Source organism: Numenius arquata, chromosome 10 (assembly GCF_964106895.1).
Source record: "Numenius arquata chromosome 10, bNumArq3.hap1.1, whole genome shotgun sequence".
NCBI lineage: Eukaryota > Metazoa > Chordata > Aves > Charadriiformes > Scolopacidae > Numenius > Numenius arquata.
Window position 1 is genome coordinate 41,907,888 of NC_133585.1, and position 71,054 is coordinate 41,978,941.

Genomic DNA, 71,054 nt, shown 5'->3' on the forward strand with positions numbered 1-71,054 from the left:
GTTATAAATGCTACATTTTATTTTTACTCTTCCAGAAGCATCATTTGACTCACTGAAGAATTTAAACCAACAACACCACAGAGCCGTGTGGGAGAAGAGGGGATTTTGAACTCAAGTGACACAGTCAAGTCTTGAGAAGTAAGGAGATTTGGAAGGTTTCTCGCCAAATGGAAGTTATCTAGAAAGCCTCTGAGACCACTGCACTTCTCCATCTCACTTCTGCTGGGTCAAGATAGTGCTTTTGGCCCTGGACATTAATAAAATGCTGGATTCAATCAAGTGTGTCCTGGTGGGAGACTCCGCGGTGGGGAAAACATCTCTCTTGGTACGCTTCACCTCTGAGACTTTTCCAGATGACTACAGACCCACGGTATATGAAAATACCGGAGTGGACGTCTTCATGGATGGTGTACAGATTAGCCTCGGTCTTTGGGACACATCTGGCAGCGATGCCTTCAAAGGCATTCGCCCCCTTTCATACCAACAGGCAGATGTGGTATTAATGTGCTACTCGGTGGCAAACCACAATTCCTTTCTAAACCTGAGGAACAAATGGATCGGTGAGATCCGCAGCCATTTGCCCCACATCCCCGTTTTGGTAGTGGCTACTCAGACTGATCAGCGTGACACGGGGCCCTACCGTTCCTCCTGCATCAGCCCGATAGATGGGAAGCGGCTTGCCCAGGATGTGCGAGCCAAAGGCTACTTGGAGTGCTCTGCCCTCAGCAACCGAGGGGTGCAGCAGGTGTTTGAGTACGCCGTGCGGACAGCAGTCAATCAAGCCAAAAAGCAGAACAGGCGGAAGCTCTTCTCCATGAATGAGTGCAAGATCTTTTGAGGACTGTCAGCAGTGGCTTTGCTCGCGTTCATTATTTCTGTCTTCGCACAAAGATACTGTGGCAGAGAGGATGGGAGGTGAATCAAAGGAGGACTCCCGGCAGGACCACAGTGCAGGTGCTCCTAGTGAGACAGCTGTGCACTCTATCTGATCTGCTCCCCCCAGCACACATGGGCACTATCTTTAAAAATGAAAGGTGCGGGTACATACCCTTATTCACAAACCTGTGGTTGGACTTTGCTAGCCTGGGCCGGAGCAGGCCTAGTCTGGAGATCTGCAGCTAATAGCTGTGCTGATTTTGTTGTTGCTGTTGACGATGTTCCTCAGTTGTTGGTTTGTCCGCACTTATTTAATGACAAACTTCTGCCTGGATCAACCCCCCACCTCTTGACATGTCTGTCCATGTGAAGTTTTTTTTACTTTAAGAACTTTGTGTATACAATCTAACCACTGTGTATTCTATTTAAAAGACTCTCGTATACATTTTTGTAAAATCCTATCAGTTTGTTTTCATTTTTTGGAGGTTCTTCCTTTAGCTAACCACAGAAACAAATTGTCCTATCCATATAATAAATGGCCTGAAGGCAAGCCCAGCACTTCTTAGACATGCCTGAGTCACCATGTAACAGTAGTCAAGTCCAGTACGTCCAGCATAGGAGTGATCAAAACTTAGTGACAGTTGACATCTGTCCTGTGACTTTGTGAGATTTGTTACCTTAGTCTTGTTCCTCAGTGATATGGTCAAACATGAGACACACCAAGAGGAAATCAACCTGATTCTTCCTAGACCTCACCTGGTTACAACCCCAGAAGGGCTGGCTTAAACATATGGTTGGGGTGACAGAGACGAATCTGTGCAGTCATCACCTCTGTTGTCCGTGCTGTAATTCTGGAGACAAAAGATTTCATTCTCCAAGGATGGAGGGTATTTTTTCATGAGCACTAGAATTCTCACATATTTTTAGCACGCTTCTTTCCAAAAAAGTGATTTTAGTGAAACCAGTCACCTACTATAGTAAAAAATTAAGTACATGGCAATGTTGAATGTGCATATTTGGGATGGCTAGATAACATTTTTTTTTGAGTTTGCATACTAAGTATAACTGCCTGGGTTGTATCAAAATAAGACTGAGACAGGGCTTGCATCCTGGGCAGCCTGGCAATTCTAAGAGTCAAATCCTGACGTACCTACTCGGGCCAAGTTACCCTCCTGCACAGAAAGGCAGGCTGAGGAGGTGGAAACTCCAGGTGTGTAAGAGAACTCTGCTGGAAGATGCAGCGGGCTTAACACGCACTGCTATACGTTCCTCCTGAGTTGTGGTGTTCCCCTGCTCCTCAGGTTATCTGTCCCCTCTGCCCAGCACCGTCTCAGGTCTTGCAGATCTGTCTCATTGCAAGGTTTCTGCTGCCCGTAGAGGAAATCCCAGGGGTTTCTTAGTGCAGCAAGATTTTTATTCTCCTTTTCCCTGTCTTTCAACTAGCTCAGAACTGACCTTTGAAGGGCTAATAGCATGGTGCCATAAAAAATGACACATGGCACGGTAGGATGATTCTCTCTCTGCATGGTTCCTGAGAGAATGACCTGTGTCTGGTTTGACTGAGCCCTGACTCATGTATTTCAACAGGATGCAGCAACTTGTCTGATTCAAATCCAAGGTGGCACTTCAGGAGTTACCCTACTAAGCAAGTGAGCTATAGGTCAGATCTTGCCTATCTATAGTTTATCCCTGAAAGACTGGTTGGGTGCTGTTCTCCATACTCTGTTCTAGCTCTGAGCTTCTCTATAAAGAGTCATTCCAAATTAAATCATTCCCCTCCTTTGAATCCTAGAGGTGATTGTAGGTGATGTAGGTGAGCAAGTTTTTGCATTGCAAGCACCTTGAATAGGTTCATGGGACACTTGATGTTGTGATCATCCCGCGAGCTCTCAGGCTGGTGAATATTTACCACTTATCAACCTGACTGTAAGGGATGCTTCTGGTCATAAAAACAGCCTGGTCTCATGTGAGGTTTCATATCAGCTTTAAATCTTTAACAAGCTTCTGCACCCGAACGCGCAAGGCGAGGGCTCCCATCACCGCCCATCTTCTCTGTACTCTTCTCTTTCCTACTTCTCTTTCTCTGTGTTGATTGCAAATCCTTTGCCCTCAGAAACACTAAAACTGACAGATTTGTAAAAGAACCTGAATGGCATGATAGTTACGCATAGTTACACAAGTGGCTAGGTATTCGCAGTCCTCAGTCAAAAAACTTTTGGCTTTTGGAAGAAATACGTTTCCACATCTCAACTCTTGCAGTGCCTCTTCACTGAAAGTTATATTTTTTTGTAACCCTAATTTAAAAGTAGCCATTGTTACTGTTTGAACATTAAAGATCATATGCAAAATGTCATGTTGTGAATCTTCAAATCTGTTGCAATTGTGGACATTTTTGTTCTGGCCCCCACTCCACTAATGGATTCAATATGTGGTTTCAATTTTTTTTGAGACATATTTTTGCCAGCACGTTCTATTAAATGGCTTTTTTTTCTCTGTGGGTTAAGCTTTGTTTACAACATTTCACGCTGCTGTTTTTATGTGTTGAAGAGCAGTAACTGCTAGGCCAGGATGCTTTGATGTGGTACCTGCCACGGGATGCCGGTATTCAGGGACCAAACGGCTCCAGAGAGTTGTTGTATCAGACAAAGCCAGACGAAGATGCGCTCGAGAATCACACCATAACTGAGAATCCCATCTCAGCCGTATTTGTTTCACAAGGATTGTCACAGTGTGTTACAAAACAAAGAATTCAAGGTTTGCTTGCAGTTCAGTGAAGCAAAGTGACTTCCCTGAGACACCTGAGCTGATGATACAGGATGCACTAGGAATTCAGGGATGGCTTGATGTACTCTTGACTGTGCACCCTAGAGCCAGTGCAAGGTGTGAAGCCACTGAAAGCCGACTGATCTTTAAAATCAAATTGGAGAGAGTATAAAGGAACCAGGGGGTTTTGGTTTGGTGCTATGTAAAAAAACCCAAAACAGTTCCAATTTTCACAGCCTGGTTATTTTCAGACTCTCAAAGCTAAAAGGCACTTTTCACTGGGAACAAACTGTGAAGCACATTATTTTAGCGTCTGTAATTATGCAGCTTTCCCTGAGTTATAAAACTGATGTGCTCAAACGGTGTGGCAACTCAAATGCAGAGAGTGAAATCTGGTCATACCAGAACTCGGCTGAAGATTCGGCCAAATGGCTGATTGTGGTGGGGCTTGCACAACTGCAGCCATGCTTGCCCCCAGCGCGAACAGCAAGGGACCTGCCGAGGTCTCCTATGAAACCCTTGCCAGGCTGGTTTTGCTGCTGTTGCTTGGGCAATGGGTGGGTACGCCTCGGTGGTAAAAACCTGGCTCTGATAATCAAAATACATTCAAATGACAGCTGGGCACACATGGAGTTTCAATTTCTTTTGCTCTGAAAAACAGCAGTTTGGGGGAGACCGAGGCAGCGTGCTGCCCCGACTCAGCCGGGTCGAGCTGTTCAGCTGAGAAAAGAGACCTTGCCCAAATGTTCCCTTTCTATCGTCTCAAACTGACCCCTTTCAGTTTATTAATCCGTTGCTAATTTTGCTTTCGTTTGCTTTTAAAATTGCTTAAAAGTTAAAAGAAAAAAAAAAGAGAGAAAATACTTGGAACTTAAAATGAGAACAGCAATAGCACTTATTTTCGCCAGCGTCTGACTTCTCATTTTGACAGAAAAAGTCATTTAGGATCACTAATTTTTTTACTGAATTTTGCAAGTTGGATAAGAAGTTGAATAGATATGCAATTCTGATTAAAGCTGGAAACTATTCTTTTAGCAGAAAAAAAAAGGAAAGAGTTATTTTCCTTTAGTAATTTTCAAAATGTGGTGACCAAATGTTACACTATTTTAAATACAGATTTCCCAGTCTTTTTATACTTAATCTGAAGTATAAATATTTTCAATATAAACAATATAAATATTTTCTAAGAATAAATAATAAAAATATATTTCAGATCTCCCCCTCCCCCCCCGATTTTTCATATGGGAAATTATTCAGCCTTGTAAGATATAATTGATACTGTTTTGCCTGATATTTGCAACTAACAGTTGGCAAATATCTGTGCAATTTTTGTGCGTACTCTGCGATTGCTCAAGTGTGTGAACACGTACTAGCTGATGCTTGCCTTGATAAAGAAAATGCATTTAAAACAGTCTTTTTATACATGGCACCACTATGAAATAAATCACCACAGGGATCAGTCACGAAGAAAAACCAACGTCGGCACTTTGACATCTCAGCCTTTCCTATATTACTATTGCATTCAAGTGAATACAGCCATTAAAATAATTTCATATAAATGGGGCAATTCATGTCTCTTAGCACTTTCTCCTAATGCCTCTGCTACACAGGGCTCAGGTTAATATACAAAGAATAAAAAGCTTCATTTCAGAACATCAGAACAGCTTGTCTGCTCTTGCCTTTGTGAGCAAGTTAACTACCTTGACTTAATTAAAAGTCAGTTCAGCTGCTGAAAAAAGCCAGATACGAGCACAATCAGGTTAGCTAAAGCCCCTTGTTAGAAAGTGCTCTGAAACGACAGTAATGAACTTTTGTCTCTGGCTGTGAGGAAGCAGATTTTATGTCTTGGAGGTTTGCTTCACAGCTGTAAGCGCAAAAAATCCCGACCATTTATTTATCAGTGTGTGCCTGCCCCAGCTGCCCTGCGCGCCCCTCATGCTGTGCTCTGAGAGGCCACTGGGGAAAACAAAATTTGGGAAGAAAACAACCTTTGTGCATATCTAGATGTTTATAGTGCTGTAACTGCTTAACTGTAGCTATGGTGGCCTTTCCCCTGCCTTGGACTTCTCGCTCCATCGTGGTGCGACCAGGTAGCTGCTGTGTGCCAGCGCATTCTGTGTTCCTCGGGAGGCAGGAGGAGAGCATGGCCACCAGGCAGAAGAGATGCTCCTCAGGGCTCCCCTTACCAGGCATCACAGGCGATTGCCCTGCTCTGCAAACAGAGCTGGCCCTGCCTCCGTCAGACTTCTGTCCCCTATGGCAGCACGGGCTGGAGGGCATGTCTCATCTCTGCTGGCCTCCAGCTGCTGCATTTTTGGGGTGAAGAATCTCAAAGCACCAAACCAAACCCTGTGGCACATCCTTTCCCGAGCGCGGGGAGCCGGCCTCCAGCCTTGCATCAGCCGTGAATTTGTTATTAGCAGACAAAATAATAGCTGCCGCCGCCTTTCTGGTTATGAAGAAGAAGTGAATGAGTGACGTGCCTGTCTCAGGTCTTTCACAACCGCCCTACACAGGGCTGGCCAGGGGGATGTCTGCCATGACTCCTCTCACCTTGGGCAGCTGTCGGTATGATTCATGCCGGGGCGGAGCAGAAGGGCACCGGCCTGCGTGGGGCGGGTGGCTGTTTCTGTCTCTGGAAAAGAGGAAGGAAACGACGACCGATGCCTCCGCGCGGCGTGAGGTGTTGGCTCGCCCGCGTCGGCAGCATTTCCAAGAAGCCTCCGGTGAGCGCCGGCTCCTGTGGGTGCCCCAGCAGCTCCCAGGCGCGCCTTGGAGGACCATGACCACCCGGTCTCTTGTGCCAAGACCCAGGCGTCTCCTCCACCCCCTGAGCTGCCTTCCCTAAAGGCTACATCGCTGCTCAGGTACCACAAAAGGGTGAGATTTTCAAAAGAGCAGGCTCTGCTTTGAAAATCAAGATTCCTTGCAAATCCTGACTGCCCCAGAGGTGGTGGAGTGTGTCTGCTAGCCACAGGCAAGGCCATGGTGGCCAAAGGCACACAGCCAGCCCCAGGGTGAGGGCAGAGACCCAAGACTGGTGCTCCCTAACTTGGTAGATGAGTTAATTACGTAGAAGCAGCTGGAGGGAGACTTATGTGTCTTATATGCCAAATCTCTGGTAACACATAAGCAACTGCTGAATTTTCTCTTTCTCAGAAAACTCTGTTCTTTTTATATATAAAATTCTAAGTGACTTTCTGGCTATTATCTTGACTAGACACTTGCATTTATCTGCCACCGTGACACCAAATCTGCTGCTTAAGAGCCAGTGTCAGTGCCATCTTGCTGTGCCAACAGCACAGTGTTCAACACAGCACGCACCCAAGTACTGGTTAAAGGTCACAAGATTTCATAAGAGACTGGTTTAGGACTTCTAATGGGTCTTGGGCATTAAAATATATACATATATTTTAAATTATTATGTAGGATGTGGAATTTTGGCTGGTATCTGATCTGTCGTAGAATTATGGACCAACTAAACCAGAGGTGCAGCCTTGGCTCATGATTAGGGCACTGGCTTAGAAAATGAATGCTGCTGTTTAACCCCTCTTCCATCATGCCGAGCTGGCCAAAGCCAGGTCAGGTCAATGGCAAGCTTTTAAATTTAGAATCACAGAATTGTTTCAGTTGGAAGTGACCTTTAAGGTCGTCAAGTCCATGGATTCATCTTGCTTTCTGTGGCTGGCTGGTGAATGGCAGGAGGATGAACTGCAGACATGAAACACTGCTGCACAGACACCTCAGATGTGCCCAACCCCACTGCCGCAGATGGGTGACACCAGACATGCCACAGCTCCATCTGCCCCCCCACAAAATGAGGAGACGGCAGTAACCTTTTTTTAAAGTACTTTCGGACCTGTTGTGAATGATCTTGGTACTGGTGGGTACTTCTGACTTTGCCAGGTCCTAGTTCCCCTTCTGAGAAATGTTTCTGCTGATGGGTTTGACCTGCAGAATTTGCTCTGAATGGATTTGTAACCCAGCTTCGTGGGATTGGGGCTTTCCAGCATTTCAGTTCACTAAAGACATAGGGAGTAGGTGAGCATAAGGGAGAGAAAGGGAAAGGACTACATATAAGGATGCATTAATTACTATTTGAACAGATTGTAATCACGACTATCAATGTAACGCCCTTTTTAATTGTACAAAACATGAGTATGGGCTGAGCTAACACCCGATTCTTCAGTGACGTGTTTAGAAATCAAATTCTCCCTCAAGTGCTGGGAGGGTGAAGCAGAGGGAAGGTCCCTCCATACTTACCCCTCCCCGCTCTTTCTGGAGCACGCTCTTGCATCCCCTGCAGTGACTGGACTCTGGGCTGGGCTGATCTCGATGTGTGCTATAGGGACATTCTTACAGTAAGGATTTGGTGCTCAGTCAACAGGTCTCAGTGAAATGTCATCACCTTGAAAATGTTCCCATTTCCTTTATGGGTGAACAGAAGAGACTGAACACAAACTGAGCAAGAATTTAAGTTTAGCCTGATCAAGGAGATCAGCCATGAGGTAAGCAACTACAGTCTTTGCACCCTTAGCATTTCATCCTTCCATGATAAAATACTGAGGACAAATTACTGATGTTCCCCAAATTGTTCCTTTGTGATGGGAAAGCTTTTTTTTCTGCAGTGGGAACAGTCAGACATGCCCATATGGAGTCTCAGGCTCCTGACGCAGTACAAGACAAAACCCAAGGGGATTAAACCAAGGAGGAGCTTCTGACTCTGCTCCACATCTTCCACAACTTTCCACCCGCTGCCAACAAAACTGATGCACTGCCCTTGCTCTGAACCATCCTCAAGTTTTTTGCTCTAATGTGCAGGGCCACAGCTTTGCTATTTTTCCCTGACTATCCAGAGGCATTTAAAGAAAACGAGGCATCTTTATGCAAGAAATTCCCCTCTTGCTTTCATAGCTGACACAGGATTTTGACCCCCACTACAGAGATGTCACAACATAACTTATAATTTTCAGATGAAAGAAATCCTATGTGCCTTGCCTAGCAAAAAGATTAGTTGGGAAGCTGCTTTCCCCCCCTGACAAAAGCAAGTTCTGATGGAGTTGATCTTCGCAATAGGTGTCAGCCAACGCCGGTGGAGTTAACTCTCTGTGAAACTGCACGGCAGAGACTGGAGGGCTATCGCTGCATTGCGTGTTAAATACATGAGCGGTGTGGCTTTAAGCAGAGACCGCAAATAGCATATGAAAACAGAGGTGGATTCTGGAAAGATCTAAGGCAGAAGTGGTTGGTTAACTGAGTTCTTGAAAAAAGACCGAGTTCTAATTGAGATTTGGGGCAAATCGCTCAGGGATGCTATTGAACTATCCAGAATTAACAGGACATTTGCCGAGCAAAGGAGCTTAGATGTCTGCAGGGTGGTGCTCTGACACTGTGCACGTGACAGAAGAACGAAAACAGTGGGAAAACTGAAACCTGAGGCAGGGTGGCATGAAAAAGCCCTGCCTTTAACTCCACAAAATCATTCTGCCGAGCTGTGTGCTGTGACAAACAAGAGAAGCTGTGAGTGTGCCAGGCATGAGGAGTGAGATGCAGAAGCAGCAGCGGACCGCATCGTGTCACAGGGGTCTGCAAGCACCGGGAGAAGACATCCAGGGCGGGGAGAGGAGGCAAAAGCCTCGGGGCTCAGAAGTGCTCTTCGCAAGAGCAGTGGACGAAGCTGCAGCAGCAGGAGATGAGCAGAGTCAGCATGAATGTGCATGGAAATTACATTCATTTCTGTACAGGGCAGAGGTATGTAACTGTGGTGCTAAGAGATAATTATGTAACACTTAAGAAAATCCCTGGGCTGTGGAAAAAAAAAGCTGCGCCGGGGCCTCTGAGGACTTGCAGGTATATGAAAAGACAGGGAAATAAAAGCCTTTGATTGGACCTGGGACTCCCAAAGCTGCTACTGCTTTGTGAAGGTGACACTGTGCTTTTCTGGTGGGAAGCATGGACAATGGGGACTTTGAAGCACAGTCCCATGCTGGTTTTGCCCTGGCAGGTACATATTACAGAGAAACGAGACACGCTTTCTCTGAAGCCTGGAGGGAAGGAGGTGATGAATCAGCCATTTTGCTGAAAAGGTCTCTGAGAGGCAGCAGCCTGAGAAGGCTGAGCCACAACCGAAACGAAAGAGAGGAGCCATGTCGATATCTGGGGTGCAGCAATGGGTCCACAAGGCCACGCGGACATCCTAGGGGCTCTGGCAGGACCATGTGTGACAACAAGGCAGAATCAAACTCTTACATCCCTTGGCTTGGCTGGGATGGGGATGAGAGATGCAGGAGACAGGCCTCTGAGGGACATCCGTAGCCCACGTGGGCAGCAGCATGCAGAGGTGCCTGAGCCACCAGTCCCTGAAGCGGGAAGTGTGTGCCTGTGTTGATGTGGCACTAAGAGGTGGCTTCACAACAACACCGGGTCCCACTTTGACCTGGGTTTAAGAGAGTGCAATGTGCTTCAGGACTGAGCTGCAAGACACTGAGAGTGGTTGGAGCACCAGAATTCGCAAGATCAGCTTGCCAGGATAATATGGCAATCACAGCAAGAGGTGCAAAAAGAATCAAAGTAAAAAAATGACAAGTCCATTGTGTGCCTCGTGTGTGTGCACAGCTTCACATGACAGCAAGCAGCTGTGAGGGACTTCACATCCTTGCAGGCATCTCATGATTTAGTGTCCCCAGTGGGATGTGATTGAAGGAGCCACAGCTGGATCAGTCAGTGACCGCGATGGACTGAGTCCTGCTTGTCCTTGATCTCACAAGTATTGCACAGGACACAGAGGGCAAATAAAGACAGAATTGGATTCAAGCAGGGTCAGACTCAAGTCAGCAAAAATAGGTTTTCTGTCAGTACTTCTTATGAACATTCACTGGCCATATAGAAGTAATGGAAGGGATCTGGTAACGGCTTCAAAACATCAGCTAGATAGGCAGTACTGCCACTTACGGTGGTGCAGGAGCTCCATTTTTCTCTGTGGATTGAGGATCAGGGGTCAGGGCTGGGGCCAGACCTATTTGAACTCAACAAAGAGGCAGCAGATGCGGAAAGTACAGTTGTCATGGGCCTCATGAGACTAACTGGAGGTGTAAAGCATCCATGATATCTGGCAATGCAGTCATATTTCTGTTTCCCCATGAGGAACTGAGCTTGGCCAAGGGAGCCAGCCTGTAGGACCATGCTTCCCATTGACCATGCCAAATACTTGGAGAGCAAATTCCCCTGTGAATTTCTCTGCATCCATCTTTTGAAGGTTGTTTGGGACAAGATCTGAAGGAATGGAAACGTCACTTCCTGGTGCAGTGACCACATTCTCAGGTTTGAATCCATTGAACAGAGAATTAGGGGCTTCCAGCTGCCAGATGTCAAAAGACTAATATGTCTCTCTTGTTGCTCCCCATTTTAGCACAGCAGATTCCCATTTTTTCAGTTCGGAGGCCTCCACTGTTGATCTTCCCACATGTGCAGTATAACCCTTGCAAAATAATTTTCCTTTCACAGGCTAAGTGCATACATGGAACAGAACATTAAGAAGCAGGTCTGTATCTTGTGGCTCCCTCCAGCATGGTCCCAGGTCAATGAGAAAGCTCCCCCTCAAGGTAGCAAATGTCGATCAAGCTTCAAAACCACTTGAATGTGACAGAGATGCTGCTTGGATATAGGAAGGCAACTCCCCTAAAACAAATATAAACCCAAACATTTCTACAGTGCAAAGAGGGTTGGGGGCACAGAACGAAATATATCGGATTTTGTAATCACTGCTTCATGCTCTTTGCAGGTAAGTGTGAACGTTGCCAGCGGTGTAGTGAGAATTCAGCTGGTGCTTGAGTTAGCTCAAGGTTGAGTCAACCACCGAATGATCCAATAATGCACAGTTTTACCATTGACAGCCAATGAAAATTAAGCCCACAGTAAATGACACAAACAGGAATCCTCTTTTTTTCTTTCTTTCTTTTTCTGAAGTGTCCAGCAGTTTGTTTAGCAAACTATTTTTACAGGACCACAAACCTGCCCTGACTTTCAAATTCACGGAGAGCTTGCACTTACTGCAAGGAATAATTTACAGTTTTGAGGTGTATACGGTATAGTTAAGGGGAACATATTTCAAGCATGTAAAATGTAGCTTACTGGGGTGGCCTGCACACCTGCGGATGGGAAAACCTGAAGAGCAGTTTAAGTTCAGAGCTGCGCTAGACCACTTGATCAAAAAGTAGAGCTGTAACAGCAGCAGTGGTGGAGGCTCTAACAATGAGAGGAACGTAAGGATGTGGTTTGCTCTCAAGAAGTTCTTGAAAGAAGGTAGGAGGGGAAGGAGGATAGAGAGGTGGGCTGCTCTAAGCAGAACGGTAGGAGCTAAAGCGTAGTGAAAGGAAATAGTTGAGGCTGTAAAAAGTGAAAAAGGTTACTGAGAACTGAAGAAATCAGAGAAGAGACAATGTGGCTGAAGGGAGCTTTCCCTCAGCTCCCTGTTCCTGTTTTCAAAAGCTGTTCACTGGGGGTGGTTTGCAACACAAGGTGGGATTCGGACAATTTGCTCTGATTCTTCTGCCGACGGAAGAACAACAAAGGTGACATCCCAAACTAGGAAGTCATTGATCAACAGGCAACATGAGGAATGACCTGCATTTGCTGGTCATATCAAACGACTCTCCTGCGAGATCAGCCTCTGCCATGTAGGAAAGTGTGGAAAAGCGGCAAAGGCCACCCCCAACCCAGTGCTCTCAGGCAGAGTTAGAGGCAAAGCCTAATACAGCCTCTTAAAGAAGCCAATTTGCTTTGTGCCTGCACTGCAGTAGGCTGTGACACTGGTGCGTGGCCCCACACATGCCTCCCCAGTTGCCTGCTCCTCTCCCAGACCTTGCCCAGGGCTCAGGGTGCATGTCCCCGGCTCAGGGGACTGTGGCACAGGGGACAGGGAGGCTGCCCCTTGGCCAGCATGGCTCTGCCCAGGACCAGGAGCTTGGGCCTGCACCCACGGGAAGAAGTCTGAGATCAGAAGCGAGCAGGGTGGCTATTTTGTAGGTGATGGGGCCAGAACAGAGAGAGGACAGAGTCCCAGAATGTCCCAGCGTGCAGGGAGGCACTGGGTCTGTGACACCCAGTGACACCAAGTGGTAGCAGCCAGGGTGCAGTAGTGTTTGTGGCAATGAAACCTAGGGCCAATACTGTCCTTGGTGCCTGCATGCTTACTGCAAACATCATGGAACTGGTAGGGAAATCCAACGCGTGGTGACCTTGGGTTGCTAAAGGAAAGGTTTCCAAGATACGGTCTCACCCTAAGCAAGTTTTTCATCTCACTTGGGAGCTTTTCACTCTGCTGGGACTCAAGTTGTGGCACTGACCCTGCCCAGGTTTGCTGCAGACCGCTGGGGAGCAGCCTGCCAAGCTTCCAGCAGTTTGCACGAGCAAATCTCATTTGCCAGTTGAGTGATCGCAGTAAAAAAAATCACCTTGTGCCTAGGATGAAGTGACACAGAAAGCCTTCAGAGCACATGCTGTGGGACCAGCGCTCTGCTGCAAAGTCCTGCAGATGCTTGAGAGACCAGGTGGCTTGTGATGATGCATGGTCCTCTTGGGATATGAGCTCTACATACTGGTGGGTTTTGGCTGGGTTTGCTTTTTGGACAAAATAACTACTCTGAGTGCAGCTTAGAGCAGAGCTGCTGGCCCAACAGCTGGTATTTCAAAGTGTTTCAGATCCACGTGCCCGTCTGCACGGCACTTCAGAAGAACTGTCAGGAAAAGAGCATTCACAGAATGGAACAGAGGCGAAAGGTTACCAACCAGCAGCTGTAGGTAACGAAGTCGTGGGCTGTATTCTCCTCTCCTCGCCTTGCAAGAGCTTGCTCACGGGCTCCATCGTTCCCAGCCATTCCCAGATGTGCAATGGTGTGGGCAGGGGTCTGCTTCTGCCTCCCGCCCACTCCCCCAAAAAACAAGCCCATAAGTGTAGCAGAGATAAATAGGTACTTCTGACATATAATTAATTTGGCCTGTTCCAGACGTTGGTAAGGTGGACCGTGCCCCAGAAAAGCATGTTTCTCTCCTGCAGTGGTAAAAGGACTCTAGAGAACTCACTCTGACGTAGGTGTCCATGCTGTGACATCTGAAGATGTGGAGATTCATCCCACCCTTATCTACAGACACTGTGCAGAGACCAGTTAGCACAGCTTCTAGGACCCTTCTGTGCCCTGTCTGATACTGGTCTGGTGACTCCTGCCTCAGCTTTCACCACTGCAGTGCCCGAATGTCACAGCAGAATGTGTGAAGCTGTCTTTCCCAGAGGTGGATGACTTCAGCTCAGATCACCGCATTTTCACTTGAGTTGTTTCAATATTTCCATGACATTTTTAAGAACTAAGCATCTCTGACATTTTTGCTCTTCCATTGAATTTAATTGAAATTTACCAATGCATTCACAAGCTGTTGGAGAGGAGCGAGACAAGCAGACAGCAAACACATAATCCTTGTTTTCTTAGGAATTCAAGCAATGAGAGTGATCACCTTATTTCTGTGGTTAGTCTGGTCCCTAGGGAAAAATCTTTCCAAACAAACAGCATATTCAGCTACATAATGCGCATGATCAAGACGCTGCTGTTGAAACTGTGGGCAGAGATACAACAAAACAAATTTCTACTTGCATTTAAACCTTATTTTATATTACAATGCCATTGAGAGGGATGGAGGCACTTGTCACAGCTATTGTTTGTCTTTCTGAAGTTAATTGCAGTTTAAAGGTGGTTTTTTTTCCCCCACCTGTCACACCAGAGGCAGAACTAAAAACTGCCAGGAACGACTTTGTGCAACAAAGCGGCATAAAGGTACGATCATCTATATTTGATGTAGAATCAAATAAAACTCAGAGGAATTAGAGACAAAGATAAGCTTACGGGCCTAAATGTTTGAAGTTTAACTTCTGCATCAAGATCAAGACAGGCTTATTCTACCTTGTAGATTTGAGGCAGTTAATCTCAGGGCAGACACTTCAGAGGCTTCCTGTTGGACAGGGAATAAAGTCAGCTGTGACGAGTTGATGCCAGATTTAGGATTTATTGAGGCAGGGATGGACACTGGTGGGGTGTGAGGGATGTGCAGTATGAACACACGGCCTGATGCTTGTGCAATGGGTGGAGCCCTTCCCCTTTAGCCATCCTCACTCATGAAATGGACCCCGTCAACTTTGCAGCTGGAATTCAATCCAGAGGGGAATCCAGAGTTCATTTTGACACTGGATTAACAGTGAAGCTTCTCTGTTCTTGGATTTTTAGCCATGAGGTTTTCTGCCAAAGCAGACGTGTGCTAAATCTAACAATTTAAATGAAGTATCATTCATCAATTACACATTAAGGTTAAAACCTTCAGGTCTTTCACTACATGGTGGAGAGTGTTTGGGCGATCACCCAGCATGAACGTGGCCCTCTCTCCTGAAGGGAATGGAAATTATTAAACTCGGTGCAGGTTTAGTGAGCTGCAGCATGGAAAGAGAGAGGCTCTGACTCATCTACTCTGCAAACAACCGCATGAGACTGCAGTTTCACTTTTTGATGTGGTCTCCTTACAGAAGTGTATGCCAGCTGAATTATCACGATGAAATACTATTCCTTCCACCTGGCTAAGCACTTGGTAATTTTACTTGAGGTTCCAGGGGAGGAGAGCTGAAGCTGCTTCAGTGGGCGTTGTACCCACACCCACAATTGAAGTGATAATTCAGTCCTTAGTGCCTTCAGGAAGGAGCTGAGCTCTCCCACCCACTCTCGTTGTCCCCTTCACAGAGGAGAAAAGGGAAGTGCATGCAGAAAGGACTAGGTCTCATCCTCTGAGGTCCACACACATGAGAAACCGTTCAAGGAGACTGCAGTGAAATAAGGAGGCCTCTGCTGTCTGCATGCCAGACAATGTTTATTATATGAAGCGTTTAGTGAGATTAGAACACACTCCTGTGTTTTTTCAGAAAGATGCAATGAGAGAAGAGGGAGAAGCTCTCAGATGCACAGTCCCTCCTTTGGTATCAGAAGAACCTCCCTCTCCCTTACTGCGTGCATCTGTAGATCTCTGCACTGCGCCATTGCTGTGGTTTGGGAATGCTTTTAATTATAAAGTGTGTCCAGTATGCAGTTACAAATGATATTCATTTTGGCATCTTCATTAGCTATACCAAGAACCAACTAATGACAGTCCCTGGGCTCTGCCTACTGGAACACCTCCCCTCTTCTGTGGTCTCCAGCCCCATCGGGAGGGGATGCAGCACATCCTCCTACAGAAAACAGTATTCTCTCCCTTTAACATTCACTAGTTCTTAAATAACACTTCTCATGGAGTATTCCTTGGACAGGGTTTTCAGGAGAAAAAAATGTATCACTGAAAAGTTTGCCACCAGCATTCCCAGTGTTTGCCACCCCCTCATTACAGATAAATGCCATCGGGAAGCTGGTGAGATGCCATTGGGCTCAAGGTGACCAAAAATTGGCTGTTTCACATAAATTAAAGTGACTGGGAAGTTTTCGACTCAGACAGCCTGATCAATTGCAAGCGTGCAACTCCAAGTCTGAAGATAAGCAGAGAGCTCTTGCCCGTGTAATCTCACTCCTCTTCTGAATTTTAAATGCTGGTTCCTACCTAAGATGAGGAGAAACACCATCATATAAATAAAACCACTCGATAACGGAAAATCTGAGTCCTGCACTAACAAGCATTTTGCTAGTGGGTCCTTTATCTCCCACTTAACGGGAGATAACAGCTCCCCTTCAATGGGAGCCTGACCATGCTCCCATTTAAAAGGAGTTAGGGTCTTCCTTATCCTACACAGCAGAACACAAATAGGGACAGCTAATTTGGTTAGACATGTGAAAGATTTATCTTTGCCAGGGAGCTAATTGCCTGAAAGGAAGAGACGAAGAGATGCACTCTGGACTGGATTAGGCCAGAAGTAAGGCAAAATTTACTGCGGAATGAGCTGCCTAGGTAAAGTACCTCTGGGTGAATGCTCTTGCTCTTTGGTGAAGCGTGAAGTCATTTACACCTTTTTACCTTCGGTTTTGCTGAGTAGGAGTGTGTATGCATGGGTAGTTACCATGGAATAAATGATAGGCTGTAAATTCACACCATCAATTAATTTCTTTATGTGCCCATGCTCTTAGACAGAGGAACACCCTGTTTCTGGATGGTGGGCGAGGAGAGGTGTGAGGAGGATAGGCTGTCAAAACAAAGCTGCTTCTGTGCATATGTAGTAGGAAAATCAAGTGGCTGAGAAACCTTTTGGCCACAAACCCTGTGCCTGCAGGCATTCCCACAGTCCTGGCTGTCTCAGGCTGACCCAAAGGCAGCACACGGCATCTGCCCTGGAGAAACACAAGGGGAAGGGACCTCTGGCAGAAATGAGAGCTGGAGTCTTCAAGGTGGTATCTTAAACTTAAGTGCCAACAGCCCAATTAAAATTGGTAGTCACCCAAACCCCTTCTTCAGGGTCTTATAGCCACAAAAAGAACAAGAAAAAAGATTATTACTTGTTTCTGCAGGACAGAAACTGCAGGACTTGTTTCTGTGGGGAAATTTTGTGGAAGAAGAAAAAAGCTGAATTTGCTTCAGTGCTTATTGTATGGCTGGAGGTGTAGAGACAGGCATGCCCCCAGATCTTTGGCCCAGGAAGCCTTTCTTTGCTTCCTACACTCGATGCTGGGCTTGGCTGTGCTCTGCCCGTGGGCGTACTACCACATATTCCATCACTGGATTTTTCAGCTTTGTTTTGCTGCTTAATTTTCCTTCGGTAGCCTTCAGAATTCTTGATTTTTCCTCAGTCACCAGCAATGGGGATGTGTACAAGGGGCTGGGGGAGCCTGGGAAGCTTCTCCTGGGCGTGGGAGCCACCGTTCAGCATCCCCCACACTGCTGCCCCAGCCCAGCTTTTGCAGCCACCGCTGTAAAAAAAACCCAAGTAAATTGGGTTTTTTTGTTTTTTGTTTTGTTTTTTTTTTTTTTAAAGTTACCTTCTCAGGGTAACATTAGATTATTGAGGTTAGTGCTAGGTGTTAAAATGCTCTCCTGGCTCTGGAGTTTTTTCGCAGGGGCTCAGATAAGGTGGGGGAGCCACTGGGGCTCGGCGCCGATTGGCGAGCGAGCTGAAGCAAACTGCGCAGCTTAACCACAGGGGCCTGTTTTCTCTCTGTGCCGGAAACACCTGCCAAAAAGGCTGCCTTCACCCGGGCTGCACAAAGAAAAGCCCCGAATTAAACTTCCAGCCGTATAGCAGCAGGTCAGGAGGTGATACTGGGTACGCCGGTTTGAATTCAAGGCAGCTCACTGGGTCGTTTCACCAGGTGCATGGCAATGGCAGGCTCCTGTGGACCACATGTTTCACAACGGGCTGTGCGCTGAGAGGTGCATTTTGCCTCCCGACTAGAAAGAATTTGGATAAAACAAATTGCCACAGAATGATTGTGTGTGATTCATACCCCATACCCCAAGGCACTGGCCGTGGAGATGCTGGCCCCGGCGTGGAGGCACGGTGCTGTGGTCCAACCAGCCCGGGATGTGATGTGTGAGACCACCACCACCGTGGAGGGGATGGTGGGTGCTGGGTCTGTGGCAGCCCTGAACCCTCTGTGCCCCTAAAAGGGGTACCAGGTTCCACAACCACAATGGTGACCTTGCATTTCTGGCCTTGCATTTCTGTAATCTGAAGGGATAGCTTGGTGGTGCTTCCTGAGGAGGAGCAGTTGGCTGCTTTTGTCCCCTCTGAACTCTTTGACCTGTGGTTTGCATGAGGAAAGCTCAGGGCAGGTCACAGCCTGAGCACAGGAAGGTGCAAGCCCTGTCACCCATGCCTGGTGAAGTGCAGCCCGCCGAGGAGGGGCAGCCTGAAATGCCTGATCGGACAAGCAGTTAAATGTTTTTGCCTCCTCCTCCTCCTTTCGGCAGCTACCCACCACACACGATTCACTGCCTCTGCCCCGCTCATCAGCATTTCTCCTCCAACAAAATGGAGGCTTGCCAAGCTGGGGCACATCTAAATGTCAAGATCTGGGGAAAAGTCATCCTGCCTCTTTTAAACTTTGCTAAAATGGGCCCAGCAAAAGCACAGGCAGCTTCTGGCAAGCTGCCTAGGTCTGGTACATTTTCCATGCATGCTGTTTGTCCGATAAGCAGGTCTAAGTTCTAGCACTGGGGACCCTGGTGGGGACAATACCTATGGCCCATGAAAGCCATCTCTTGAGCCTTGCAAGCCCAACTAGGTCTGACAGCTCTTAACCCTCCGAGTGTCATCTCCTACCCACACCTCTGGGCAGAAGCATGGATGAACGAATGCGTGGATGAGCACACGTGAATGAATGTATGGGTGGACTTTGGTCTGCAGTGCACCAAGCCCACCAGTTCCTTCCTGACCATGAAAGCCACAGGTGATCTGTGTGGCTGCAGTAGGGTCTAGAGTGCTATGCAGGCACGTGGTCTCACTTCCAGGTCCCTTCAGGTGTCTCTATAGGTGACTGGAGTTAGCAAGTCTTGCGGAAAGTGATGGCTCTGAGAACTGAGCATGCTTGAGGCAGGAGAGTGGCTTGTTATGAGCACCACCAAGTGCAGAGCAGCTCTCAGGACACAGTAGATGTGTCTCCTAAATGTCTCTTAGCGTTTTGGTTTATAGTAGGTGGGCTTCTGTGAAGCTGCCAAAGTATGCCAAAAGGGAGCAGTCTGGACACTTGAAGAACCCACTTTATGAACTACATGGTGAGGGCCAGAAATGCTAGTGGAAGAACTAGCTTTTGGCAACCATCTTGTGTCCAGGCATGAAAAGATCAGGGATCAGCTGAGGGTTAAAACTTAAACATTCATTGAATGAAGAATAACCTTAATAAAAAAAAAAGGAAAATAAAAAAAGCCAACAGAAAATGCCCTGACAGTAATGTGACCTCAGAAAGATAGCCACATCCATACATTCTGAGTTGGAGGAGACACCATAACAGGAACAAGATGCTGGAATGGGTTGCTGGAGCTCTACAGACAACAGGCATTGCCTCTGTTCCTCCTATGCTTGTGGAAGTTCCCTTTATTGTCCAATTTCCTTCAGACATCACACACAGGGTATACTGGTCACTAGTATTACATGTGCTCATTTATTCTGTTGCATGACTGACAACAGTGCATTTTCAGTAAAATCCTCTATGATTTTTGCTGTTTAACCCCCTAAAAGCTTTCATTCCAAAGGTTAGTAGCAAAGAAACTGTACAACGTGCCTGTAGCGTGAGGAGGTGAGAGCTCACGCTGCCGAGTGGGGGTGAGAGGATGGGGTGTGCCATGAAGTGACCAGGCAGCTAATCCTACAGCGTGCTCTCATGAAAGCCAAGCTGAGATGCAAGACCTGGTTCCAAATTGACTTAGTCTTAAAGTAAATCTGAGTTTCTGAAGGAATGAGGGTGACGTGCCAAGAAGTAAAGAGCTGAGTAAACCTAAATGAGTGCTTGTACTGGATATTGTGCTCCAGTCTACAGAACGCTGTTGGAATTTTTTAGCTAAAGAGTATTAGATACCTTTATAAATACTCAATGCAGAATGTATGTGTGAAATAACATGAAAGGCTTTAATAATTTTAAGGTTTGAGCTCTCCAAGTCCAAACTTGTAAGACATGGTGTCTAAGGCTTGATATCCATAAGGAGTTTGTGTGCTACCTCCAGTCTTTACGTTAGTTTACCTTGACTTTTTGAGGATCATGTTTACATATGATTTTGCCCAGCTCCTCTACAGACTGAGTCTGGAAAGAAGAAACAAGTATCTGTCAGCGAAGTATCTATCTACATCTATCTGGTCACGCTGCTGGGGTAAAACAAGCTTAAATTTGTCCATTTAATTTGTCAATTGATTCCCCTTTATTAGGAAGCCGCTGCATTTCAGTGCTGTTGTGCCCAACGGATGACAGATTTTTTTTATGCTGTGATGTAAAGCTTCACCCCGGTGATGTGCACAATACTTTGCAACCTGGCAGGGAAAGCTCCTTGGAAATTTTAATAATATATCAGTTAAATTGATGTAATTTTCTTTCCCTTGCCTGGCTTTGCTGTCCAGGAGTCGTTGCTGCAGAAACTTAGCCTCGGGATACGCAGCAATTATAGCTATGTGTGGTTGCAGTGTAGGAAGATAGGGCGCCAGGAAGACTACTTCACAGAGGTGTTTTTAGGATATAATTTGATGAAAACTTTTTGGCAGGAGAACCAACCTATGCCATTTTCTTACCTGACTTCACCCGTGTCAGTGTAGCTTTTTTGTAGGTCTACACGATAAAGTCAACTGGATTATTTTTAACCTATGCTTGCTTCCATATTTGCTTCAGGTTTAGCCAAGCCCAGAGAAGCTTTCCTGGCTTTGAGTCGGCTACAGTGAGCTCTACATCCTTTCTCGTCCCATCTCTTTGATGAACTGTAATGACATCAATATGGAGAGACAGGATATTTCTATCTTTGAGATTCTTAGTGTGAAGCTGTCACTGTTACTACCATGAATACCCTGGTTTCTATCTGAAGCAGGTCAGTATCTCCCTCCCTCTTGGAAAATTAAAGAACAGTAAAATGAGAGCATTTACCATCATTGTAGCTGAAAGCACTCTTCTCACAGCCTTGAAAATATTATCAGTTCACACTTGGATCTTAACAGAGACCTGCTGGGTAGGAATGCAATGAACTCTCAGCTGCATACCCGAGGACAGCCTCAAGGTTGCTGTTCCCCATGCTCTCTTGGTTACTGCAGGCTGCCACGCTTCTGTGATGTACATCAGTGCTTTTCTGGTAGCACAAGGGGCAGTAAAACAGGTCCTCCGACCTGCCATTGCCACATGCCAGCCTGAGTTTCAGGCTGAAAGAGCAGTCCAGGACCCCATGTGCGATCACGCAGCATAAGGCTGAGCAGTCATGCCCACAAACACTTGGGCCAGTGCAGTCAGTTCCATCCCCACCACCACGCACAAAGCAGTATCTTGCATCAGCATCTTCTCCTTCCCCAACAAATCCAAAAGGGATTTTCCCTCAAGTAAAACATTTGTGATGCAGAGAACCCCCTTGCATTCTCACAATAAACCAAAGTCTTCCCCCTCACTCCCAAAGCAAGCCTTTTCCCTGCTCCCCTCCATAACCAAGGCTGGAGAGCCAAGCTCTTCTTTCTCCCTCTCATCACTCACCCAGCCCAAGACCTTTGCTTCCTTCGGCACACTCTGCACGTGGATATTTTAACTAAACCCATAACCTGCAGTCACAGAGAGACTTCTAGCCACCCTGATGTACCACTTCACGCTCCTGAGCACGAGCAGGATGGCTGGGACTCAGTCTCAGCAGCACCATGTGCTAATCGGGCCACAGCTTGTAGCAAAGCTGTAGAAGGGGAGCTACCAAATGTAGGCCAGGGAGTTAACAGTCTACTATCACAGCCACGTCTCAGCAGCGTGGTCTGCACAGAGAGCAGAGCAAGAACTTTCTGTAACTAGAGATCCTGCTGGAAACTAGACTGGGCATTGAAAAGCGCAGTGTAAGGCTGGCTGTTTTCTGTACACCCAGATGTCACCCAAGTAGCTCCTGAACACACTGGTGTGATGCATGACAGGGGAGACCACTACTTCAAACATCCTCATTATGAAAAGTGACATTCAACCTTCTTACAATCCTGCTTCTGATACTAGCTGTTTAATCTGTATCAAGTCTTTCTTTAACAAGTGTTCCAATTACAGAATGAGGGTTATTTGTGTCAGCTACCTCTTAAGGTACCTTGTCTGCCACAAAGGGTCCTTTGAACAGAGCTGGGTCATCTTTGATGTGTTAGCCACACTTCAAGTTTTGGTCAGTACCCAGGTTTGAAGAGGGCTCAGTGAAGGATCCTAAGAATAAGGTAAAGAGACTGAGACTGCAGCAGCAACACCTGAGGTTGGATGCAGCTGCTATGGAACTGCAGCTTGGACAATAAGGTCCCTGATGGTGTCACATCAGTTAGCAGCTAAATTCCCTCCACACTCACAGCTTCCAATCACTGGCTATCAGCTAGCTTTACTTCTCATTACATCGTAAAAAGGATGCATGCTTTTATTGAGTTATTGTGTCACCACTGTGAACAGCCTTTCACCAGGGCGTAACAGAAAGACTAGAGAAGTTCTTGAAAGTGCAGTTTAATGTAAGATTACACAAGGTCAAAATACAATTAAAGCAAAGATGCTGAATAGCACACACACAGACCCACAAGTCACAGCAGTTTTAAAGCCATGACACTCCATTCTCAAAGCCATCCCAGGTGGGAGAAGTCACCTTGTACTAGTCACTCTCCTCCTCTGTAACTTTACAGAGCACCGAAAGCTTAGTCTGTATAAAGCGTAAGATTTCTGCATTGCAGAAGACACCCCTTACTATGAAAGCCCAACGGATCGATGGAACTAGGTCTTATTCAGGACCTCCACCACCACCTTGCTATTCTGTTAACAGCTTCATCAGAATACCCATGAGATACTGCTGTTATGACAGCCCCCAACCAGAAGGAATGCATGCCATACTGGTTTGGAGGAAGTCCAGCAAGCCTGAGAGCATGGCGGAAGACAGTTAGGAACTCCCTCTTTATCACAGCCATACTGTCTGAGTGCACAAAGAGAGGGCCCTCTCCTTGTGGCCGCGCTGCCACATAGGTACGGAGAGCTTCCACAGGACATACCCACATCTCTCTAGATAATCCCAGTTGGATCACAGACCAGTCCTGGCCCGTATGAGATGTACGCAAACAAAGGTTTGCACTTCTTTCAGTCAGCTGGAGGTCACTCAAGTACAGGAGCTCTGGCTGTGCTGTATTTTGGTGATTTGCCACCATCTCTTCTATATGGAGCGCACCAAAAAAAGCTACAGTAAACATGGCACGGAACAATACACACTCATAAGGAGAGCTACACACAGATTCCAGAGTCCCCAGGAGACACCTCAACACTTCAATGGTTACAGGAGAGTATTTACCATTTGAAGGACCAGTCCTATGTTTCAATCTTGATATCATGTGACAGATAACAGGATCTTGAATAGGGTCAGGAAGATCTACCATTCTGGAGATGAAAGACAGTCCTTCCATATATGTTATTATTTTTGTGGGAGGCAGACCCTGGGACTCCATGACAACCAAGAACTGTTTCACTTGATCCACTGGAATTGGCCAGACTGCAGACAGAGCAATGCCTTCTCTAAAGGCAAGGAAATTCTTCAGGCCCTCATAGTAGAGCTGCCATAAGTGGCTATCTCCTGAGTCCTCCAGTAACAGTAGAGCCTTCAGGGGCCAAGGGCCCAAGGGATGCTTCTCAGGAATCCAACTGAGTTCATCTGTTGAAGAAAATGCATATTAGCAATGGCAAGCAAGGTAGTCTCACAGACAGTAAAGCAGAGAGAAGTTTCCTCCCTTTCAAAATACTTCAGCTTTTGCTAGAACTTCTCTGAAAAAACATCCCATGTATTCTTACAACTCTCCTCTGCACAGCTTCCAACAGCCAGAACACAAGAGAAGGATTAAAATCTCAAACAACATAAAACCACAGTGATTTTTCTCTGTAAAGGAACATCTCAAGCCTGGTGACAGTTCCAGCATGCTACTGCAAGGTTTCAGCAATCCCAGGCCTCCATCAATGGACACCAGGGGTTGGGAGTGACAAGGCCACCACAAACCAGCAGCAGATTCAGAAGTGCACACAGGTCCCTGAAGTCTTCCACCCACGTTCCACACCACATAGCCAGCTGAGCTCCCCCAGGGCTGCACTCACCAGCTCCTTCCCCGCTGCCAGGCTCTACTGTACTGGGACCCCACGATCCAGCACAACCACCCAGACCGTGCAGCAGCCACCCCAGACCAGGCTCTCGTTGCAGCAGTGCCAGCAGGGTCCAGAAGGGCGAAGGGGCAGCAGGCAACTCGATGGCCCCGCTCTGCATCGCCAGCGAAAATGGCACCCACGACCCCAAAACCGCCAACCAACCACTCCGCCGCAGCGCCTCCGTGCTGTCCTTTTATAGCCCGTCCCTTAACGCTGACCAATCGGAGCGCCCCCCGCGCGCCCTCCGCCCCTCTCTTACCCAATCGCGGAGCAAGCCGCGTGGCTCTGCGCCCCGCCCCTCCCTGTGCCCGAGGGAGGGTGCCTCAGCGGGGCCCCGCCGGGTGGGATTTCACCGCCCGGAGCTAAACGGCCCGTTATCGCCTCCGCTGTGCTGCAGCTGGGGACTAAGGAGGCGCCGGCAGTGACAGAGGGTGTGCCCGCGGGTGCGCCTCCGCTGCCCGACCTCAGCCAGGAGAACAATGGGTAGATGACACAAATGCTTTTTTATCCTCTTAGCCTTATCAGTAAACCCGTCCGCGTTTCTGCAGAAAAGAGTGTGAGAAGCACCCGTAAATTTCACGCCCTCTAGCCCACAGGCCGGGCCCACCTCCTCGCCCCTCGCTAACGGCCGCTTCACACCCGCCGGGAGGGAGGGGCCCGGCCTCGGGCGGGCAGCCAATGGCCGCGCTCCATACCCCCGCAGCTGTTCCGAGCACCCAATCGTAGGAGGGCGTTGCGAGCGGCTCCGCGGCTATAAAAGGGCCCGAGCAGGTGGGCCGTGGTACGCAGTGCTAATCGCTGGCTATGTCCCGCAGCGCTCCGGCTGGGCCCGCCGCCGCGCCCTTCTGGGAAATGCTGGCTTTGCTGGCTCGGGAGCCGGGTATGGAATGGCTAGAGCTGGGCCTCGCTGGGCAAGTAGGCCCTTTCCCGCGTGGAAGCCGAGGAGCAACGCGTAGGAGGCAGGCGGTGGCGCATCCCGGTGGCTCCCGGCAGTGCGAGGAGCGCGGCGCGGGGGTGGCTGGTAAGTGTGGGCCGCGCTCTGAGGCGGGGCTGTCAGACGGTGGTGGCTCGGTGCCTGTCCCGCTGTGGCTGGGGGCTGGCCTCTGGCTGTAGGTGGGAGGTGAGTAGGTCGCTGGCAGCCGTGGCTCCTGAGGAGGGGTAGCGTTTCCTTGGCTGCGCTCGAGTTCTTGTGCCAGGCTGGAGCTTCTGGAGGCCTCAAGGGAGTTCACCTTCCTGGGCTGGGAAACGCGCTGCCTTCTGCCGGGAGTGTGCTCTGTGCCCTTTGCAGTTGTAATCTGTGTAAGCCAAGCTTGAGTTTTAAACTCAATTTTAAACTTATTTTTTTGCTTGTCTTCTGTTTCTTCTCCACAAACTTGCAAATTCCCAGCATGCTACCAGATCTGTTGCCTGAAATGGGCCTGGTATGTTCCTTGTTGTTTCTTGCTTGAAAAATCTCAGCTCTTTAACAGCTCTGGGTGTGAATGTGTGTGAATTATTTTTAGTCGGATAAACTAGCAGAGCATTGTCTAGAGGTATATTGCACTGAGGAATGCTATCTTTATTGCTCTGAGTGGCATATGTATGCTAATGTGGATCCTTTCTTGTAGGAAGGGAGTTTAGCTGCCCTCAGAAACACTCTTTGGGATCTTGGCCTCTGAAGACTTTGTCGTTGTTGGAGTGCTCAGGAGATAGTAGGCTTTGGCAAGCCTACCTCGAAGGACTGAAGAAATTCCTTGTCTTTAGGAAAAGCATGGGGATGCCTGCAGTCTGGCCAATTCCTGAGGAGCAAGTTAGAGGGTTCTTGGCTATGGAATCTCTTTATTCATCCTCAAAGACACTGATGTATGTGGCAGCACTTTCTTATTTATCAAAATTGACTGGTAACCCTGATCCTCTGGTGGATCCTATAACCCATTGCATGATGGTAGGGTTGAAACGTCAAGTGGGCATCCTTCGGGATAAATACTTGCCTATAACAATTGAGGTCTTGCGATCTCTCTTAGGAGCTCTGGAGTCTGTATGCATAACTCATTATGAATGCTTACTGTTCCGTGCATTATTTACTGTAGCTTTTTTTGGGGCACTTCGAATAGGAGAGATGGTGGCAAAGCACCGTGATGTACAGCAGCCTGAGCTGCTGTACCTGAGTGACCTCCAGCTGATGGAGAGGAGAGTGGTGATTTGTCTGCATAACTCTCCTGTGGGTCAGGAGAGACATGTCATCAGCCTTGGGCTGTCTGGAGAGCCATGGGTGTGCCCTGTTCTGGCCCTCCGGAGCTATGTGACAGTTCGTTCGCAACTGGAAGGGCCACTCTTTATGCACTCGGATGATAGCACTGTAACGAAGAGAGAGTTCCTGTCCGTTTTCCGATGGGCCTTGCAGCTGCTGGGGCTGTGTCCAGAGCAGTATGGCGTGCACTCCTTCTGGCTGGGGACTGCTGTCACTGCTGCACGCTGCGGGTATCCCGGGGAAGATGTCACTCGCCTGGCAAGATGGCCTTGTGTGATCCCAGAGAGATCATAGCCATGGAGACCAATGGGAAAATAGAACCTAATGAATTACCTTCTTTCTGTAGAATTAGCTTTTAACTGTATAGTTTCTAGTCTTTGGCAGTAATTTTAAACGCCTGTAATGAATTTTCTACCTCACCATCTCAGAAGTTCACTCACCATTGCTGCTTGTGCTGTCTATAGTGTTGAGGGTCGGGGTGTCAAACCTGCTGTGTGTGGACCTTGTCTGTCTGTCTTGGCAGAGCAGGTCTGCAGACAGTTTTATCTTGTATATTGTGAGTTAATAAATGTTTCCTTTTTAAAAACAGCCTCTGCCTACTAGTAATATTGTTGCTCTTTACCCAGATGAAATTGTATTCTTGGCTTTGAGAGCAATGAATGACAGACTGAAATTTTGAAGGAAAACTCTTGAGACTCTAAGATAATCACTGTAAAACAGGAGATAGTTAAATTGTAATGTCTTTTGGCATAGCTGTACACTTTTTTAACACAAGCATATGGACTAGATGATCTCTGAAGGTCCTTTCCAACCCCTACAATTCTGTGATATGTCACTAAGGTCGAAAGGGAAATACAAGCTCCATTATTAGCCCAATAACAGACACCAAAGGATGAGCTTTTTAAAACATTGATATTCATAAGATGTTCAAAGTGATATCTTGTACTGTTTAAATGGGGGATAGGAGCTTTTTTATTCAGCAAACTCTGCCTCTGAAAATATTTCATTTAATCCTCTAGACCCAATTCCCTCTGAGCATAATTAGCCTAATCAGTATTTTAAATAACAAAAATAGCACATGGTTCACTTAACAGTTAATGATTTCCTTAGGATGTGATACTTGCTGTCCTTAATTCAACCTGCTCTTTTTTTTTCCTGATTCTTAAGTTACTTTTTAAAATTGAGAAGTTTTCAACCATAATCATAAAGTACAATAGCTAGAGTACTTCTAATTTTGTAATTATAGCGTTTGTAGTACTGCGATAGCATGTGGTAGAATATATTTTTTTACCATGTGGCTGGACTGGGAAGGGAGTCGGTGAGTCAGACTGTCCCCTGGCCGAGAACTGCGTTGAGCAAGCCTTTTGATCACCCTTATTGCTATCACTGCTCCAAACCTGGGCCATGATTATTGCTAAACCAACTAGTTTTGTCTTACTCTGCCCTTTTGTAACAAAACTATGGGTTACAGAAGTGTGGGATCTAGCTGAAATTTAATGCTGGCTTCATCTCCGTGTGGATAATTAGCTGCAATTTCTGAGACTTGATTAGTAGAAATTAACACTGTCTATGTAGGGCAGGGCCAATCTGCTGCTCTTTACTATGAGAGTGTCACTGTGGGAATGAACTACAGTGCAGTAAGACTTCCATGGTTATGACCATATCTGAGATCTTTGTGTTTTAACTGCAGTTCAGCTAAAAGCCATTGTGTGTTCACTAGAAATGCTTGTTTATTATAGTAATTCCAGTTTCTGTGCATGAAACTGAAGTGTCAGTAGAGCTAAGGTAATGTAGATGTAGCACCTGCACAGGAACCTATCCTGAGGTGCTCACCAGCTGCTGCTGCTGCTGGTTAGGCTGAGCAGACACTTGGAACATACCTGGATAAGAAACTGCTCTGTGGAAGATTTGATGGATTTTTTGCTATTCCCTGTGTATGTGATGTGTCCGCTCCCTGGCTTGTGCTATACCCAGGCATGGTGGCTTCCAGTACTGTCTGTTGCCTTGCTGTGAAAAGTGTGTGTATTGGCTCTATGGGGCAGGGGGAGTGCGGGGCTTGGTCTCTCTAGGAAGAGGTAAGGGGCTGCCCGGTTCATATTTTTGTCTCCCGGTACCCAAATATTTTAATTAGCAATAAATTATCTCTTCCCAAGTTGAGTCTGTGACAGTAATTAAGTGATCTCCCTGTCTTTAGCCCTCTATACAAAGTAGATCAAAGTAGCTGCACCAGTGTTACAGACCTATCAAAATGAACTGGGTATAAAACCAGCTCTGTGGATGTATCTGACCGTTTAACTCTGTGCTAGGACTCTCCCCTTTAATTGATTTTTGGCAATAAATTGCACTTCCCAAATGGGTGACAGGAAAGCCCTGCATATATTTTTAGAGTGTAAATGGATGTTCTAGTAAGACAGGAATGGCTGTATTAATGTTAGCACCTTAAATATATAGGCTGGTTTTGAACCTTAGAGGGAATTAACTCTGTCTTCTGGGGAACCTGGTATTTGGCAAATAAATGCCATGATGATTGCTCTACAATACTGGGAAAACAGATGTCTGTCTTATCTGTAATTCCTGTGTCTGTGTGATACATGAAGCAGAAGAGAAAAATCACTTTTGTTCTTATTTCTGCCTACATTCTGAAACTGTAGCCAGAGATTTTGATCTTGTACCACTCTAAGTGGAAGTAAAATCTAGGAAATAGCTGGAGAGAGAATGAAGAATCAGCTATAATTATCAACTTCACTGAGTTCTGATCCCAGCATTGAGTAAAAGAAAAACTTGTTTTTAAGGAACCACCATCACAGAGGTAATTAGCTTTTTAAAGAGCCCTGTTTTGATAGGCTGGCATATTTTCAGATAACAGGGTTATAAATGCAGTGCTTCATATATAATTACTTGTTGGAGCTATAGGTCTCCTTTTACTTGACAAATGAAGCTGAGACAGTTGGTAAGTAAATGAGACCCATTTTCTCCTGAATGTTAGGACTTCACATCATCAGCTCAGAACCCTGAAATGGTTATCTCTACAACAGATTACCATTTGCAAGGTTTTCCATTTAGCTGTTCTAAACATCCTGAATAGAAGCAGAAGGGGATACAAGAAAGGTATCTACTTTGAGAAGCAAAATGGAGAATTATTTCAACCCACAATTCTTTCTTACAGTGTTAATTAATGATTTTGCACATTTTTATCATGTTAAGGGTGAAAGGCTAAGCATACTGACTAGAAAGATCTAAATTACTCTTGTACTACTGATCGCTGTCTGCTGTGGGGAATTCACTGTATTATGTGGAGATACTGGTGAATAATATTCATGTGGAAGCCTGAACTCTTACAATTTCTACAATTTCTAATTGTTGAATTTAAGTAATTAGAATCTTTTCAGGAATAAAGGGGAAGTGATCAGTTGTATTTTTTTTTAAAAAAAACCTCAAACTTTCTTTGTACACCTGGTTGATATGCATTTGATTCTATTCTGATTGTGGTGCTTATATCAGATACATATTCCTTAGAATAACAGAAATAATGTTACCCATTAATTACTGCAGTACTAATTAATGAAGTATCAGGTGTCTGTCCTTATACAGCTAATCCTTCCATTGTTGAACCTGTACCTCAGAGTTCATTCATGTTCCTGAAAAGGATGAAATTTGCAAGAAATGGCTTCTTTCCATATCTACTGAAAATGAAGTATCCTCTGCTAGTCTGACTAAGCAGCATTCAGTGTCCTTTGATAGTCAAGTCCAGAAAGCTAAGGATAAACAGGCCTTTAAGCCTCTTGGGGTTTTCTTTTCAGTGGTTATAGAGAGAATTATTTGTACTATAAAAAGTGCCGAGGAAGCTTTTTGAGGCAATCTGCAAATGCAAGCAATTGCATCTCCCATATTTTTGTTTCTTGTTTGCAACCAGCACCTGGAAGGGAAGTAGGTAGAAAAGATGACTTTAGAGATTGAGGAGTTCCATTGATTTGTTACCTGAAACATCCCTGGTATGCCTTTTGGGTACCTAGAAGTCTTTTGTCACCTTGACTTCTTTTTTTTTTTTTTTCTACTTACTTTAACGTATGTATATCCATCAGTTGTGATGTTTACTTGTAAATTTAAGAGACTTGATTATTCTACTCTATAGCAAGGAGCACACTGACATTCTGCAGCAGCTCTAATAGCAGCACACTGGGTACAACATGCCAGCACTCTGTTTACCCTGCTCTGGCTTTCTGTGGAAGATGTTTCATTTCATATTCTTAAGTCATACCACCTCAGGAGATTTGTAATTGCTAATATTGCAAACTTGGAAGCTGTATAGGCATTAAAAGTACATTTATTTTAAGATATCTAAAGGAAAAGCGGTGTTTTTCAATCAAGATAGGTGAAGAAGGCTCTCCTTTATGTCTTGTGATGCAAGTTTGGCCAGAAGCATTGGTAGAGTGCCGTATGCACCAATGCTACTGACTCATTGAATCGTCTCTTCCGATTAGATGTCATAATGTGTTGCCATCTCATTCTCTGAGGCTGGCTGTGTATTCACTGCAACGTGTTGCTTATCCATACCAGTGTCTTATTTGCTACTTACATTGCTGGCAGTACTGGCAGAAGGGAAAGAGTTAGAGAACAAGTACTGCAAATCACATGCTTTTTTTCCTTATGTATAGCTTCCCACCAAGAACAAATCAATTATCCATCACAGTCCAGACCTGACCATACCTCAGTCATTAATGCCATTGGATTAGGAGCAGCTCATTGAAATAGCAGTGTAACATGCTGCTTTTGCTGGAGTCCAGGAGTAAAGCCAGTAGGGAATTTGTTGCTAAAATTGTTCCAAGCGAAATTCTTATACTAGCTCTTTTATGCTAGTTTGAGGAACTGGCTTTTGCACTTCTATATGTTTCCCAAAAGGTATAACCACAGGATGATTGTAGGATAGTCTGGCTTCTCACAGCTCTGCTATAAGCTGTGCACCAATTCTTGCCTTTTCCCCAACATCTTGGTTCTGTTTCAGAATAAAGTGCCCTTTGTGCCCTTCCTTAAGCTAAAGGCAGCTGAGCAATTGGCAAAGATACTTCACAGCCCCCTGCCAATTGTTGGCAGGCAAGCAGAAAATGTTTTCCAAAGCACACAAACCAACCAGGTATAATATATGATTATAGTAGCATTTTAATGTTATAGCACAATTTTTTTTTGTCTTAACAGCTTTTGTACCTCATATCACCTTCCTCAGAACTTCAAAAATAGCAGTTACTCAGCCTGTAAGATTCAGATCAGCGTTGCAGGCTAACGCTTCCAGACAGCAGATCCTTTGTCTTTATGGGCAAAATAAGTTTTTTTTTTTTTTTTCAGCCCAGTTAACCAAAGAAAAGGATGTTCCTTGGTGCTGGCTCCCTGTGTTAACATTTGAACTTTTTTCCATTGGAAGTACTAAGCCTTCATTTCAATGGATTTGTTCTGGGTTGAAAAGAAGAAACTGTGCTTTTGCCAAGAAAGTTGGACCAGATGATCCTTGAAGACTATTTCAACCTGTTATTCTATGACATTGACATCTTGACATTGGACAATTGCTTAGAATTTTGCAGATGAAAACCAGTGGTATGAATACAGCCTCCCTTAACTATCTGCAGCCCCTATGCTCAGAGATGCTGAAGACCAGGGATGCTGTCTTCAGCTGAGATGGTGGTGCTTCGTCCCCAAGATCTAAATCGCTGTGACAGAACGAACATAGCTGGCAGAGTTTGAATAAAACTGCAGGTTTAGTACCATATTTTGCTAAAGAGGGTGGTTTTTTGCTCAGTCCATAGCATAACGTAGCTGCCTTCATGCTAGATCATTCTAAAGAATGTCAGTACCCACATACCATAAGATGTTTCAGTAGCTGAACTCACGATTTGGTAAAAGCTCTTTCCCTCAAAGAGATGAGTAGCTGTTGCTTGCCTTATCCTACAGGGAGGTTTGTTCAGGCATAAACACATTGTGATAATTAGGACTTGTGTCCTCCCCCACGTAGTTGCTCTGATATTTTTACAGTGGGAAGCTCTGCGATATTTGTAAGCTTGGAAACTAGTTTATTTGGTTTAGAAAAGGCTTGCTCTTGGGGTGGTTTGCAGAGGTGGGTATTTTGCACTGAGTAAAGCAGTACTTTTGTTTTCTTCCTGTAAATTCTGCAAACATGGAGAAGTCCCCTGGGTAGATTGATGTGTGTTATTAGATAGAGCAGAAACAATTAGATAATGCCAAATGCTGCAATATAAATGTTTGCTTAGTGTCTTTTTCCAAGAGATTTGTATTACAATATAAGTAAAATTGTATATAATACCAGTCAAGTTGCAGGTATTAATACCAGTTTAGCAGTAATCTTGCAATTGGAGTTCTGTGAATTCCCTGAAAACACAGTTAAAAGTTTAGGTTGATACATTATGGTCTGCATGTTTTTTTTTCTTGTCTTCATCATCTTTTGGCACCCTGCCTTTTCAGCCAGCTGCATTGTATTAGTGCACAGACTTAGTCTGAGCTCTTTGTGGGGAACTCAAACTCTGCGGAACTCAGATAATGACACAGAGGTTTAGATGTACCATTTTCTGTGTTGGAAGGTGGATGTGAGCTTATCAGGAGGGCAGGTGTTTTCAGGGAATGCTAGATCCTCTATACAGATAGCCTTGTGAACATGACAAGTTTCAGTACTGTTTTCAAGGAATGTTCTCCCCACTTTGAATTTTGGGGAGTGGAGTATCTAAACTGTTACCCTTCAGTTTTGCTTCTTCAGATAGTGATTTAATATCAGGTTTTTTTGTGATGTGCACGCAAGCTGAAGAAACTGCTTTCTGGGGAACCTAGAATTGTCTTCAGCGTGCACTGGTAGCTGGAGGGCTTCCCTCTACTTCCAAAAGCTGAGGTAGCGTGCTGTCTTCCATGGCTTAAGAGTGATCATGCAGAGGAAGATGCTTGAGTCTGTCTGCACCCTTGTAAGAGGGTAGAAATACTTCTGCCTGTCAGAGCAAACCTGGGATCTTGGAACAGTGTCTAGGCCCAGGGGTTGTCTTTGTGTAGAGCACAGATCCTGTGATCAGCCATTCAAAGGCATGGTATAAAGCTGGAAATGATCCCAATGGGAAAGAGCTGTATATAAAATAGCTTTCTGATAGCTGAAATTATAAAATAGCTTTGCTCTTAACCCTGCCAGATACGCTGAATGCTTCTCAAGGATGGACAAAACACCAGTCAGCTTTGCAAGCGTCCTGGTGAAAAAGGATGAACATGCTGCATCCTAGATCACATTAAATTATACAAGGCTTCTAGGACCAAAAGGTTTCTCTGCTTCACGTGCTGGGAGGTGATCAGCAGAGCTGCCTAAGTGGACCCAAATAAAATTTGTTTTAAGAAAAACAACTTTAACATGTAAATTAGGATTTCCCATATCTGGAAAATGTAGCTAATATTCTATGTTATCTCATGGCCTGACATTATGAACACTTCCTAATGTATTTCCTATCTTCCATGTATACAACAGGGTGGAAGAAAATATGAACGAGTATGTTGGTTTCAGGTGGTAGAGGATTTTTAGAGAGAAGGAAGGAGGAGGCATTAGGTGGGTGAGAAAAAATGAAGCGGACAGAAACACTCTGCATCTAAATGAAGTGCCGTATTCACCTTCTCCAGAGCCTGCACAGTGAGGCTATTCTGCTGGCAAGAGGAGCTGTTGTTACCCATGCTGTTAAGACTTCAGTTAGTCTAAGGAGAGAAGTCTGACTCTGAAGAGTTAGTGTGCTACTTGACCCCGTCACAAGATAATATTCTGTTGCAAATGCTCTGAAGATTGTGAATGCAACAGCTTCTGGGGAGAAAAATTGGCAGGAAGGCAAGTAGAAGCAGACTGTGAGACACTTCTTACAAACTGTGCTTAGAAACCAATCTGTTCTTCTTTATTGTTCTCCGATGAAGGGATGGATTATAAATGGTACAGACGGCCTTGAGGCCTGTGATAATACAGTATCTGTAGCTTTTCCAGTTGGAGGATTAAAAACTTAATGCTTTTTGTGCAAAAGAAGGTAAGAACCCATTCAAAAAAATTCTGAAAATGTACATGTCAAAACCTCAGCCTCAGGACCAAATTCTTGTTTTAGGCAAGAGAGGAAAGGTTTGTTTAATTGAAAGAACAAAATTTCGAATGTCCTTAGACTTCTTTCCTGCTTTGCTTATAGTTTGGCTAAGATAAATATCTCAAGTTGGATCCCTGCAATGTCATCTCCACTTCAGTTTGTCCTTAAAGTGCATGCAAAGTCAAACTTCCCTTACATGGTAGTACACTGAATACAAATTTTTTTTTATGTTGTCTTGATAACAGCGTATGTGTTTGTCTAGAACCATAAAAAGTTACATGTGTCATGAGTGTTGTACAAGCTCAGTGCACCAAGGAATGATACGATCTTGTCCCACTGAATGTAAGCACAAACACAATGTTCTGCTCCGTTAATAGCCCATGCACATTCTCCCAAAGTCAAATGTTTGAATGAAATATGTGGAAGCAGGGTTGGATATTGTGCCATGGGTCTTAACTGCTCTCTGCATCAGCAGAAGTGGCCTGTGCTCTAAATATGGTTTTGTATTGTACAGTTGTTGGCAATGATATATATTTGCTCACCCCCAAACCTTCTCGTGACTGGTCTCGAGCACAGTAAGCAGCCGAGAGCCGGATTCAGCCACTAAGCGGTTTTGCTCCTTCTGCTTATCTTTTTTCTTTAGAAGAACATTTTGGCTCAGCTTGTCTTATATCAAATATAAGGCAAATAATCAGCTAAATTAATCGAAGTATATTAAAATGAGATGTGATTTCTGTGTGATAAACAAAAATTGTCTTGAATATCTGGGTAGATCAGTAGGCTGGCTAACAGGGCCATCTGCTGGCAGATACACTCTAACAGGATAACTTTGAATTTCCCTGGGAACGAGTCTAGTTCTGGGAGACGTTAATGGCTCGGTTCTAACTTCCAAACACCCGTGATTCTTCTTAAATTATCTTTGTAAGCTGCTTTGTGCTTTATATTAATTCCTGACTTCATAGCAGAACTTCATACTGTAAATATAGAGAACTGCTTAACTATAAATTTGAAGTCCATTCAAATATTAAATGGGATGTTTGATCTGGGAGTAGTATTGCCATAGATTATGCTACATTTTAAAACTATATTCCAAGGAAGCATGGATTTGTTGATGAACCTCTCAGATCAATGAACAATTTATGTTAATATAGAATTGCTCTTCACCCAAACTGTCTATATTAGGGACATTTTGATTAAAATTACAGATCAGATTTCTTGTGAACAAATGTAAAGAAGCCAAATGCTCTGGCATACAAGAAATGTAACCATCTTAGTATCTGTAATATTGAAAGGGCTTCTGGATGTATTTTAGTCTTATTTTTATAGCACTGTGTAGTCATTGCAGCACTTCAAACATAACAAGTGTGTTCTTGTATGCGTGTGCTCGTGTTTGCTTGTCTGTGTGTCCAGTATGTGGCAACTATTGGATATATTTGATGACTGGAAATATGATAGATCATAACCTCTTGGTTATGATTTATCCCTTCGCAAGTTTATAATGAGTAACACATGGAATATACGTGTGTAAAAGAATAAATTGAGTAAACAACACATGTAAGCATGCTTCTTGTTTTTGTCTTTTAAGAACCTGCAGTTTCCCATTAAGATGTCATCGCAATAAAGGTGTGGGGTTCTTTAATATACATCATCTTATGCAAATTAAAGTACATCAGTCTGCACTACTTGGCAGTTATGTATTGCTGGTGTTAACAGGTCGTAGGATTGTCTCAAGCCTGTGGCAAAGCAAGCTTAGCTTTGGTTCCAGTAGCGTTTACAGCAGCACACTTAAAGCAGTGCCTCTGGTCACTCTTGTAATTACACAGTGAGAGAAGCGAAGCAGTAGCTACTTGCTGACATGATGGCAAATGTACCGTGGACTAAAGGTATCCTCTGAGAGTGCACTGATCTGACTGTATCCAAAAATCTTTCATCTTCTGTCTGATTTTTGTTGTCCTTAACAATACATACCTTCTTCCCACGGAAAAAGCAGGTTATTACATGCTGCCTGCGGGCTGCTCTGACCTTGTGACTTCTAAACTGTTTTCCACTTTTTTTCCCCTTTGACAATTCAGCAAATGAAGTGACAGAGATGAATTCTATTACAGATGCTTTGACTAAAATTATTTATTGCTTACCTATTAAACTTGGCCATAAATGTCATTGTGCTTTCACATGGTCTATAAATCAAACATTAGCCAGTGAGTGCCAGGAGTGCTACTACATAGAAATTGTGTATGGAGAGATCAGCTTCCTTCTAGCCAAAAGACTACACCGGAGTAAAGCAACAGTATTTTGTATTTCGTGTGGATCAGAACTACTCTGGACCAATTCTTTTTGCTGGCAGTTCATTCTGTATTTTCACCTATTTTAGTGACTCTTTTCTGTTACTTGTTCTGTAAGGCTGGCAAAATGGAATGCCGTATATCATGAAGGATGGGTTGGGCTATGGGAAAGAGGAAACCATCTCCTCTTGTCTGTGAGAAACTTGTAATAAAATGCCTGCAGGACTAGGAAATGAACATGGCAATGTGAGTAATATAGACAGAGCTAATGAAGATCTGACCATCGGGGTAGATGGGAGGCCAGGCGTGGTATTGTTTCATATTCATATTTCTCTCCTGTAAGTCTTTGGCTAAATGCTAGAACTGTCCGGCAACTCTGTAATTCTGTGTAAAGTCTTGCCAAGTTCTTCTGGGAAGAATTGTACTCTATTGGGAAATGGCCTTTTATCTGCCAAGTCCAGTTTTGCTCCTCATTTGCTGTGAGTACTGGTCTCACAGTTGTCTACACCAGTGGTGTAGGCCTTGTTTGCACAGTGATACTTGGGCTACTGCGAATGTTACCTGTGAACTTTGGTGTACCTGCATTTCTACCATGTGGCATCAATTGTAGGTGAAAACATCGTTCTGTCAGCATGGGAGTAGGTAGGCTGGTTTTTCTGGGGTTTTTTTGGTTTTTTTTTTGGTGGTTTTTTTTTGACATACTGGATGTGTGAGTGTGGGTGTACCAATTAAAGTACTGAGGTAGATGACTTCTTTGAGGGTCCACGAGTTCCACAGAACCAATTCTGAGCAAGCTATTGCTGAACATAGGGGCAGTAAAAACATGGCCCACCAGAGAAATCTAAAGAGGTTCTTCATACATCGGACAAATCTTGCATTTCTAGTAAAAAAATGTGATGGAATACAATTTTCCTATTGATACCCCATTCGTTTTGTTTCCCTCTCAGCATTAGCTTCAGAGGCAGCTCTCAAGTTACCGGAGAGGGAGGGTTGATCAGAGCCCCAGGCGGTGGCAGGGACAAAGACTATCAATCGCTCTGGGACTCTGAGAGCTGCTGAGGGAGGACTGAGCTGCTTCTAGCATCTCATCAGTGCCCCAGCAACTTTATCTTGCCGTGAAACTTGATTTTTTTTTTTTTTTGGTTACTTTTGGGTAGTGATAAACACTTTTGTGCTCTCAGGTGAACAGTTCTATTTAAGGTCCAGAAATGAAGAGAAATAGCCTGTCTTCCTCTTCTGTCTGTCTCTGGTTGCTGTTCACAGCAGTGATACTTCAAGGTGAGAATACCACTTGATAGCGAAATGTTGCATTGATGTTTGTTTTACTCCGACAGGAGCTGATGTCCTGGTGTGTCTTACAGAGTTGAGCTCCAGATGTCTTTAATCTGTTTTGGATTACTTTGTCTTTCTGATGCATAGGCAGAATGAATGATCATGTACATACAGAACTTATATGCTCTTTGTGAATCTTTGATTCGTTAGGATTTCTTTTTAATCAGAAAGGTTTGCTTTGAACTCTAATTAGTCCAGGAAGTCACTGTGAGTCACCTGAGTGATGCGCTCCAAAGCACTTGCTTCCTACATAGTGCCAGCTGGCATTTGTGCAAGTCTTCTGTTATTGTCCTTGCCCTTTGCTTGCAGGAATGTGTGAATCTATCTAAAGGTAACACGGACACTGCCTAGAGAAACTGTGATGCACAAAACAGTGTGGAATGGCAAAAGTGTCAGTTAAAATCTAAAGTGTCAGTGGATTATCCTTAGTGACTAAGTCTGGATAGCAAGAAGCATCTCCAGATACATGGTTTGGAGAAGATGTTAGTCCAAGGACTTTTTCCAAGTGGTAGTTGGTTTTTTTTTTTTTTAAAAAAAAAGCAGAGTAAATTCTGAGAGTAGCAGGAATTGGTGCTGCATTTAGGGAGATATTGCAAGTCACTAGCCTGGGAGCAGGTTTGACTTCAGACTTTGCTTCTAATTTTAGCGTGGCAGATGTGTGACTGTAAATCAATAATCTCTGTGCCTATAAAAATGATCAGTAAAATAAAGGTAATGATGTTTACTTTCAAAAAAAGGCAGGAATCTCTGGATGCAGAGGGTTGTGTTTTTTTTTTTTCCAGTGGGTGTGAAAAGCTAGACTTAGCTATTCATTTACTGCAGGTGAATGCTGTCTTCATTTAAATAGCTTCATCAGGTTTACTTCTTTTCCACACTAAATGATATTCTAGTATGTGAATGATAAATACAGTTATAGCAAATACTACTTGAAGGTGTAGAAAGACAATGTCTTCCGATACTACTCAGTGCTTAATCTGATGTTCTGAACGGATCTGTGTTATCTAGCTGTAGAATCAGCCAAAGGAAAATATGCTCACATGCTGTTTAATAAACTGTTTGAAGACTACTCAAATGCGCTAAGACCAGTGGAAGACACAGACAAAGTACTGAATGTCACCCTTCAGATCACATTGTCCCAAATTAAAGACATGGTGAGTAAGAGTACAGTTCTCTTTTCCTAAAGATGTACAGAAATGTACTAGCTGTAAACCTTTTGCTTGGAGTAGGAAAAACGACTAGCATTTTGTTGTGACAACTTTGGTAATGGTTCCTTAGGAGGGTCATGTTCTCCAGTTCTTTGGAGACTCTTATCTGATTGCAAGGCTAAGAATTCCATTGTAAGTCTGCAAACTCAGAGCTGCTGAATTGTTAGGACTTCTTTTGTAGTTAGGTGTTGGTATCGCACCCTCTAGGCAACTTTTGCTGAGTTTTAAATAGAAAGAGCAAATGCTTTTTCTAAGATGCAATTAATTTCTACATAAACTCCCTGTTTCAGCCTCCAGTAACTTTTTTTTAAATAAATTTGTTTCAGCCAGATATACTTTTAAGGCAAAAAAAAAAAGTGTCTGGAAGGAGAATGGAAAATCACTTTTGTGTTTTCTAAATTACAGCTTCAAGGCCTCACCAAGCTTTCACAGAATTTGTTGGACCGAATCCATTAGCTGTTTGGTATTCTGAAGCTCACAAAAGGAAATTTTTAGATACTGGGAGCATCAGACAACTGCGATTAAAGCTAAAGGAGGGTGCAGGGGGGGAGAAGGCTTGGAAAAGAGAAAACCCAAATAAATGACCTCTCCATACAGTGTATGGGCATATGTACCCGTTTGAGACATACTCTTGTGGCCCGTCAGCATTCGGGCCTGTTTTGGGCACTACTTTAAGCTATACAACAAATGCTGCCTGTATCTAGGATGTGGTTTTGTCACCTCCAGCTAGAAATATTTCTACTTTTTTTTATGCAGGATGAAAGGAACCAAATTTTGTCAGCTTACTTATGGATTCGACAAAGCTGGTATGATGCATACCTCAAATGGGACAAAGATAAATATGATGGCTTGGATTCTATCAGAATTCCAAGTGATTTGGTTTGGAGACCAGATATCGTCCTGTATAACAAGTGAGTGTGGCTGGAGAAAATCAGCTTGAATATTTGTCGGAGGGAGGGAGGTGGGTTAAAGAGGAATGGACCCACAGAGTCTGAATTTGTATCATTTTACCTTACCTTAGCATGGGGTTTGGTTTTTGTCTTAACATCTGTTGTTGATCATCTAAATATTTTGCAATAAAGCCATAGATAGGATTTGGCAATTGATTATGCTACACAGCAATGCTGTTCTGAATTTCTCTGCACTGGGAATTGAATACCCTGGCAGTCTGAATTGCTTTCTGCTGGGGCTGCTGAAGAGCTCTGGAAGATTGTGTGTCCACCAAAGGGTGGTACACGAAGGCTGCACTTCGTGATTGCTCTCCCAGGCCAGTAATGGCAGGCACGTTATTTTCATGTTTGAATGGATTCTTATCCTACTGTATCCTGTCTGAGGTCAAGTTTGAAGAAGTTATGGCCAACAAATACAACATAATTTAGCAGCACTGACATTTGACGTTAGTGGGCACCGGTACCTGTAAATAGTAGTTAATAGTAAATTTCTAATAAAATTCAGTATAGATAAATAATGTGATTTCAGAAGCATGCTTTTAATGGTGTGAAGCAAGGGGCTTTCCCCCTCCCCCAGCCCACATTAAATTCTTGCCTGTTGATCTTGACTGCTACTTTTTTTGTCTTTTAGGGCTGATGATGACTTTTCAGAACCAGTGAATACTAATGTTGTGTTGAGATATGATGGAAAAATCACTTGGGATGCACCAGCTATCACAAAGAGCTCATGCGTAGTGGATGTATCTTATTTTCCTTTTGACAGCCAGCAGTGCAACCTTACATTTGGGTCTTGGACCTATAATGGTAATCAGGTAGACATCATCAATTCTCTTGATAGTGGTGACCTCTCTGACTTCATAGAAGATGTGGAATGGGAGATTCATGGTATGCCAGCGGTTAAGAACGTCATCACTTATGGCTGCTGCTCTGAGCCTTATCCAGATGTGACCTTCACACTGATTTTGAAAAGGAAGTCTTCATTCTACATATTTAATCTGTTGCTGCCTTGCATTTTGATCTCTTTCCTGGCCCCGCTGGGATTCTATCTCCCTGCAGACTCTGGGGAAAAAGTGTCTCTGGGTGTTACGGTTCTGCTTGCTCTGACCGTGTTTCAGCTGATGGTTGCAGAGATCATGCCTCCCTCTGAAAACGTGCCTTTGATAGGTGAGCTTTACACACTTTGTCTTCCAGCTTCATTAAGATAATTCAGATCCATTATTTTTATTCTTGTTATTACTGTTTAAATGAAAAACTGTGTGGCTTAACGGAGACAGAACACTGGTCAATCAATAGCAGGGTTGAATGCATTTCCCACATGAGCAGCAACTATTCCTGCCTAGAGTATGGGCTTGCTGTACTGCAGTATCTTCCCTACCCTTCCTATCATGCTGTCTAAATTAGGGAGCCCCAGGACCTAGCCTCAGTCTGCTTTTTCTATTCCCTCACCAACCTTTCCAGCCTCCTTGAAAACTGGGATCGCATCCCGTTTGTGGCGCATCCTGTGCCATCAGTGCCAGCCTGTGCTTTTCTTGCAGAGGCTGCCAGGCAGCAGAGCAGGGCTGGGAGCTGCCTCCTTGCACAGGAGCAAGGTCTGGGCCTTCACTGGCCTGTGTGAATGTGAAGGCATCCAGCTGCTGGTGTGGAGTGCGCCGATAACTCCAACAAAGCATTATCACCACTTTTGTTAATACATCAGGAAGTGGGATTTCTAATGTGCCATGTGAAGCCGTCAACACTGGGATTTTACAGACATCAGGAAAAAAGCAAGGCTTCTGATAAACATTTTTAAGCTGTTTTTTGATTGGGTGCATTTCAAGAAATCACTGGTTTTGGCTTGCAAATATTTACCATGCTAATACAATAGTCACTTACTCATGTGATAAAGGCATGCCAGTAACGAGTATGAGGTTTTACTTTAATGGCTTTAATCTTTGTTTTTAAATGGTAAAGTGTGATCTAAGTATCTAGAGAATCAGGGTGATTTAAAAACTGGTTTTACATGCAGTTGTATTTAGCACAATGTTGTCACATTGTTATTTCTACGTTTAATTTTTTTTTATTACGGTAGCATCTTTAATATGATTTTATTTTCTGTTCCAGGGAAGTATTACATAGCAACTATGACCATGATCACAGCTTCCACTGCATTGACGATCATTATAATGAATCTCCATCACTGTGGCTCAGAAGCAAAGCCTGTTCCTCAGTGGGCCAAGGTGGTTATTTTGGACTACATGTCAAAAATCTTTTTTGTTTATGATGTGGGTGAAAATTGCACAAGTCCGAAAAGAGAGAAGGAAGAAGAACGTAAGTTAGAGGGGGATGATGGGTGTCAGAGGAGGCACAAAGAGGTAAGAAGTCACCTTTCCAGTAGGAATGATGAGACTGTTCTCAAGGAGAAGCTCAATGGAAATTTGAATAAAAACTATGGAGTTAATGGTGAAAATGTTAGGGAGACTGTTAATTGCTGTTCCTGTTACAAAATGCTGATTAAAAATATTGAGTATATTGCTAATTGTGTTCGAGACCATAAAGCAAACCGGGCCAAAGGAATTGAGTGGAAAAAAGTTGCCAAAGTGATGGACAGGTTTTTCATGTGGATTTTCTTTATTATGGTGTTTTTTATGAGCGTGCTCATCATTGGGAAAGCACCTTAGCTGAAGATAAAGACATTCTTTTTTATAAATCTGTATATACTGGGTTAGCTTGTTTCAGTGGAGCTCTGGAACAGGGGTGCTTTTGATATATTTGTCTTGCATTCTGTAACAATAAACAAATTGATTCTGTAGATTGTGACAGCGTGTTGAGACATTGCTCAGCTGAGGGCTTTGTTACTGACTGTCCTTGCCTTTTAGTAGGGTGGTGCTGCCCTGATGAGGCTGCTGGGTAAGCACTCTGGGCTCCATCTTTGTGGGTAGTGGCCATGGCTTTGGGCTGAATAGTGTAGAGCATTGCAGTGATGGAGCAGGCAGCCTAGCGGGGAGCACTGCATTCACAGGGCTGCATCTCTACACCTTGTAAATTGACCAGCCTTTTCTCTCTCCCCAGAAAAAAAATGGGTATTTGACATGGTGGCAGCTCCTGGAAATCATCCCTTCACGTTATTGCCTTTTGTCCTTTTTTTTTTAGTTCATCTTCCTAACTTACCTTTTCATTGTGGCTAGTTCTGATCACTGTTGCTACCATTTCATAGGCTCTACTTGTCTATCTGCTGTGCCTTTCGCTTCTAATACCATTGAGCTTACTGAATGTGATGGTTACCTTGATCTTCCTCTTTATCATTATCTGCTGCTGAATGTTACCCTATTGTCACCATGGTTCCAGTTAGCTGGATTCCCAGGGCTTCTTCCTCACCAAGTTGGAGGGCCAATCTTCCATTCTCTTTCTCTTGAGTCTAATAATTGGAAGGACTTCTCCTGTCCTTCCTAGATGTCTCATTCCCCTAGGCATTTGTGTAAGATGGGCTTTTAAATGCCACTTGAGACTGCTGAAATAGGAGGCTGTGACTTTTGCCTCTGCTCATTTTATTGACCTTCAGCAGTGTTCAACCCATCTGTGTCCCTTGTTCACTCTTACATCCTCTTAAATACTTAAATTTCAAACTGTTCACAGGAATGCCAAGGTTGCTCTGTGCATTACTTAGCACAAAAGCATGATCTTACAAGCTTGTTAAAGTAGTACCGTAATCAACACTCCTTGCTCAACACCTTGGTACTTATGTGTGTGTGTCACTGACAACACCAAAACCCCCTTTTCCTGTGCTAATTCCTGTTAACCCTCTCAGGCCAATAGAGCTCTGGAAGATGTCTCATGTAGCAAAGTGAGAAGCTAGTATCCCCAGGCATGCCCGTGGCAGATAAATTGCTATTACAAAGCACCCTGAACTTTGAAACCGTGATATTCTAGATGCAGTGGGAGAGGCAGAATGACACTGTAATCGATCCCAGTCAAAAGTTCATGTGATAAAACTCATTTTTATAATTGTTGCAGTTAATAGGAACATACCTGTAGAGCTGTAACTTCAGAGCAAGGAGTCAAAATGACAAAGCGATGCAGTAGTTATGCCAAAATTTATTGGAAGAAAGGAAATGGTAATTATGATGATGATGATGTAAATGATGCATTGAATTGCTAATGGCAGGTTTTCCTTTGTGTGGAATAATTAATGCTGTAAGCTTATCTGGATTCTCATATATAATGCAAGCCTTAAAGTCCAGGTTCTAATGTAAAGCTAAACTGGGTGGCTAGCCAAGAATGAACTCAGTACGTGGAAAAAGTCTCAAGTGTGTTCCCTGTATATTATCAGTTCCCAGTCAACCGGGGTAACTTTGAATAGCTTCTTTGGAAGACGAACTGTTTCACTGTGCAGAAAAATGGTTGCACTCATTTGCCATGGAGTTCAGGGTCTGGCACTCATACTGCCTGTCTGAGGCAGTTGCCAATTTTTTCTTTGTTGTGGAGAAAAATATCATCCCAAAATCTGAGGAAGCAAAGTATTTAAAGATAAGGATAAAATGTTCAGAACATGAGTCTTCAGCATGGAAGCCCAATGATCAAGGGTTTGTCCAAGGTTTATGCATGTCATAAAGGAAGTAGAGAGTTACTGTGTATTGTCTCTTCCCATGTAGGAACCGGGTACATCAAACATACAGAGTGTGTGACAGGGGAGGAGTCTGTACAATATGTGAGAAGGCTGTACAATATCTTGAGAATATGTTGATCCTTGCAACAGGATTTGTGAATGCTGGAATATTATATTGATTTAAAGAGTCGTGGAGAAACATGGACGAAAAATACATCAGCATACTACTAAATATGGTCACAAAGTGTTGAAAAGTGGAGCAATATTTTAGGGATTCATGACTGCATGTTCTTCTTCAGTGCTCTTCACCCCACTGGTGACAGCTTCCAGGTTTAGACAAGACCTTAAGTCTGACTCAGAATATCTTTATTAGAAATTCAGGTTGTGCCCATGCCATTCTGTTGAAAACAAACTGCTGCAGTTCTGGGCTTCCCATGTGTAAGGAAAAGTTTGCAATCTTAAGTGGATCACGGGCCTTTTTATCATGCTCCTCAGTATGCTGCATGCTTGGATGATGTTGAAATCATACTTTGCACTTCCCTAGCATGTTTTATGTGAAGATGTGATAGTACTAAAGAATTCTTTCTTACAAGAATATGATTTGAAAGTTATTCCTAGCAATTTGAATTTATTAACTATTACATTTTCTTTTTAGTTATTTTCTGTTATCCTTTTCTTTGGATCACCAGGCACTATCAAATGTTTCTCTTCTGTGATTTACCAAGGGCAAATGTTATTCTTGCTCATGTAACGAACACTTTTCTGGTTTTATTTCATAAGAGTCCCAGATTCAATAAAGAATGTGAGCAGCAGTTGATGGGTGCTGCAGAAGTTGGTACCTGAATTGTTATTGTGAAGCCTCATGTTAGGACCCTCAGAGTCACATCTTTGAACTTGGTAATTTTCCAGGGTAAAAACATGAAGCGATGGCTGCAGGGCCACGCTTCTGGTGAACAGGGCTGACCCAGAGTCCATGCTATTGCAGCCATACCCAAGCTAGCTGGCTTAAAGCTAGCTCGGGAGTTTCTAACTAAACTGTAGCTTGTGTCCCTCCAAGGTCTTATGTTTAGTTTGTATATCTCTGCATTTAGCTATTTCAGTAAGAAAAAAACCTGCTCTAAATCAACCAAGTGTGTGAGCAAGTTAGATAATCAGAACTGCATGTGACAACCCTAGTGCTGAGTGGTGACAGGAATGTTTAATCTAATTCAATCTGTCCTGGTCTCTTCCTCTTTCCTTTGTGTGTCTCATGCTTAGATCAGTAATCTCTGAGGAAGATCAAATCCTGAGATGATGAATGACTGATTATAGTAACAGAAAACTATTTATGCACTTGTCTGAGTAACTCTGAAGGCTTAACATGAGCGCAGAGGAGTGACCTTATATTTACTGAGGGGGACAAAGATGCTGTAAAAATACTGCTTGAGATCTGTGTGCTGCAGAGGCCTTTGAGGAATGAGCTGACAGATGTGGTTTTTTTTTTTCTTACTGTCACTTGGCAGAGAGATCACCTCTCCCTGCTTGTATTGAGTCATTGCAGTGTTTAAATAAGGAGAAATATAAGCTGTCTCCTGTGATGCCTTCACTGTGCTCTCTTCCACCAGCAGGATTACAGAATTGAAGATGAAGTGTCATGGGATATTGGGGTGTTGAGTTTCCAATGGTACAGAAAGGTAGGAGATGCCCTTAGCTACCCCAGGAAACTTATTTCTGTTTGTGGCAATTGCAGCCTGAGGATTCAGGCTAAACCCCAAAGGATCATCCTGGAGAGTAAATGACATCTTGAAATAGAGAAGTGGGTTTCCCCATGTTTTGGCTGTCTGCATGTTTCATCCTGTGGTTAACAAAGCTTTGTTCTGTGACCCTGCCAGAAGCATGGGAAGTGTCTGAGAATTGTTTCTCAAGAAATGTAGGAGCGTGGCAAGATTGTGTGCCTTTGTCCCAATTTGAGAAATGGAAGACCTGCACATGATTGTTTAGGAGATGGGAAGAGTGTAAGGGAGAAGGAATTCCTTTCATTCTGTTTATAAAACTGGGAAGAATCCATCTGTTCTTCTTACAAACGTCTGTTATTCCTTGATGAAAAGAATATGTCAACTTCTATTTTCATTCTTAAAATCTTTTAGTAAGTGACAGGATGTAGGACCAAAGGCGGCCTCTGGAGTTGGTGTGCAACCACCTCCTTTGTACTTGCAGGCAGAGCTCAATTAAAGGAGAAGAGCAAGCTGAACATCTCTCTTCTCACGGTTTCTGAAGTCCACTAAAAAGGAGAATTTTTTCTTTTTTGTTAGAGACAAGTCCAGTTGTGTGGAAGGGACAAGAGGTAGCAGAGAATTTTTTATCTAGTTTGTTGCACAAATTAGAGCTTCATTGTCTCCAGACACCTTTTAAGAACTCCATTCTGCAAGGTGGCAGTGAACAATACTGGTTTTACATTGCTTGCAGTAAGGAATAACAGATTGCAATTACCCAGCTCAGGTTTGTTCTTATCTCTTTCTTTCTAAATACTTTTGTGCATTTTATTCCTAGTCAGCATTCCACAGACCACTGAAGGCCTGCAAGGCCACCAGGAAAACACTGCAATTGTTCTATCATGCTGCACTAGTTTAACCCATCCTTCCTTTGGTTTGCGTCTTGCAAGCCATATTAGCTCTTGGGAGCTGTCAGGAGCACAAGGTTTTCCCAAGTCTATCTCTATCACAAAGGTGAGTCCCATGGGTGGTGCAGTCAGCCTTCTGCTTACCTGGGGTGCAGGGACTGACCTCGCAGCAGGCTAGTGGTGAACTGAGTCATGCCTCTTCTTGGTCCTGCGGGGTCCTGAGATGCTTTGTGTGGCCATGGCAGTGCTGTGTCTCCAGATGTAGTACTAGCCGTTGTGTTTGAGACAGCAATCCAGGGGTACCTTTGCAACTGGATGAAGTACAAATATAGCTGTTGAGGGAGGGATGTTAGTTGATGGGGAGCAAAGCAGGGTGGAGAATGTGGTCTGTGTTTAGTCCCAGGTGTAGTTTTTGCACAGAGCTGTTATGCCTCGGTCTGTTCACAGTAGAAGTCAATATAGTGAACATCCAGAAAATGCAAATCAAGATTAAAAAATTGTATCTGCAGTTTTAAAGAGGGGTTTTCTTTCTAGTTCCTGAAAACATTTCTTTAAAAAGGGATTCAGTACTACCTTCTAAGTAGCCCACCTAGAATTTTGGTTTTTTTCTGGGGAGCAGGTATTGCTATTTGCTTCCTCTGCCATTCTGAGCGTTTATCCCTACCAGGTTCTTCACACAGTTACTTGCAATAAATTTTCACCTCTGTTATAAAAATCCGTTTCTAATTCTTTTAAATGCCATTATTTTTATTTGTATCACTCTTCATCGAATAAGATTTTCTCTAGGGTGTTGGGAGTTGCTGGGGTCTGCCCTCCACAAACTCTGTCCCGCATTATCCTTTGCTTTGAAGAATGCACTGGTTTCAGTTAATCTGAATGCAATGACAGAGCTGGCAAAGGAAGAATGGACCAAAAAATAACATGGTTCTTAAAACTGCTTAAACTTAACCCAGATTTATTGTAGGCAGTGTGTTTCAGTGAATAATATGAGTAAATTGTGATTCACTGGGTCTTTGCTTGCTATGTGTCACCACTAACCGATAATTTTGATTAATAGCGGTCTTAAATACTGTACAATAACACAGTATTCTGTTTTTGTTTGCTTGTGAGTTCTCTATTAGCATGCTTAAGAACATGCTAGCAGAAAATTTGAGTCCATATAATATGAACAAATAAAGAATGATACTGTGATTAATGCATGCATCTGTATGATTCTGTTGTTAGTGTGCCAAAGGTAACTAATAGATCTGGCTCTTTTATTCATTCTGTATTTTCAGTTCTAGCTGAAGGCTTCCAAGCTGCTCACTATGTTGCAGTGGCGGGGAGTGCCTTTATTAGTGTTTAACTCTAGCAAAAATGGACTCCAACAATACAGTTAAATAAATGGTAATGTCATCTGGACCAGACTTCAGAGGTTAGAAAAGCCCTTCACAGAAAAAGTATTTGGCTAAAATGTTGAGTCCACGTTCAATGGTGATGGAAGCGATGATGTGACCTTCATAGGGCCAAAGCTGGTTAGAGGGTGGCAGCTGACACAGATGTGTCACAGAAGAATGCTACATGGTGTTTGCAAAATGAGGGTAAGGAAAGAGAAGGGAAAAACTAACTAAAAATGAGGTGAAATGTAAAATTGCAGCAAGTCTCATTCATCAGCACCTGTGAGTTAGTTCACTAGAGCATGTTCTTGCTGTGGGGTATAGCTACTTCTGTTTCTAATCCCATTCACTGGGCAGCCGGTGTCCAGGGGTGGACTGCCAGCAAGTCAAACCCAGCTCCTGCCCTGGGGCTGTGTTGCAGCAGCGGGTCTGTGCTGGGGTAGGGGCTGCTGGCTCAGTCAAGAGCTAGGGTGCTGGCTTACCCAGAGTCCTGCTGGAAAACTGCTCCCGCCTCACCCTTCTGCTCAGTTCCCAAAGGTAAGTGTCTGGTGGCCCTCAGTATGAAGATTACCACTTATGTGGTCTGGAAGGTTGGCTTCCTCTGGGCTGCTTTATAGTCCTAAGTTCCTTTTGGTTCCCATGTATGTTCAAATCACTTTCTGTCTAGCTTTTTCGCAGGAAGCTGATATATGTGCTTCTGACACGGTTCAGAGCTGTTTAAAGGTATTGTCGTGTCCTGCGGGCTGTTGTTCAGCATGTTAAAACTCTAGGTGACTGCCAGTAAGATATCTGTGGTGAGTGACACTTGAGTTGCTTTTATTCTGGTGTTTTTAGCATAGTTGGAAACAGAATGATGATCATGAGGCAATCTCTTTCCTCATAGGTAAATGATGGGAATTTTTCATAAAGACTTAACACTAAAGTCACAAACCCAAGGGTAAACTGGCCCCTCACCCCCTTGCACTGAGCCAGTAGTGTGGTGCAAGCGAGCTCAGTGTTCTGGTGTTCAGATATGGTCAAAACTTAGTCACCTTCAGGTACGCTGTGGCTTGGTTCTGCTTTTGAATGTCATGTTCGCTACCCTGCAGAGGTTGTTTGAACTATAACAAAGAGCATTTCCCAACACCATGGTTTCAGGTGGAGTGGGCTGGACAAGTGCTTGTTTGGCACAGCACCCTTGAGCTGCATGAATTCTCAGCAGTGTTTCAAGCCAGCAAGTTTTGTGTCTCTAGGAGCATTACACTGGGATCCTCAGTTCCTGAGGCATCAGCAGCGAACCAGCCTGGAGGTTCTGCCCCCAAGGGAGGGGAGGTGTGAAGGGTGGGGGTGAGAATGAGTCCAGGGCCCAGGTGTCTCTGCTGTGAAAGTCAGCATTGTGCAAAAGCTTCTCCTGTGGAGACAGTTCCTCACCTAAATCTTGAGACCTCTAGGGGTCATACAAGTGCTGTTCTAGTTGCCTGGGAGCTTGGAGGCAGGGCTTCTTAGGCAATCTTTTAATGATTAAAAAAAAAAGCTGCTCTTAACCCTAAATATTCTGTTTTCTCCAAGATGCAACAAGTGATAGAGACTTGGTGCCCTGTTAGCATGGTTGTTCCTGCTAACCTTTTATAAGGCCTGCGTAAATGAAGAATTGTATCCCATGGCCAAATGCAAAGACTGCAGTTCTGAAAGGCTGTTTTGTGGCTCCCTCAGAAGCCATGCTTTAGTTTATAGTGTGACCTGGGGGCTAACAGCCTTATGAATAGAACTGATTTGAGGTAGTCTGTTAGTCCTTAAAGTACTGCAGATGGAAGGCTTCATGAACAGTGGAGACATATTGCTGAGACCAAGAGAAAATCCCTGCTGAAGGCATTGGACACTACAGCAGGAGAAACTTGAGCCCTTAGCCAGGTCTGTAGAGTTGTGTCAATTTAGGATTGCTGACGAACTTCAAATTACAGACTTTGTGCAAAATGGCTTTCTTCCATTGATCTCACTCTTCTCTGAGTTAACTTCTGAGTTATTCAGCCCTTTTGCTCCTCTAGTCCTTATATTCTCTTCTGAGAGTCAAAAGAATCCTGCTATGCTCTACACTATGACCATACCCACTATAAGAAACACCTTAAGCTTCATGGTACTGTTCTGTGTCCCTCAAATGTATCTCCTTGAGTTTGGTAGCCACAGATGTTGACTGGATAGGGCAACATCCCTGACATGAAAGAAAGAGAGATCATTTGCTCTCACTATTGCTGTATAACTAATCTCATACCCTGCTCACTGCAAACATATAATATTCGTGTTAAAGGAGGTCCTCTCTATGTATGAGACTGTTCTACAGCCAGCTAAAGGAGGGGGAAATCATTGAGGCAGTTCCATAGATGGCTTTCACTTCAAAAGGCAGACATGTTGGTAAATGCAATTTGTAACATTTCTGAAGAAGGCAGAAGAAATAGTGTTCTGGCTGGTTCATTGCTGTAATCCAAGCCTACACTTGTTCCTGGAGACGATGGTTCTTCTCAGAATGCCAACTTAAACTTCCACTGTCGCATCAGACTGCAATCCTCTGGAAGATTCCTGGAGTGCGGGCACTGTGCAACTCATATGAGGTAACAGATGTAATAAGACTGTGCTGGAGGTAATTTGGTCCAGTTCAAGTGACCCACAGCACTTAAATTGCAGCCTGGTTCTTTCCTATGCTCTAACCTTCCCCCAGGACACTGTTTCCATCGCACCTGCTTCTGCTCCTTGGAGGTGGTCCTCCTGAGCCCAGCTAGGTGGGTGACTCCCTTCCCTCTCCATCCCAGAGGGACTCGCACCTGAAGCTCTCCCTGCCTCTGGCAGTGGGGAGGAGGCAATGTTGCTGAGAAGGCAGAATGGCTGCAGACACTACCAGGCACTCTGTGATCGATCTGGGTGTATTTGCTTGGATGGTGATATGGTCAGTTTGGGGAGAGGTATTTATTTCATCTTTTTATAGCAGCAAAATGTAAGTCAGAACTCATTTCCATTGCACTGAAGTTGTGACTGTTACATTGCTATTTTGTAGCATGTATTTTCTTTAAAAAACCAACAAACACAAACCCCAGCCAGAACAAGACAGTAATTATTAACCAGACTTGTATGGGTTATTGGCTTAAATCCATTAAATACATCAAGCCCTGCCTATAGTGAAAGAGCATGGGACAATTATTGATTTCAGGAATTCCTGTCCATACAGGATATCTGAAAACTTGTAAGTGATGAACTCGAAAGAAGCCTTGCAGGGTTGCAGTGGGACCTAAAATTTCAGATTTTGCACATGGATGATGGGGCTTTTTCACAGACCAGAGAGCGTCAATGGGGAGATTTGCAGTTGTTCGCCATCTAGTTTCAATTAGGTGCTTTATGTTGTCAAAAATGAGGCACTGAAATATCATTGTAGCTCTGGGCCATGGTCCTGCTGCTGCTGGTCTCACTGTTGTGATTGCACCCTGTGGTTTTCTTGCAGGATGTGTGACTAAATTGCTCTATATGGAGGTGAATACTAGACACAACAGGGTGGTACTGTTTTTTTCCATGATATGTTTAATGGGTGTGCTTAGCTAGGATAGTGGGTATTGTTAGGGATTTCCCTATTCCTTCTACTTACCACTAGCTTTTTTCCAAAATTAAGCATTTCTTGACAAGTTTAGAGGTGGCACTTGTAGAAATAGAGCATAGTGCTGGAATGGCTGCTTTGACTAAGCTCTGGATCCTGCCTAGGCTGCTGGCACCTGCGGGTGCTGGGAGCAGGACCAGCACTTTGGAGGTGTCCCTAAGGTGTGTTGGACTTACCTACAGCTCTGCAGTTCTCAGGTGTTGACCCTTCAGGTGCACCCAGGTGTTGTTGCTGTATAAACAAACACATGCAATTTGTATTACAGAGATAAAGATTTCTCTTAAAATGGATTAAATATGCAGGGAAAGGGAATAGAGAATTACTTTAATCCAGGAAGAGCTGCAGGGGCCGGGGGGAGGTTAGGGTGTGCCCAACAAAACCCAGCTTTGTTAGAATTTCATTACTCTTTACCTGGTACGTGAGCCTCCCCTCTTTTTATCACTCCTATGGATTATGCTGTCTCACTGTAAGTAATATCTCTCCAAAGAGCAACTTTATCTATACCAAGTAATTCACCTAATTGCATGCTATTGAGAGAACAGGGTTTCACTCTGGTTCCGAGCTAGAAGTTCCAAGGTTCAGCACAAAACGGGGTGAAAAAGTATCTTATCAGGGATCTATACAGTCACTTGCTGTTTGTTCTTATTCCCTTACTGTCCAACAACTCTAGATCCTGCATGAAATACGTGGGTTCAGTTTTATGACCTCAGTATATAACGACTATGTGACATTTTGCAAACCTCCTCCCATGAGAAGATCAATGCTAATTCCTTTGGCTGCGGTCACTGGCTGTAGCACAGCCTGGCTTCTTTCTTGGCTTTTCTGCTTTAACCTTGCTGAGTTAAATGCCAGAGGTTTATTACATGCTCTCTATCTGGGTTAATTTTTTCGGCCTCCCAATCTATTAATTGCCATTTGTAAATTTTCCTGGTGGTAAAGGTCACAAAGATAACTTGGCCCCTATAGCTTAACCTCTTGGTGCATCTCAGGCTATGAAAGGTGGTGTTGAAGTCTGCTGATTAAATTAATTACTCCTCTGAGGTTTCATCATAAAGGGAAACTATTTTGCCTTTGTAGTTCACTTCCATCCAATTTTTTGCATGCCATCTCAGAGTTGGGTTAGGAACCTCTAATTTTACTGGGGTGCAATCAGAAGGTAGGAACAGCTTTGTCAGACATAAACCTGTTCCTCAACTGTCTGCTGCACAGGGTGCCTTCCTCCTCTTCATGAGACTGGAAACCAGGCTGTTGCTTTTGTTTTCCCTCTAAACTTTCTGCCTTTGCTAGGAACACTGGCAGGCTGATGGAACTGGAGCAAAGCCTGAGAATAAGACGATGGTGTTTTGGTACCTAAAGCTGCACCAGCCAGCACTCAGCATTCACTCTAGTCCCTGCAGACAAATCATTCATGGAAGGGGTGTTTGCGAGGGTCAGACTTGCTTTCCGAAGTCCCACCTGTGTACAAATCGGAGATCCAGTGCCCCAAACCAACCTGTTCATCTTTGAGGGAACAACACAAGGGTATCTTCACAGAAACCTGGTGTCGCCCTGCTCCTTTCATCTGGCCTTCCACTCCTGGTTAGCCTTTTCTCCCTCACACGGAAATGCATGGGTCCATCTCTGCTGCTCTTCCTGGAGATCACACTGGCAGAGTCCAGCAGGGCAGGTAGAGCCAAGTCAATCCCAAATCCTGCAGAATGGCCCTTTATGTGAGCTGTTGGAAGCTCATGTAGGGGGAAGATGTGCAGAAACTCCTGTCCTTTCTGCATGTTGTCCCCTTCAGCTCGTCTTTGCTGAGGTGGTCCTACTGTGTTTTATCACTGGGGGGGAGCATCGCAAATGTGGCATTGCAGCTTTTCTGGAGGTGGCTGTGGTGGTATGCCAGAGACTTAACCAAACTTCTGTGCTTGAGTCTCAGCTGTCTCCTCTTTATGCTCCAGGGTCCCTATGGACTAGCATCGCAGCCTTGCCTTTCCTGCCAGGAGCATCTCCAAGGCAGCTGCAGCAAAACCACCATGCTACCTGTAAAATGTAGCTTATGAGTTTAAAACTAGGCAGTAAAGTATGTTTGTGGCTGTATGAATTACGAGGCAAGATGCAATCCACTGCGTTAAATGGGAGAATCCTGAAATGCTTATGAGGATTCGTAAAAAATAAGTAACAGCGTGAATTTTTTTTCACCTTCGAAGCAGCGTGTTGTAGGTACTTATGTACTTGCACTAGTGAATCAGCTAGATGCTGATCCGTGCCCCAGTACCATACCCCGGCTCAGGGCCTCTGGGTGTGCTCTGCCAGGGTGCCGTGGCTGCAGCCCAGGACCTGGGGGCTCACGCCAGGTCTCCTCTCTGCAAGTCCAGGCCTGCAGGGGGTTATGCAGAGCATATGGAGGAGGAACATATGCTGTAATATCTGTGTCCTATTGTACTGGGGAAAAGCTGATTTCAGCTGTCTCCGGCCCTTTTGCTAGATTATGTTTTAGCACAGAATATGAATGCAATGCTCAAATGTACCTTAAAACAGCTTTTCAGGCAGCATGTGGTAGAAGTAGGGCAGCTTTAGAAAAAAAAGGGTCTCCAAACAAGATTATTCTTAAGAAAAAAAAAAAGGCATTTGCCTACCTTCCCTTTCCAGAATATCCAGTCTTCATGTCGTCTTACTTTTTCACTCACTGCATATAACTTTTCCAAAGCCCAACTTCACAGCTCCTTTGCTCCATCATTTCCCAATTTGGAAATAATTTGCAGCATGTCCTGGATACTTGATCTCAGGTAGATGAGATTCCCAACTGAAGCCAGCCTTCGTTTCACCCTGTGCACAGGACATACTGGATACCTAAGCAGTACCATGCTCAGTATTATGCTCAGCAGTATTACATCTGCTGCGTTTCTGCCAGCTCTCAGGCTATATTCCTAACCAGCACAGTGTTCAGGCATGATCTGAATAGCCTGAACACCTATGGCAGCCCCTGGCACTGAAGGTGCCATCTACCTGCCAATACAAATCTCTTTCTGCAATAGTGGGTATGTTGTAAGGTTTCATTGTCCCTGTGGGCAGAGTGTGGCTGCTATTTCTCCATATGCTAATCTTGAACTGCCTTGTGGAAAGCAGGTCTTTCATCCATAGCTCCTTCCTTAAAATCAATGGCAACAAATACCAACATTTTCAAAAGTGATCAATATGAGATTTTTTCGAGGGCACATTGTTCTAAATTGGGTTTAGTGTCTTAAAAAAAATGTTTTTGCTTAAGTGCCAGAATGAGGGCTAAATCTTCAGAATCGTGGAGGAGCTGCTGCTGGATGGGTCAGCCTGTCAGAGTGAAACACCCATCGTCTATCACACTGTCTCCAAAGGGGAATGCTTCTTCCACCTTCCCCACAACGAGACATTGTTCTCCTACATTTCAGGCCCAGGAAAGTCATGTATAGTTTAAATGGAAGCAACTGTGTGACAGAAAGTAAGGGGAAGGTACAAAGTACCTATGCACAATAAAAAGGAAGGGTGGTTGATTGAGCTGCCTTCAGTTTGGCTGGAGAGAGAGAGAATTTGGTAGAGATGTCTGTTGACAGTTACTACATAAAAAGAAAATATGTTCACCTTCAGAAATCCCCTGAGCTGGAAGTGCCTGGAGGCTGGAGGGGTGCTTGGGCATGGTAGATAAACTTGCCCTGTTCTTTTTCTTCCCTGGCTATTTAATTCTGCTGTTGCTGGAGACTAAATCTTGGGCTAAATAGATCCTGCATCAGACTCAGCACAGCGCTCGTAAGTTCTGACTGTGCAGCTGCTAAAGAGACGGAAAGATCTTCTGGGAGAATTGACAAATTCTCTGTTAGGCTGTAAATGGTGTGGAAGCAAATAGATACCATCACTCTGCTGCTTCTACACCATTCATCTTGGGCTGCTTTGAAACACCATCTTCTCTCAGCATTCCTTGTAGTAGCAAGCAAGTTAGGTAAATTCAAGCTACTCTGCAGTTTGGGCTGAGCAAGTGTAGAAGCGGAAGAGTTTAAAGTAGGCACAGTTGTCTCTCTTCTGGCAAAAAACCTGCATAGACCAGAACAGCCATCACATAAGGCTCCTTATAGTGGGAGTGTCTAACCAAGAATCAAAATTTCACGCGAGCAGTAGCTTTGGCAACAGACTGCTAGCAAGCTGTCACCCAGCGAGCTGCCAGGGTAGGTCTCCCCAGCCAGCGGGGAGGTGTTGGCAGCTCGGACTGGGGAGACCCATCCCGCAGGAGCAGAAGTGAGGGGCCAGGGCAGCAGCGTGGGGGGCTGAGGCTGCAGCTGCCCAACGCCGCGCTGCTCGCTCGGCGCGTGAGCGTACGTGTGTCCTGCTTGGGATGCAGCTCAAGCGGATGCCTCCGAACAGTTTTTTGGCAGAAATCTTTTCATGGTGTGCCCAGCTTTATCATTTGCTAGTTCCTGTAGCAGGTCATCCTTGACACCGATCCTTTTATGTCTATTTAAATGTATCTATTTCTAGCTTTCATTAGTTTGAGCCCCACGTTTTTGAAAGAAAAAAAAAAAGTGTTTTCTTATGACAGTCACTAGTTGTCCAAATGTTGCTTTCTTAATAAAAAATTACAATTTGCTTTATTTACTTTCCAGTTAGAGATATTAGCTCCTTTGGACCTGGCTCTCATTTTTGATCAATAGATCCTATAACATTCATCAAAAGCTTTTGTTCTGTTTGATGAAAGTGGAAAAGTAAAATTTAGATAATCGCCTCCATTTTCCTTAGCAGGGAAAACCCTGTTCCTTGTCTGCTCTCTTTTCTCCATCCTCCCAAGCTTCATCTACTATTAAATCTTATCTTTTGGGGTGCCGTTATCTTCTTGGTACAAGCAAAGCCCTAATTACACTGAATTTCTGTATTAAAACCACCAGATATCAGTGCCTTAGCCAGCCCTGCCATTTCTGGAGTGAAACAGCTGTTGCATAAAGCTGCCCTTTGTTTCCCTTGTTGACCTCTTGCAGGCTTTTCTACTCTACCTTCACTTTTTTTTCTTCCCCCTTCTGGTTTCATTAAAAGTGTAGCTTTCATCTTTTGTTTCGGGAGGTGCGTGTTCCCATGCTGGCCCTTTTGTACTGCTTTCACGGCAAACTCGACAGAAGTGGAAAACTTGTTCCTTACAAGACCTGAGGTCTCTAAGCCCCGTCCAACCCCGTGACATCGTCCTGCCCATCGCACCGGGGTTGTAATGTCAGATTCCAAGGAAGAACATTCTGGAAGTGCACTTAGATACAATTTTGTCAGACAATGAGTATACTCCCACTCCTTCTACTCACTAAGGGATTTAAACCTTTTGGGGCTTATGGGTTGACCCAATTAATAAATAGGTAAAAATTAATTTAAAAGAAAAAAGACTGTTCTAGTAAGACTGGAATCAACAACAGGAAAAAACGGAGGGGCTCTATGAAAACTTGCCAAGTATAATTTATAATAATGCTTTTTTGTAATGAGCTATCAGAAGGCTATCCTGAAATATCTTTCTTGCAGGCATGTTCTCTTTTCTTTTCCCCACTATAATGTGTGGTGCCAGGATGTTTTAGTAGTCTCTTCTTAAAGACTTGTCTTGAAATATCCAAAGTCATTGAGTTATGAGTATTTAAGATTATTATAAATGATCGCTTATCCTGTACAGGCTGTTTCGGGGTGTTCCTAAGTTTTGTCAAAGTCAAATTTTAAAATGCTTCTTGGTAGGAATTTTCCGTGGTCATGGTAAGAGGAAGAAAATACCTCTGTGCAGGTGCCATCTGAGCCAGTTAAATTAGACACGCAGAGGAGTGATGCCACAGGAAACTCATTCACCTTTTGGATTTCATTAATTTTTTTTCTCGGTCCCTTATTCAAAGGCCATGTAACCTCTGCCATTCACAACGGCCAGGTCAGCTCTCCCCACAGCTTTCCCTGTTTGCAAACCTTGAAAACCCATTTCTGGAGTTAACTGGGGTCAAACCTCTTGAAGGCTGAGGGGTGATTGCCATGGTGTGTGTGGGAGCGCTCCCATGGGTCAGAGCCTGAGACAACGGCAGGAGAAAGCCGGGGGGGAGCAGCGGCGGGGGCAGCGATAGAGCTTTCCCAGGGAGGGAAAGGGGCAGAAGAATTTTGTTTGCTGCCCTGATGTGAGAAAGAGCTGTTGGTGCTTGATCCCCCTCTTGCTGATGGCACTCGCTGCCAGCTGTGGCCTGAGGAGATGTGCATGGCCATTGCGCAAGCAGCGGGAGAGTAGGTGAGGAGAGGCTGGCGGAGCAGCCCCCGGGGGAAACACAGCCTGGCTGCTGGGGAAGAGCGTGGGGCCGTGCTGGGCCAAGGGATTATCTTTGGGAAAAAGCAACTGACGTGAATAAATGGGAGCAGGAGAGCTGTTGGTTAATGAAAATGGCTCATAGCAGGAAATATTGGGGCTGAGCGTTGGCAGCCTCATGGGAGGAGTCACGTTGCAGTCGTAAGAAGTGGTGTTGCCCAATTTCATCTGCAAGATGTTTAGTGTGCCACCGGTGGGGCTTTCACGTTGCTCAGCCACGCTCACCTGCCCAGGGCACCACTAGCTGTGTGTCTTTGATGTGCTCCTGCCACTGTGCCCTTGCTGTCGCCCCGTGGATGGAGACAAGCTGAGACGGGAGCAGATGCCAGGGAGCTCCCTTGGGCTGCAGGGGCTCTCCCCTCTGCCTGTGCCTGAGCACCGGTTCATGTGGGGACGTGGCAGACCGCACCAGGAAGCTGAGCCTGGTTAAACATGAGCCCTCGCTCCTCCTGTTCAGCCGGTGGTGGCTGGCAGACCCAGCACCGGGACTGGCAGCAGCGGTTCTCCAAGGATGGTGGTGGGTGCTTGGGGTGTGTGTCTCGCCCGCTCTTGCTCTGGGCTGGTCAAAGCTGAGCCAGCTCCGGTCTGGAAACCTGGATGTCAGCTCTCAGAGCACCTGAGATGAAAACCCCTGCTTGGCCCGTGCAGATGCAGAGCTGGCATGTCCTGGGGACAGCAGCAGTACCTTCACAAAGGTACTTTTCAACTGTAGCTGTTATCTTGCGTAGGCCAATGTTTCCACGGATTGAGCAGACTGTAGCAAAACGTTGTTTAAATAGTCAGACTAATGTTGCCCTAAAGAAAATATTGGTATGTGTTAGAACATGGGAGTGCAGCCAAACAGAAAAAAAACAAAAGCAAAAAGCCACAGTTCGCAGAAATCATCGGGCATGCCACCCTCAATGCTGGAGAAGACGACCTCCAGTAACTGGCACTCTGACAACGGCTATCGCACCCGTCAGTCGTTTGTGGGTGGTGGTTTCCTCTGTGCTACCAGGAAAATGGTGGTATGTACCCTCGTGGGCAGGACGGACCACGCTGGGGGCAACTCATGGGCACGGTCTGCAGAGTTTCTTGCACATCTTCTATTTCCATTAACATTTTCTCAGCCTGTGCCCTCATCTCAGCTGACAATGCTGACTAACCGGTGCCTCACCAAGGATGCTCCCCAACTCATAACCCAGCCTTGAAGCATCTCAGAGGCGTGGGCTGCGCTCTGGTCTCCGGGGATGCTCTGGCAGGAGGGAGGTGCTGAGTTCCCCCCAGCCCCTCCATCACAGGGATGTGATTCCTGCTGCCGGTAAAATGGTGGGAGTGTGTTCCCGGTCCAGGGTGGTGGCAGCTCTGTGCCACCAGCTGTACCGAACCGGCTGTCCTGATCCCAGTACACTGGGCATCCAGCTTTCATTTCAAAAGTTGATGGTATTCTGGAGGTGAAGCAAAAGTTGTGAAGCTTGCTGCTTTCCTGAGTGATATAGTGTTAAATAATTTCCTAACGATTTACCTGCGGGTCATTGCTGCTGCTTTAGCTAAAAAAGCAGTTGGCTTTTGGAAAGTTGTTATTCATACTCTGGTTGCAAAAGCAAATGGTGGGCAATCCTCACCTACAATGAGCTGACGTGTCCTTAAATGCCACAGCCAGGGAGAAACAGTGATGCTCATGGAGAGTTTTCAAGCTAGGGAAGGGTATTTGGTCATGAGCAGCTGCCCTGTCCCAGCCTCCCCTATGTTAAAGCACTCTGGTTTTTTTGTTGTTTTTTTTTTCTCTTGTGGGCAAATCATTTACTGTAATTTAATGATCACAACCACATAAAATTCACTTCCTTGTGGTAAAAAAAAGAAAAAAAAAGAAAAAGGATTAAATGTCTCAGTTTATCTTTCCATGTAGGTCACATGGCCAGTGCTGGTTGTAAAATGTTGAAAAACTAGTTTGAGGTGTACCCAGTGCCAAGTGCTGTACGTTTCCCTATTCTCCCTCCCCTCCTATCGCTCACAAAGATGCCACAGAAAGACAAGGAAGTTTGCTTTCTCAGGGAGTGGATTTTTTTTTTAAATGAATTTAAAGCAGCATTTAGTATTCTTAAATCTAATTCTTTAAGACTTCAGTGCTGTCCTAGTCCCAACCCCCAAAGGAACAGCCTGAGAACAACTCGTATAAAATCCAAAATGTGAAACAAAGTCACTTAAAACAGAGAGTGTCTAAAAACCCCATGCATGCTGCAGGGACAGGGTCCAGGTCTCTGTCACCCTGGTGAAATTAAGAAATGCTAGGTGAACTGGGAAGGAGACCCTTGTGCAGCACGTAGCCTCTTGTGCAAATAGCAACACAGTTCCCTGGGGTTTTGAGGTATCTACAAACCCCTTGGAGCTGGGCTGGGGGCTCAGGCAGTGGTGAGGTGGCTGAACCTGGCGGAAACCCACCTGCCAGGGATGGTGAGGAGGTTGGTGGGTTGGATCAGCGTTTGGGAATTTGGCTCCTGAGTAAGGGGTGATGGGCATAAAGGAGTTTGGAACTCTGAGACAGCACAGTGCTGAACAGGTTTTGATTTTTCTTCCCAACTACAAATTAAAGCAGATTTCCATGATTTGCTGAGTCCTTGTCCACTGCTTCTGGGCAGTGGCAGTGTCTGTAAAAGCTGAAGGCATGCTGACACCTTCCTCAGCTGAAGTCTTTGTTACGGGCAACTTATTCATGGGTGAAACTCAACCCTGTTGTGGGACCCAGCCTGAGGTCTAGGCTCTGCTGAAATCCTCTTCTGCTTTGTGTTAGAAAAGAGTGAAACCATGGGAAAAACACATTGCTAATTAGAGTGTATCCACTTTATTTAAAGTGCAATTGACAACATCTTTGTCAGACGGAGTATGGATGCTGTCTGGTTTTAGGGAAAGCAAGTGACAGGTTCTGAATGAGCTTCCAATAGTGCCTATGGGAAAAAAGAAACCTTTTTCCGAAGCTGAGACGTACTTAATACTGCACCTTTGATGCCTACCGTAAAGATGTCTGTAATCTTACTGGAGTTGATGCTAGTGGTCACCTTGCTGGTACAGGACTGCTTAGCATCAGAACTGTTTAAAAAGCATCCCTCTTACTTTAATATCAAATACAAAACCGTAATTTGATTTTCAGTCACTTTGCATACGTGTATTTGACTATTCCCATCCCTTGGAGAGAATCAGCTTTTCTTTGCTGTACGTGATATTCATTATATTCCCTGGCAAAAGAGAAATAAGCAGCCAGACCCAAAAAACCTGACAGAATTATTTCTTCCATTTATTTCTGTTTTGCAGGACCCTAAGAAAAAAAAATCCTGATTAGGATGGAGTGGGAGGGTTCAGCCAGGTCAGCTCTGCTTACTATCCTCACTGTCTGTGTGAGAGCAGGCACAGGGCTGGGGGATCAGTTCTGGTTCTTTCCATTTCCAGCCCACTCTCTTTCCCTGTCTGTACTCTGGGGAGGACTGGCTGGGAGGTGAGTGCAGCATCTGCCAGCAGAAGCGAGGCCAGCCTCTCTGTGCATCTCCCTTCAGAGATGTTAGGAGGAGAGGGGGGTGTGTAGCCAATGCAGTCATGTCAGTGCCCTTCTGGGTGTGCAAAGGAGAAAAGCAGACAAGACATATAGGAGGTTTTTTCTGCCTTTTGTGGGTGTTGCCTAACGTATTCAGCCAATGATGTCCTCAGTTTGACAAGTCAATAGTAGGGAAAAGCCCTGAACGTGGCCAGGTGAATCACTGGGGAGACCACCTCCATGGAGGGAACTCCAGTGGGGAGAAATGTGCATCCAAATCAAGGACACAAAACAGTTTTCTGGAGAAGACTTAGTCCTTGACTGCTCACCTCCCACATGCAGGGTCTGCAGTTTTGCCTGAGCGAGGACTGCGAGGCAGAGCTTCCGTCTTCTTTGACTAGGAAACCAGTGAACTCCAGTCCTGGTCTTCTGGCTGGAGGAAAAAAAAAAAGCCAACAAAACAAAACCTGATCTAATTCATCAGCTTGATAGGAAATACTTTGTATTGAAGTACTTCTACAGTACCAAATTTCTAAAAATTTCCATAGTGTCTTTGCTCTTTGGCATCTGACCATAATTGCTGGGCACAGCCTGCCTTTGTGCCAGGAGGCAAAGACTTGGTGCCACAAACCAGCCGTTTTTTATTCCCTAACTTGCAGCTTCTCCCTGCAACATCCCCCAACCATTTTGTTACCAGGCAGGACTTGGCCCTGAAAGTCAGTCAAGTGTGATTCAGCATTTAACTGGCACACTGGAGCATAAAACCTGACTTTGCTGGCTTTTAGATGCCCAGCAGAGGTGGTTTCTCTTGTTATGAGGTAGGTCTGGGGTTTATTTATATTACAGGTCAGCACGATGGGCCGGTTTTGTGGCTGATAGGCACAGTGGGAGCAGAGAGGTCAGTAGGTGCTCAGGACCCAGCCAGACCAGAGACACCAGGGGTGTAACACCAGCCACAGGGAAGGAGATGGAGTACCACATATACCTTTCCAGACATATCAAAAATGCATTTTGCATATACTTTGAGCTCTAGTGCTTATATAAACGAGATGTTGCAATACCAGAGTGGTATCAATCCATTTGAATTTCATGTTAATCTGTTTATATAGTAGCTACATCCCAGTCGTGTTAATGGGTGGTGCTTCCTGAAGAAAGTCAAAGCTGTTTTTTAGCGATTTAGGTCAAAACCTGCCAGGGAAGTGCATGTCTGCTCTTTGAGATCATCAAGAAAGAGATTCAGAACGAGAACGGGATCGACTTGGCAGTGCGTGGAATTGTCACAGTGCCCAAGGCCTCAGCAGAGCTCCTGACATTCCCAAGGCAGCAAGGTCATCTTGAAAGCACAATTGCATTTCTCTGGTGTTGTTTATGTTAATATCCTGAGAATGACTTGCATATTTCAACCTTACAATGAGTTAATCATTAATTAAGATCTTACAAAACTGAAGTCAGAAACCAGCAGTCCAGGAAAAAAAAAATCTCTTGTAAAATGTCTATTGAGAAAAAGCTGCTTAGATTGATTTTAATCGTGGCTATCTTGGATAAAGTGAAAGAGGAAAAAGCCAGAAACATGTCTCAGTGTGGCACAGTTCTTCACCTCACTTGGAAAATGTTGCTTTTTATGAAGGGCATGCCTTACGTCTGAACACTGGAAAAGGGCCTGTGGTTTGCCGGTGGTTTCATTCTCATCCAAGTGAACGTAGGTGGACCTCTAGTCAATGGAAAGGTCAGCAATGAATTGCCAGGAAGATGTTAGTGTTCTTGTGTGACTTGACGGGCAGGTGAAGTCCTAATGTGGCTGTATTGCCTTGAAAGCTGTTTTTAGCATCATGCTGATTACCCATTCCCTGAGCAAGATAGATCGACCTGCTGGTGGAAATGATTTCTGGGACACACAGACTCCTACACCAAAGCTGCAATGTTTATACAGGGAAAACAGCCAAAATTAGGTGACTTTGTCCCCTCCTCCCAAATTTCACATTATTCACTAGCACTAGTCCCTGCCTTGGTCACAAACACCTCTCCCATCTCTTTGCTCTGCCTCAGTTTGCCTCTGCTCCCTCACACTGCTCTTCTCCCCAGATTTGGTACTTGCAGCAAATTTTCTCAGTGTGGATTTACACCAGCTGGGCATTCTGGAGGTGGAGCATGCTGAGATGAAAACTGACATGCCAGTCCACAGCACTTCTGCCCCACAGCGAGGATGTGCAACAGAGCTACAGGTTTTTTTGTGCTCTGGGTGGATGGAAAGCACAGAGGGATCATAGAATGGTTAGAGTTGGAAGGGACCTTAAAGATCATCAAGTTCCAATCCTCCTGCCATGGGCAGGGACACCCCCCACTAGACCACGTTGCTCAAAGCCCCATCCAGCCTGGCCTTGAACACCTCCAGGGATGGGGCACCCACAGCTTCTCTGGGCAACCTGTTCCAGTGTCTCACCACCCTCACAGTAAGGAATTTCTTCCTACTATCTAATCTAAATCTCCCCTCTTTCAGTTTAAAACCATTACTCCTCGTCCTACCACTACACTTCCTGACAAAGAGTCCCTCTCCGGCTCTCCTGTAGGCTCCCTTCAGATACTGGAAAGCCTTTATAAGGTCTCTCCAGAGCCTTCTCTTCTCCAGGCTGAACAACCCCAGCTCTCTCAGCCTGTCTTCATAGGAGAGGTGCTCCACCCCTCTGAATGCCAGCTTCTGAATGGCAGCCCTCTGGATGCCAGCTTCAGCTCCATCCGCATCCAGGCACTGACTCTAAACTGGATGTGAAAAGAGATTTAGGCTGATCAGAGGCTGCTGGAAGAATGGGGAGATGCCCAGTACCCCTGCTGGGAAGGTCACTGTCCTCTACAGGTGGTGGGAGCGGGCAGCCAGTGGGACAGTGCATCTCCCCTGCCTGCTCCCTGCCTGCCCCCCAACACCCTTGTCCCAGCTTGAAGGGGAGCACAGGCTTGGTGGAGTGGCTAAACCTGGCAGTGGGATGTGGCAATGAAATAACAGTCTCCATTTTTAAAGAATGCTTTATTCACTACATCCTAGAAATGTACCGTAAATGGAGCAAGAACTAAATAAACTCAGAGGCTTCCGACAGTACAGAGAACAGAGATACAATAAAACACCTAAAATATCAGCTCTTTTGAGAATAAGGCACACTAGTTTTGTTTTTTTTTTTTTTTTTTAATTTTTTTCTTTGAATAGTTTGTTCTTAACCTAAAGATGTTCACATTTCAAGTTATCAGACTTACCTCAGTAGTAGTGTACATGAAATGGTTTAGAAGCAAGTGTAAAAGACAGGCATGGGCGGGAGGCTCAGTGTGACCTGGCTGCCTGTGTCCCCGTGTCCTGCCTGCGTCCCCGTGTCCTGCCTGCGTCCCCAGGTCCTGCCTGCTCCTGCCCTGGCACAGGCAGCACCCACCAGTGGCCTGGGACACCTTGGGGTTTGCCCCCATTGGCTTCTCGCTCTCCCAGCCACCTCTGCGAGTGGTGGGACCCTCGTCCTACCACGGGGAGGGGATGAGTGGGAAGGGAGCCATCACCCTTCATCCCTCCTCTGTGGGTCAGCTGTGGCGTGGGGCTGGAAAGGGGCCAGTGGAGACCCAAATCCCTAGACTGCCTTTTCCCCACCCCAGGGGTGTTTGTGCAGAGCCCACAGACCCGCGGCGGCATTTAGTGTTGAGCCGTGCAAGGCCTTAGCCGGAGGGCTGGTTGGGGGGCTCCCCCTGTGGGGCTTTGCCCAAATCCTTTCCATGGGGCGAAGGTCTGGGTGCGCTTTCAGAAGCAATAAAAGTCTGCCGGAAAGGGGTGCGGAGGGGCAGAGTCCGACCTAATGGTTAACCTCCTCACAGTGCTTTCGCTAAGGGGGTGACGGGGTTAAGGAGAGCTCAGCTTGGCTGAGCGAGAGCACCTATAAAACCAACCACTCGATTTGGAGGCAAGGAAAATAATTAAAAAAAAATAAAAAAATGTATTAATTAAAAGGTCACTTCGCTGAGCTGGACGTGGTGTGGAAGTGGTTCAGTTGTCAAAATATACTTAATAGGAAACCCCTTCGGTTGGTACTTATACCATAAAAAGTAAAGGAAAATTGTTTACTCCCTGCTTCGCACCTCGTGCCACTGGAGCTGTGCTTGCAGGGCTGATGCACTTCATACAATGGGCAAGATATTTCTATACCGTTTTACTATATTTTACATTCACCGCACTACTAAATAAAAGCCTTTAAACAGGCCACAAAACACTGCAATAATATATTTACTTCTTAATAAAACAAAACTTTTTTATAACATCGCAATAAAAGGTTTTTGTTTTGTGGCAAACCACATAACCGTGTAAATTTGCAACATAAAATGACTTTAAAAATGTATATTAAAAGATATTTACAAGCTCTATGTCTTAAAATCGTCGGGTCTAATCGCTCCCACCCCTGATGTGCATGTACAACTCCAGTTGCGGAGAAGGGGAATTAGGCGTGGGAGGGAGGCCGGGAGGGAGGCTAGCCCCGTTTCACTAATTCCAGTATCACTACCACCCCTAGTACCTCGGAAATTTCTCGCGGAACATGATGGAGCGATGGGTAAGTAACGCTGCGCATCCTCTCGGCGAGAGCGCGCCTGCTCTGGCCGACAGCAGCATACATTCTCAGTCACTACCACATATACTTCAAAGAAGGAAATAAAAGAGCGTTGAAAAAGAGCCTAGGCTTTATACTGGATGAAGATCTAAGTCAAGACACCTCGTGCGAAATATCGGCTACTCGTTTCTGCACATGCTCCAACTACAAGTAGCTTCAATAAATAGAAAATCCAGTTGTTAAGGAAAACTCAGAGCCTTTCCTTTACTTAACACAAGCCTGCAAATCACACTGTGAAGAGATTTGTGTGAGGAGGCTTTTTTTTTTTTTTCTCTTTCTCCCAAATGGGCAATATTAGTTACTTCTGATTTCAAATAAGAACAAGCAGATTGTATTAATGCCAGCACAAAAAGGCAGAGGTCTTGCACATTTTTCAAATTGCACTTTCCAGTATAATTTCTTAAATAAGATACTTGTTGGTTTTTTCCTTAAAAAAAAATTCTAAAGTATGTATTCTTTAAATATTGAATATATTCTTCAAAATATATTGTTAAAACTTTCCCTAGCTGCTCAGGTGTGCTTTTTAATATATAGCTGATATATTATTAAAGGCACTACAAAATAGACATCTCTGGAGTGCAGAAGTTACTAAAAAATAACCTTCATACCACAAATATATTGAAAATATAACTGCTAATAAAAAAAAAAAAATAAAAGACCCTATGCAACCCCACTAGGATGCGTATAAATGCACGTCAGCGGTGGGCTGGATGCATCGAGGTCCTTCAGAAATGTATGAATACAGGCATGTTAAATTTTAAAAATAGCCTACAAAAAGTTAGTGAAAACTTCAAGCGTAGAAAATATTTCAAACACGTTTTTTCTGTGACATTCTTCACTTCCTGCATCAGTTGACCGAGCCCAAACGTTTACTCTTTCACAGCCGGTTCTTTCTTCATAAATAGTAAAGTGTTCCTTCAGTGTGTGTTTCTCCGTCGCTCTCCTCTGCCGACAGTCTCAGTACGTCTGGTAGACGTCGTGGATGGGGACCTGGATGGTCGCGGCCGGGAAGGCGGGAGGGATGTAGCCGGCGTATCCCCCGTAGGCGGCGGCGGCAGCAGCGGCGGCGGCGTTCTTCTGTAGCGTGGCTATCGTCGCTGTTGCCGCGGCGGGGGCCGCGAACGGCACGTAACTTGTCCCGTAAATGCCAGCGGCGGGGATTCGCTGCACGTTGGGAGCCATGGTGTACACCGGCGTGATGGGGCGGCCCTGGAAGGAAAGCATCGGATTCAGACCTCAACAAAAAAAAAAGTCCTTAATTGCTGTAATATCCCTTTTCCACCCCCTGAATTGTGAACCCCCTAGAAGGCGACGTGATAACGGGAGGGTATGAGAGTTATGCCATCATGGGGGATGTTCCCTCCATCCGAGATTTGGGTTCCCTACAGGGGGAGAGCAGCTGTCCAAAGTGCAGGTGTCTAAGACAAGCCAGATGAACTGCAGGGCTGTTGGGCACCATAACATCCCTGACAGCAACTAAAACAGGAGCAGGGCAGGAGGCCAGGCTTTTCCCCCAACCTGGGAATGCAGAACAGGCCACATGGAAAGCAGGATGTATGGGAAATGGGATGTATGGGAAGCAGGACTCGTGCTGAACTCACCTGGAAGGGGGGAGGTGTTGAGACGGCTGGTATTACAGCTGCAGCCGCGGCTGCCGCAGCGGCTGCTGCACTAGCTGGGTCCTGCTGGACGGCTATAGGGTTGATGATGTGCTCGACAGTGTGGATTTTGCCATCTTCCATCATCTTGGCTGGTGGAGCAGCCTGAAACATGGAGTACTGGGCACCGATGGCAGGGATGGCCACTAGGAGAGACCAGACACATCAGGTGCGTTGGGAGCGTGTCTCCAGGACCTCATCTCAAAGAACCCTCCCTCCTGGCTGCACTGTCTCTCCTGCAGTGGTCCTGTGCTGCTCTCCTTGGAGCAGGTAGCCCCGTGTGCTAGCGGGGGGAGCTGGGCCACCTCTGCCATCCCCATGGGTGGGAGTGCTGTGGCTGATGCGCCGTGATGGGCTCAGTGCTGCCTGCTCTGCCCAGCATTTCCCCCCCATGTTCCCGGCATGGGTGTCCCAGGGTCAGAGCCCTGCTGGGGACCAGGAGTCGCAACCTGGATTTACACAGCCCCTTCTGACCACCACTGTCCTCCCCCCGGCCACAGGGACGGGTGGGGATGCATACTGTCCCAGCGGGGTTCCTGCTCCAGATGTTGAGATCAAGGGACGTGTGGCTGCCATAGGCAGAGCTACTCTGGGAAAGAAAAGTGTGGTTTGTACTGCAGAAGTTGCAGGCAGCAACCCGTCCAGTCTATATGCTGTCCTTTGGCCAACCCTGCAAAATATCAGCTCATTTACTATTATTTATTTCCCAGGACTAACTTGGCTAAGTGTGTTTTATCCCATCTTTCTGCTAAAGGATCAATCTGTTTAATGACACTAAAAAAGAAATTGCTCTTATGAGAATTCTCCCTCATGCCAAAATTGGACAATGCAAAATGATTAGAACTACGGTCTTTCAGACAAAGGGCAAAGGTTGTGGTCAAAATGATGGTGTTCAAATGGTGAGTTTGTGCGTGGTCCAAAGTGGAGCTTCGTGGCACTGCTTAGGGAAGAAATGTGCTTTGCTGAACATTCCCAATAATCACAATAATTGGATATGAGCCAACAATGTTCACTCACAGTTTAGAAAGCCAGTCACACCCTGGGCTGCATCAAAAGAAGTGTGGCCAGCAGGCCAAGAGAGACGATCCTGCCCCTCTGCTCTGGTGAGACCCCACTGGGCGTACTGCGCCCAGCTCTGGGTTCCCCAGCATAAGAAGGACATGGACCTGTTGGAGCAGGTCCAGAGGAGGGCCACAAAGATGATCAGAGGAATGGAACACCTCTCCTACAAGGACAGGCTGAGAAAGTTGGGGTTGTTCAGCCTGGAGAAGAGAAGGCTCTGGGGACACCTTATTGTGGCCTTTCAGCAGTAAAAGGGGGCTGATAAGAAAGATGGGGACAGACTTTTTAGTAGGGTCTGTTGCAATAGGACAAGGGCTAACAGTTTTAAACCGAAAGAAGGTAGATTTAAATTGGACATAAGGAAGGAATGCTCTATGGATGAGGGTGATGAGACACTGAAACAAGTGGCCTAAAGAAGTTGTAGATGCCCCATCGTGCCCCATCCCCATCACTGGAAGTGTTCAAGTTCAGGTTGGACGGGGCTTTGAGCAACCTGACCTAGTGAAAGATGTCCCTGTCCATGACAGGGGGTTTGGACTAGATGATCTTTAAAGGTCCCTTCCAACCCAAACTGTTCTATGATGCTATGATTTCTGTCATAGTGCACTCTTCAGCATTCAACTTGTGAGCCTTTCAGCAGTGAGGTTATTTACCAGGAAACAGAGTAATCAATAAATGATGGACTAAGAGGTGATGCTGACTTCTATGGGAGGTGCAGCCAGTAAGTCAGAAATGAAGCCAAATACGCACACGGGTTTCTTTCACTGGGATGAAACTTTGCAATGCGGAAGTGTCCAGTTCTGCCTGTGGGAAGGACAGGTGCCAGCAAGCAGTGCTCTCGCTTTGATCCTGGAGACTGCAACAGGGGATCTGATCAGCTGTCTTTCAGGCAGAGGTGTTTCCACTCAAGCAGAGACCTGCATCCGTGAGCTTTTCCAGTTGTCCTTCTACACCAAGTCCACCTGGTCAGCTCAAATCAGTTTTATCACCGGTTTAAATAACCTGGATAATTTCTTACCGAAGCAAAGGCAGAGAGCTCACGTGCTCCAGTCTGCCGTAACTTCTGGTAGAAAAGCAGTAACAGGCAGCTGAGGTGTTGGGGCGACCTCTCAGGAGTTTTCTAACCATTTGCAAAGAGACGAGCTTTAAGGTTGTTCTAAACAGTAGGAAACTTTGCAGAGTTGGTACATCCCTA

General features: G+C 45.0%; 3 protein-coding genes across 4 annotated transcripts in view; 2 read left to right on the plus strand and 1 right to left on the minus strand.

The window, feature by feature from the left end:
• The first annotated feature begins 262 nt into the window (after window positions 1-262).
• Window positions 263-838, plus strand: RHOH (ras homolog family member H). The gene has a single exon (XM_074154980.1). It carries the CDS (start codon window positions 263-265, stop codon window positions 836-838), a length of 576 nt encoding a protein of 191 aa, XP_074011081.1.
• Window positions 839-25,241: 24,403 nt separating this feature from the next.
• Window positions 25,242-43,183, plus strand: CHRNA9 (cholinergic receptor nicotinic alpha 9 subunit). The gene is made up of 5 exons (XM_074155003.1): window positions 25,242-25,458; window positions 39,377-39,522; window positions 40,333-40,487; window positions 41,158-41,690; window positions 42,627-43,183. Exons 1-5 carry the CDS (start codon window positions 25,242-25,244, stop codon window positions 43,181-43,183), a joined length of 1,608 nt encoding a protein of 535 aa, XP_074011104.1.
• Window positions 43,184-68,096: 24,913 nt separating this feature from the next.
• The window catches only part of RBM47 (RNA binding motif protein 47), a 7,276-nt gene continuing 4,318 nt past the window's right edge, over window positions 68,097-71,054 (minus strand). For both annotated transcript variants that reach the window (XM_074154631.1, XM_074154630.1), the window contains 2 exons: window positions 68,741-68,943; window positions 68,097-68,348 (listed from right to left, as the gene is read on the minus strand). In XM_074154631.1, coding sequence (XP_074010732.1) covers window positions 68,097-68,348; window positions 68,741-68,943 — 455 coding nt within the window. The remainder of the gene's footprint in view (window positions 68,349-68,740; window positions 68,944-71,054) is intronic.

What these genes read in the sequence shown, in the direction of transcription:
- RHOH (XM_074154980.1), top strand. Translation starts at nt 263, where the DNA reads ATGCTGGATTCAATCAAGTGTGTCCTGGTGGGAGACTCCGCGGTGGGG.
- CHRNA9 (XM_074155003.1), top strand. Translation starts at nt 25,242, where the DNA reads ATGTCCCGCAGCGCTCCGGCTGGGCCCGCCGCCGCGCCCTTCTGGGAA. An exon ending in GATATCGTCCTGTATAACAA is followed by an intron (nt 40,488 to 41,157) that starts GTGAGTGTGGCT and finishes TTTGTCTTTTAG; the next exon opens with GGCTGATGATGACTTTTCAG. An exon ending in TGAAAACGTGCCTTTGATAG is followed by an intron (nt 41,691 to 42,626) that starts GTGAGCTTTACA and finishes TTTCTGTTCCAG; the next exon opens with GGAAGTATTACATAGCAACT.